The sequence below is a fragment of the Loxodonta africana genome, chromosome 11 (assembly GCF_030014295.1).
Source record: "Loxodonta africana isolate mLoxAfr1 chromosome 11, mLoxAfr1.hap2, whole genome shotgun sequence".
NCBI classification, from domain to species: domain Eukaryota; kingdom Metazoa; phylum Chordata; class Mammalia; order Proboscidea; family Elephantidae; genus Loxodonta; species Loxodonta africana.
The window spans coordinates 11,190,858-11,244,338 of NC_087352.1; the positions used below are offsets into that span (position 1 = coordinate 11,190,858).

The 53,481-nt window shown below is 41.9% G+C and overlaps 1 protein-coding gene across 4 annotated transcripts; it reads left to right on the forward strand.

The window, feature by feature from the left end:
• Window positions 1-18,474: 18,474 nt before the first annotated feature.
• LOC100666522 (zinc finger protein 229) lies at window positions 18,475-50,776 on the forward strand. Of its 4 annotated transcripts, XM_023543147.2 has the most exons (8): window positions 18,475-18,570; window positions 18,796-18,979; window positions 19,580-19,637; window positions 30,159-30,250; window positions 30,449-30,504; window positions 34,091-34,217; window positions 34,475-34,570; window positions 35,045-50,775. In XM_023543147.2, exons 4-8 carry the CDS (start codon window positions 30,217-30,219, stop codon window positions 37,237-37,239), a joined length of 2,508 nt encoding a protein of 835 aa, XP_023398915.1. In that variant the 5' UTR covers window positions 18,475-18,570; window positions 18,796-18,979; window positions 19,580-19,637; window positions 30,159-30,216; the 3' UTR covers window positions 37,240-50,775. The 4 variants fall into 4 exon arrangements, with proteins under 4 accessions (XP_023398915.1, XP_010584744.1, XP_023398919.1 ...); XM_010586442.3 differs by lacking the exon at window positions 18,796-18,979 and having other exon boundaries at window positions 18,504-18,570; XM_023543151.2 differs by lacking the exon at window positions 18,475-18,570 and having other exon boundaries at window positions 18,607-18,979; window positions 30,378-30,504; window positions 35,045-50,776.
• Window positions 50,777-53,481: the final 2,705 nt, after the last annotated feature.

Genomic DNA, 53,481 nt, shown 5'->3' on the forward strand with positions numbered 1-53,481 from the left:
GAGAGAGGGAAGACGGCAAAATTGGCACGAAACGAGAGACTGAAAGGGCTGACTCAATAGGGGGAGAGCAAGTGGGAGAAGGGAGTAAGATGTATGTAAACTTACATGTGACAGACTGATTGGAATGGTAAATGTTCACTTGAAGCTTAATAAAAATTAATTAAAAAAAAAAAAAAACCAAACCAAAACTACAAGAAACACTAAAGGGAGTTCTTTGGATAGAAAATCAATAATATTAGGTATCAACCCAAGACTAGAACACTGGGCAGAGCCACCAGAAGTCAACCCAGACAGGGAAATAAAAAAAAAAGCAAGATTATTAAAAAAAAAAAAAAAAAGCTAAAAACACGGCAACAGCAATGTTATTACATAAAAGAAGGCAACATTAGAATAATAAAGAGGTACCAAGAAATGTAATCATACACCTTCCATATGGAGAGGAAGATATGGTGATACAAAGAAATAAAGGTTAAGCTTAAATTTAGAAAAATAGGGGTAAATAATAAGGTAACCACAAAGGAGACAAACTGTCCTACTCATCAAAATAAAATACAAGAAAAAAATAAGAGACTCAGCAGAAACAAAATCAACAACAACAAATATGAGGAAAGGACAATATATAAAGATAATCTACTAAACACATAAAATTACGTGGGAAAAAGAAACTGTCAACAACACACAAAAAAAAGACATCAAAATGATAGCACTAAATTCATACCCATCCATAATTACCCTGAATGTGAATGGACTAAATGCACCAATAAAGAGACAGAGAGTGGTACAATGGATTAAAAAACAAGATCCGTCTATATGCTGCCTACAACAGACACACTTTAGACTTAGAGACACAAACTAAAACTCAAAGGATGGAAAAAATACATCAAGCAAACAACAATCAAAAAAGAGCAGGAGTGGCAATATTAATTTCTGGAAAAATACACTTTAAAGATAAATCCATCATAAAGGATAAGGAAGGACACTATATAATGATTAAAGAAACAATAAACCAAGAAGATATAACCATATTAAATATTTATGCACCCAATGACAGGGCTTCAAGATACATAAAACAAACTCTTTCAGCGCTGAAAAGTGAGATAGACAGCTCCACAATAATAGTAGGAGACTTCAACACACCACTTTCCATGAAAGACAGGACATCCAGAAAGAAGCTCAATAAAGACACGGAAGATCTAAATGCCACAATCAACCAACTTGACCTCATAGACATATACAGAACACTCCATCCAACAGCAACCAACTATACTTTCTTTTCTAGTGCACATGGAACGTTCTCTAGAATAGACCACATGTTAGGTCATAAAGCAAGCCTTAACAGAATCCAAAACATTGAAATATTACAAAGCATCTTCTCTGACCATAAGGCCATAAAAGTGGAAATCAATAATAGGAAAAGCAGGGAAAAGAAATCAAACATTTGGAAACTGAACAATACCCTGCTCAAAAAAGACTGGATTATAGAAGACATTAAGGATGGAATAAAGACATTCAGAGAATCCAATGAGAATGAAAACACTTCCTATCAGAAACTTTGGGACACAGCAAAAGCGGTGCTCGGAGGCCAATTTATATCAATAAATGCATACATCCAAAAAGAAGGGCCAAAATCAAAGAATTATCCCTACAACTTGAACAAATAGAGAGCAACAAAAGAAACCCACAGGCACCATAAGAAAACAAACAATAAAAATTAGAGCAGAACTAAATGAAATAGAAAGCACAAAAACAATTGAAAGAATTAACAAGACCAAAAACTGGTGTTTTGAAAAAATCAACAAAATTGATAAACCGCTAGCCAAACTGACAAAAGAAAAACAGGAGAGGAAGCAAATAACCCGATTAAGAAATGACATGGGTGATATTACAACAGACCCAACTGAAATTAAAAGAATCATATCAGAGTACTATGAAAAATTGTACTCTAACAAATTTGAAAACCTAGAAGAAATGGATGAATTCCTAGAAACACACTACCTACTTAAACTAACACAAAGAGAGGTAGAACAACTAAATAGACCCATAACAAAAGAAGAGATTGACAAGGTAATCAAAAAACTCCCAACAAAAAAAAAAACCCTGGTCCAGAGGGCTTCACTGCAGACTTCTACCAAACTTTCAGAGAAGAGTTAACACCACTACTACTAAAGATATTTCAGAGCATAGAAAAGGACAGAATACTACCAAACTTATTCTATGAAGCCACCATATCCCTGAAACCAAAACCAGGTAAAGACACCACAAGAAAAGAAAATTATAGACCTACATCCATCATGAATGTAGATGCAAAAATCCTCAACAAAATTCTAGCCAGTAGAATTCAACAACATATCAAAAAAATAATTCACCATGACCAAGTGGGATTCATACCAGGTATGCAGGGATGGTTCAACATTAGAAAAACAATTAATGTAATCCATCACATAAGTAAAACAAAAGACAAGAACCACATGATTTTATCAATTGATGCAGAAAAGGCATTTGACAAAGTTCAACTCTCATTCATGATAAAAACTCTCAGCAAAATAGGAATAGAAGGAAAATTCCTCAACATAATGAAGGGCATTTATACAAAGCCAACAGCCAACATCACCCTAAATGGAGAGAGCCTGAAAGCATTCCCACTGAGATCGGGAACCAGACAAGGATGCCCTTTATCGCCACTCTTATTCAACATTGTGTTGGGGGCCAGAGCAATTAGCCTAGATAAAGAAATAAAGGGCATCCAGATTGGCAAAGAAGAAGTAAAACTATTTGCAGACGACATGATCTTATACACAGAAAACCCTAAGGAATCCTCCAGAAAACTACCGAAACTAATAGAAGAGTTCAGCAGAGTATCGGGATACAAGATAAACATGCAAAAATCAGTTGGATTCCTCTACGCCAACAAAAAGAACATCAAAGAGGAAATCACCAAATCAATGCCATTTACAGTAGCCCCCAAGAAGATAAAATACTTAGGACTAAATCTTACCAGAGATGTAAAAGACTTATACAAAGAAAACTACAGTACACTTCTGCAAGAAACGAAAAGAGACTTACATAAGTGGAAGAACATACCTTCCTCGTGGATAGGAAGACTTAACATTATAAAAATGTCTATTCTACCAAAAGAGATCTATACATTTAATGCAATTCCGATCCAAATCCCAAAGACATTCTTTAATGAGATGGAGAAACAAATCGCCAACTTCATATGATATGGAAGGGAAAGAGGCCCCGGATAAATGAAAAAAAGGCACTAATGAAAAAGAAGAACAAAGTGGGAAGCCTTACTTTACCTGATTTTAGAACCTATTATACCGCCACAGTAGTCAAAACAGTCTGCTACTGGTACAACAACAGATACACAGACCAATGCAACAGAATTGAGAATCCAGACATAAATCCATCCACATATGAGCAGCTGATATTTGACAAAGGCCCCAAAACAGTTAAATGGGGAAAAGACAGTCTTTTTAACAAATGGTGCTGGCACAACTGGATATCCATTTGCAAAAAAGTGAAACAAGACCCATACCTCACTCCATGCACAAAAACAAGTTCAAAGTGGATCAAAGACCTAAATATAGAATCTAAAATGATAAAGATCATGGAAGAAAAAATAGGGACAACGTTAGGAGCCCTAATACATGGCATAAACAGTATACAAACCATTACTAACAATGCAGAAGAAATACTAGATAACTGGGAGCTCCTAAAAATCAAACACCTGTGCTCATCCGAAGGCTTCACCAAAAGAGCAAAAAGACTACTGTGACATTTCTGATCAGCGCCTGATCTCTAAAATCTACATGATGCTGCAAAAACTCAACTACAAAAAGACAAATAACCCGATTAAAAAATGGGCAAAAGATATGAATAGACACTTCACTAAAGAAGACATTCAGGTAGGTAACAAATACATGAGGAAATGTTCACTACCATTAGGCATTAGAGAAATGCAGATCAAAACTACAATGAGATTTCATCTCACTCCAACAAGGCTGGCATTAATCCAAAAAACACAAAAGACTAAATGTTGGAGAGACTGTGGAGAGCTTGGAACACTTATACACTGCTGGTAGAAATGTCAAATGGTGCAACCACTTTGGAAATCGATTTGATGCTTCCTTAAAAAGCTAGAAATAGAACTACCATACAATCCAGCAATCCCACTCCCCGGAATATATCCTAGAGAATAAGAGCCTTTACATGAAGAGATACATGCACACCCATGTTTATTGCAGCACTGTTTACAATAGCAAAAAGATGGAAGCAACCAAGGTGCCCATCAATGGATGAATGGATAAATAAATTATGGTATATTCACACAATGGAATACTACACATCGATAAAAAACAGTGAGGAATCTGTGAAACATTTCATAATGTGGAGGAATCTGGAAGGCATTATGCTGAGTGAAATTAGTCAGTTGCAAAAGGACAAATATTGTATAAGACCACTATTATAAGAACTTGAGAAATAGTTTAAACAGAGAAAACGTTCTTTTGTGGTTACGAGAGGGAGGAGGGAGAGAGGGTGGGAGAGAGGTATTCACTAATTAGATAGTAGATAAGAACTACTTTAGGTGAAGGGAAAGACAGCACACAATACAGGGGAGGTCAGCACAACTGGACGAAACCAAAAGCAAAGAAGTTTCCTGAATAAATTGAATGCTTCGAAGGCCAGCATAGCAGGGGCAGGGGTTTGGGGATCATGGTTTCAGGGGACATCTAAGTCAATTGGCATAATAAAATCTATTAAGAAAACATTCTGCATCCCACTTTGAAGAGTGGTGTCTGGGGTCTTAAAATGCTAGCAAGCATCCATCTAAGATGCATCAATTGGTCTCAACCCACCTGGGTCAAAGGAGAATGAAGAACACCAAGGACACAAGGTAATCATGAGCCCAAGAGACAGAAAGGGCCACATGAACCAGAGACTACATCAGCCTGAGACCAGAAGAATTAGATGGTGCCTGGCTACAACCGATGACTGCCCTGACAGGCAACACAACAGAGAATCCCTGAGGGAGCAGGAGAGCAGTGGGATACAGACCCCAAATTCTCATAAGACCAGACTTAATGGTCTGACTGAGACTGGAAGGACCCCGGTGGTCATGGCCCCCAGACCTTCTGTTGGCCCAGGACAGGAACCATTCCCAAAGCCAACTCTTCAGACGGATTGAACTGGACAATGGGTTGGAGAGGGACGCTGGTGAGGAGTGAGCTTCTTGGATCAGGTGGACACTCGAGACTATGCTGGCATCTCCTGCCTGGAGGGAAGATGAGAGGGTGGAGGGGGGTTCGAAGGTGGCAAATTGGACATGAAAAGAGAGTGGAGGGAGAGAGTGGGCTGTCTCATTGGTGGTCTCATTAGGGGGAGATTAATTGGGAGTATGTAGCAAGGTGTATATAAGTTTTTGTGTGAGAGGTTGACTTGATTTGTAAACTTTCCCTTAAAGCACAATAAAAATTATAAAACAAAAACAAAAAAAAATGGGCAAAGGATATGAACAGGCACTTCACTAAAGTAGACATTCAGGCCTCTAACAGATACATGAGGAAATGCTCATAATCGTTAGTCATTTGAGAAATGCAAATCAAAACTACAATGTGATACCATCTTACCCCAGCAAGGCTAACATTAATCCAAAAAACACAAAATAATAAATGTTGGAGAGGTTGTGGAGAGACTGGAAGACTTATACACTGCTGGTACAACCACTTTCGAAATAGATTTGGTGCTTCTTTAAAAAGCTAGATATGGAAGTACCATACGATCCAGCAATTCCACTCCTTGGGATATATCCTAGAGAAATAAGAGCTGTCACAAGAATAGATATAGGCACACCCATGTTCATTGCAGCACTGTTCACAATACCAAAAAATGGGAAACAACCTAGGTGTCCATCAACAGATGAATGGATAAACAAATTATGGTGTATTCACACAACAGTGAATCCGTGAAATATCTCATAACATGGAGGAATCTGGACAGCATTACTGTGAGTGAAATTGGTTGCAAAAGGACAAATATTGTATGAGACCACTGTTATAAGAACTCAAGAAAAGGTTTAAACACCGAAGAAAACATTCTTTGATGGTTACGAGGGTGGGCAGGGAGGGAGAGGAATTCAGTAACTAGATAGTAGACAAGAATCATCTTAGGTGAAGGGAAGGACAACACACAGTACAGGGGAAGTCAGCACCACTGGACTAAACCAAAAGCTAAGAAGTTTCCTGAATACAACCAAACACTTTGAGGAACAGAGTAACAGGGGTGGGGTTCTGGGGACACGGTTTTGGGGGACATCTAGGTCAAGTTTAGTAAGAAAATGTTCGGCATCCCACTTTGGTGAGTGGCTTCTGGGATCTTAAAAGCTAGTGAGTGGCCGTCTAAGATGCATCAATTGGTCCCAACCTACCTGGAGCAGAGAAGAATGAAGAACACCAAAGACACAAGGAAAATATGAGCCCATTAGACAAAAGAGGCCACATAAACCAGAGCCTCCCTTAGCCTGAGACCAGAAGAACTCCACGGTGCCCGGCTACCACCAATGACTGCCCTGACAGGGAACACAAGAGATTCCCTGACGGCACAGGAGAAAAGTGGGGTGCAGAAATCAAATTCTAGTAAAAAGAGCAGACTTAATGGTCTGACTGAGACTGGAGGAACCCCAGAAGACATGGTTCCCAAGCTCTCTATTAACCTAAAACTAAAACAATTCCTGAAGCCAACTCTTCAGACAAAGAATAGACTCGACTATAAGACATAGAATGATACTGGTGAGGAGTGTGCTTCTTAGTTCAAGTAGATAAATACATGAGACTAAACGGGCAGCTCCTGTCCGGAGGTGAGATGAGAAGGCAGGAAGGGACAGGAGCTGGTTGAATGGACATGGGAAATCTGGGGGGAAAGAAGAAATGTGCAGTCACATCATAGGGGCCGCACCTAGGGTCACATAACAACGTGTGTATAAATTTTTGTATGAGAAACTAACTTGAGCTGTAAAGTTTCACCTAAAGCACAATAAAAAAAATTTTTTAATTATATACTCTATTTGTAGATTATGAGAGATAATAATGCAATAAACATCCCCAAACTTGCTGCCCTACATAAGAGCCATAATATTACTAATGCCATTTCTTCTGCCTCTGGTTTCTTCTCCTATTTTACCCATTTACCATCACACACAGAGGTAACCATGATACTGAAGTCTTGTGAATTATTCTCTTATATTAACATAGTTTTATTATGCATATAATAAAATGTACCTATATGCCTATAATATTGACTATACCATGGACTGCCGAAAGAACGAACAAATCTGTGTTGGAAGAAGTACAGCCAGAATGCTCTTTAGAAGCAAGGATGCTGAGGCTGCGTCTTACATACTTTGGACATGTTACCAGGACAGATCAGTCCCTGAAGAAGAACACCATGCTTGGTAAAGTAGAGGGTCAGTGGAAAAGAGGAAGACCCTCAGGAAGATGGATTGGCACCGTGCCTGCAACAGCAGGCTCAAGCATAGCAATAATTGTGAGGATGGTGGAGGACTGGGCAGTGTTTGGTTCTGTTGTACATAGGGTCGCTATGAGTCAGAACCGACTCAACAGCACCTAAAACAACATTATGTCTATGAAGAAGCCTGCGTGGCATATGCAGTTTGTGATTGTCTGATAACCTAAAGGTTGATGGTTCGAAACCACACAACAGCTCTGTGGAAGAAGGGCTTGGCAAACTGCTTCCATAAAGATTACAACCAAGAAAACTATATGGAGCAGTTCTACTCTGTAACATACCGTGTTGCCATGAATCAGAATCAACTTGACCACAACAGGCTTGATTTGATTTGATTAAGCCCATAGGTGTGTGTGGGGGGGGGGTGTTATGAACGTATGCCTTTTTTTGAGTTATATAAAGATTGTATCACTCACATTTTTTGTCTCTAAAATCATTCATTGTTGCACGTCACCAGTCTCAATCATTCATTCTTTTTCACTGCTGCATAATATTCCATCATTTTATAAATTTTTTTAAATTATTATTTTTTTCATTTTTATTATTTTTAACTGAATGATAACAAATACACCATATATTTAAACCTGCATGAAATGCAATAGTGACACTTTGGGTAATTTAGACGAATTCTATTGTTAAGGACTCTCAGGAAAGCTTTAGAAATACTATGGAAAATGCCTGTTTATAAGCTCAAAGCGCTAGTAAATGTATGATTAGTTATTTTTTTCCAAGAGCTGAATGAAGGCGAACACACAAAGAGATGACCCGGAACTGAGGCCATTACTGCCCAGATGGCAATTTGTGTGTGGGGATAGATTCCCAACACTGCTCAGACTTTTTCATTCAAGGAGCAAAATGTAGAATCTAGAGATTGACAAGGGTGGGAACACTAACCAACCAACGTTGTGGGTTGGGACCCCAAAAGATCACACACTAAAAATAAGGGTGCAATAACCCTCAATGAGAAAGGGGCTTGTAGAGGGCTGTAGCTCCCAGCAATTAATTGGCATTAGCCAGTGGCATTTTACAAGCTTTTATTTACTTACATAGTGGTTAAGATGAAGATCAATGGGGTAAGGTTCATCATGGGGTTGGTCTTCCTCAGAATCCCATCCCAGGGTGAGCTGACACGGGAAACCTCTTCTACAGAAAATAAGGCTTCAAGTTTACATTGCAGGTAAAAGGCCACGAGGCAAAGGGGCCTAGGGGTTTTATACCTCAGAGTGCATGGAAAGAGGGAAAGGGGTAAGAGGAAGGGACCTTTATTCAGCTTCACCTGGCCTGACCATGCTGTTGCCAAACTTTGTTCAGATTCAAGCAGCAGATCAGTCCTGTGACCAAGGGCATATGACCAGAAAGAACATTTCTTCCCCTCTTCTAGCTACAATGCCAACTGTGTAAGCCAACATTGTCTGATTAGTGATATAGGGGGTTAAAATTTGCCAGGAGAAGCTACCTCCCTTGGGGCTCGTACTTAGTACAATTAAGTAGTCATGAGTAGTCCTGGAGACCATAGGAAGTGAATTTCATGCTGGAAAGCAGCTGCCTTCCTTCAAATGGCAAACCAAGAGTTAACCTGTGATAACATGGACTGCATCTCAGCTTCAAGTCATCTGGGAGATGCAGAAAATTTCATTCCCTGAAATTCAATTAGGGTAGTCATGATCTATTTGGGCTTTCCAAGGCCTGGCAGAAGCAAAGCAAATCTACTTTGGAGGAAGGAAACATTATTCCGGGCCTCAAATTACTTCCTCAAACAAATTTTCAAATGTAAACTCCGAAGCATGATGTAAGATAATCAGACATGCAGGCAGACAAGACAATATGGGAAGAGCCGACAAACAGAAAAACTCCACTAGGGTGCTGGATATTGGAATTCTCAGACACAGATTTTAAAATAACTGTCATGGTCAGGTTCAAGTAGACAAAATACAATATTTAAATACCTGGAGCTATAAGAAATTACAGGTTCTAAAACAAACAGAAAATCTGAAACAAAAAATATACAATTAAAATTAAGAACGCATCCTGGTGTGTACTACAATGTGAACGAATGTTGAAAACATGCTGAGTGCAGTAAGTCAGTCACAAAAGGACAGATATTATATGATCCTACTTATATGAAATATCTAGAATAAACAAATGCTTGGAGACCAAAGTGGTTACCGGGGCAGGAGAGAGGGAAAGGGGGACTCATTGTTTAGAAGGCACTGAGCTTCGGCTAAGGATGACGGGAAAATTTGAGAATGGATAAGGGTGATAGCTGAACAATATGATGAACATAATGTCACTGAGGGGCCCTAGTAGTGCGGCTGTTAAGCGTTTGGCTGCTAACCAAAAGTTCGGCAGTTCAAATCCACCAGCCGCTCCTTGGAAACCTTAAGGGACAGTTCTATTCTGTCCTTTAGGGTTGCTATGAGTCAGAATCGAGTCAAAGGCAATGGTTTTTTTTTTGGGGGGGGGGTCGGGGGGTTTAATGTCACTGAATGGTATATATGAAGATTGTTGAAACAACAAATGTTTTGTTACATATAAACTTACCACGATGAAAAAAAAAAGAACTCAGTGGATGCACCTAGTGGCATGTTATTTACAGCTATGGAGAGAGTTAATGACTGATGTATGAGTGAGAAGAAACTCCAGAACGCACCATGGAGAAGCAAAAAGTTGGTAAGAAACATAGAGGGTAAGAGATATAGGGGATACAGTGATAATGTATGAGGAGAGCTAGAATGGGAAGGAAATGGTACTTGAAAGGAGAAGACTGAGAATTTTTCAGAGCTGATTCAGGACATCAATCTGAAGATTCAAGAAACCCAACAAATCTAAAGATGGATCAATAAAAAGAAATCTATTCTTACAGATATGAAAGTGAAATTGCAGAAAGCCAAAAGTGAAGAGAAGCCTTTAAGAGCAGCAGACTTGATGCTGACATCTGAACCAAAACAAGCCAAATGACCCTTGAATGACCCTTTCATGTGCTGAAAGAAAATAATGGCCAACTTAAAATTTTATGTCTTTTAAGAATAAAGGTTAAAGCCCAGGAGAACCGGAGGATGCCTAACTACTATTACTAAACATTTTGATCAAAGATTCTATAGGAGAATCTTGATCAAAAGGAGGAAAAATGGATAACAGAATTTAAAATTCTCATGGACTCCAGACCTTCTGGAGCTATGGAGGCTGGATGAAACCCTGAAACTATTGCCCTGAGATAATCTTTAAAACTTAAACAAAACAAAAATTCCCTGAAGTCTTCTTGAAATCAAGCATTAGTTAGCTTAACTAGTAAAGAACGCCTGCCTTAAGCATTATGCTCTTTTAAGAACTACCTATATGAGATCAAATTAACAACAGCAACTTGAAAGATGAGATAGGAAACTTAGGGAGCGGTGAGTTTATGTTAATGGAGGAGGAACATCACAGAAAAGGAGAGTAAGAATGGTTGCACAACTCGAAGAATGTGATCAATGTCACTGAACTGTACATGTTGAAACAGTTGAACTGCTGTATGTTTTGCTGTGTATATTCTAAACAACAACAAAATAAATAAAAAATTTTAAAAAGGATAAAGTTTAAAAAAGAGAGATTTGTCAGTGGGTAAACCTACACTCCCCCATGTGTCTGTCGGTTTGTCGTACTGTGGGGGCTTGCGTGTTGCTGTGATCCTGGAAGCTATGCCACCGGTATTCAGATACCAGCAGGGTCACCCATGGAAGACAGGTTTCAGCTGAGCTTCCAGACTTAGACAGACTGGGAAGAAGGACTCAGCAGTCTGCTTCTGAAAAGCATTAGCCAGTGAAAACCTTATGAATAGCGGCAGAACATTGTCTGATATAGTGCTGGAAGATGAGCCCTCCAGGTTGGAAGGCACTCAAAAGATGACTGGGGAAGAGCTGCCTCCTCAAAGTAGAGTCGACCTTAATGATGTGGATGAAGTCAAGCTTTCGGGACCTTCGTTTGCTGATGTGGCATGACTCAAGATGAGGAGAAACAGCTGCAAACATCCATTAATAATCAGAACCTGGAATGTATTAAGTATGAATCTAGGAAAATTGGAAATGGTCAAAAATAAAATGGAACCCATAAAGATCGATATCCTAGGCGTTATTGAGCTGAAATGAACTGGTATTGGCCATTCTGAATCACGATCATACTGTCTATTATGCCAGGAATGATAACTTGAAAAGGAATGGCGTTGCATTCATTGTCAAAAACAACATTTAAAGATCTATCCTGAAGTAGAACACTGTCGCTGATAGGATAATATCTATACGCCTACAAGGAAGACCAGTTAATAGACAATCGTTCAAATTTACACACCAACCACTAAGGCCAAATGTGAAGAAATTGAAGATTTTTGCCAACTTCTGCAGTCTGCAATTGATCGAACATGCAATTAGAATGCATTGATAATTACAGGTGATTGGAATTCGCAAGTTGGAAACAAAGAGAAAGGATTGGTAGTTGGAAAACAATGCCTTGGTAATAGAAACGATGCTGGAGATCACATGATAGATTTTTGCGAGACCAACAACTTCTTCATTGCAAATACCTTTTTTCACCAACTTAAATGGCAACTATACACCTGGACCTCGCCAGATAGAATACACAGGAATCAAATTGACTACATCTGTGGAAAGAGATGATGGAAAAGCTCAATATCATCAGTCAGAACAAGCCCAAGGGCTGACTGTGGAACAGACCATCAATTGCTCATGTGCAAGTTCAAGTTGAAACTGAAGAAAATTAGAACAAATCGATAAGAGCCAAAGTACGACCATGAGTATATCCCACCTGAATTTAGAGACCATCTCAAGAATAGATTTGGTGCATCAAACACTGATAGCCGAAGACCAAGTGAGTTATAGAATGACATCAAGGACATTATCTATGAAGAAAGCAAGAGGTCGTTAAAAAGACAAGAAAGAAAGAAAAAAACAAAATGGATGTCGGAAGAGACTCTGAAACTTGCTTTTGAACATCACGTAGCTAAAGCAAAAGGAAGAAATGATGAAGTAAAAGAACTAAACAGAAGATTTCAAAGGGCGGCTCGAGAAGAAAAAGTATTGTAATGACATGTGCAAAGACGTGGAGATGGAAAACCAAAAGCGAAGAACATTCTTGACATGTTTCATGCTGAAAGAACTGAAGAAAAAATTCAAGCCTCGAGTAGCAATAGTGAAGGATTCCATGGGGAAAATATTAAACGACACAGGAAGCATCAAAAGAAGATGGAAAGAATACACAGAGTCATTATACCACAAAGAACTGGTCAATGTTCAACCATTTCAAGAGGTTGCATATGATCAGGAACTGATGGTACTGAACGAAGAAGTCCACTGAAGGCACTGGCTAAAAACAAGGTTCCAGGGATTGACAGAATATCAGTTGAGATGTTTCAACAAACAGATGCTGCGCTGGAAGTGCTCACTCGTCTATGCCAAGAAATTTGGAAGACAGCTTCCTGGCCAACTGACTGGAAGAGATCCATATTTATGCCTATTCCCAAGAAAGGTGATCCAACAGAATGTGGAAATTATCAAACAGTATCATTAATATCGCATGAAAATAAAATTTTATAGAAGATCCTTCAAAAGCGGCTGTAGCAGTATATCAACAGGGAACTGCCAGAAATTCAGGCTGGATTCAGAAGAGGACGTGGAACCAGGGATATCATTGCTGATGTCAGATGGATCCTGGCTGAAAGCAGGGAATACCAGAAGGACGTTTACCTGTGGCTTATTGACTACGCAAAGGCATTTACCTGTGTCCATCATAACGAATTATGGATAACATAGCGAAGAATGAGAATTCCAGAACATTTGATTCTGCTCATGAGGAACCTGTACATAGATCAAGAGGCAGACATTCAAACAGAACAAGAGGATACTGACTGGTTTAAAGTCAAGAAAAGTGTGTGTCAGCATTATATCCTTTCACTGTATTTATTCATTTTGTGTGCTGAGCAAATAATCTGAGAATCTGGACTATATGAAGAAGAACAGGGCATCAGGATTGGAGGAAGACTCATTAACAACCCGCATTATGCAAATGACACAACCATGCTTGCTGAAAGTGAAGAGGACTTGAAGCATTTACTGAAAAAGGTCAAAGACTACAGCCTTCAGCATGGATTACACCTCAACATAAAGAAAACAAAAATCCTCACAACCGGACCAATAAGCAACATAATGATAAATGGAGAAAAGATTGAGGTTGTCAAGGATTTCATTTTACTTGTATCCACAATCAACACCCATTGAAGCAGCAGTCAAGAAATCAAAAGACACATTGCATTGGGCAGATCTGCAGCAAAAGACCTCTTTAAAGTGTTGAAAAGCAAAGATCTCACCTTGAAGACTAAGGTGGGCCGGACCCAAGCCACGGTGTTTTCAATCGCTTCATATGCATGTGAAAGCTGGACGATGAATAAGGAAGATTGAAGAAGAATTGGTGCTTTTGAATTGTGGTGTTGGTGACGAATATTGAATATACCATTGACTGCTAAAAGAATGGACAACTGTGTCTTGGAAGAACTACAACCAGAATGCTCCTTAGGAGCAAAGATGGCAGGACCAAGTCTCACATACTTTGGACATGTTACCAGGAGGGTTAAGTCCCTGGAGAAGGACATCTTGCTTGGTAAACTGGAGGGTCAGAGAAAAAGAGGAAGACCCTCAGCGGGACGAATTGACACAGTGGCTACAGCAATGGGTTCAAGCATAACAGGGATTGTGAGGATGGCACAGGACTGGGCAGCATTTTGTTCTGTTGTACATAGGGTCGCTATGAATCAGAACCGACTCGGTGGCACCTCACAACAACATATTCAGTTCCAGTGCTTTTATTGTTCTAGTTTATCCCTGTGTGATTTACTTCACTGTGTGGTATGGGAAAGAGATCAAATTTTCTTTTTCACCAAATGGTTGTCAAGTTTTCCCAACAATATTTACTGAAACCTTTATCTCCCTACTAATTTAAAATGTCACCTTAATTATTTACTACCTTATTTTCTATATACTTAGAAATTTTCAGGGGCACAGTTCCATTCCAATGATAGAGATTTCTTTTTCTCTTCTAGAATGACAGGTTTTAACTAGAGTGATAATACATTTCCTTATCCTTCCCTGCTTATTCTTTAAAAAAAATTTTTTTTCATCCTAGAAATTCTAGCACTTTCTCTTTCGGATAAGCTATTAAGTAATTTTGACAATTCCTCAGAAGTTGTCAAGAGTTCTCCATGGATTGGAATAAAACTCCCAATCACAGAATCAGAAGACTCCAGGCATTTGCTCACAAACTCACTCTTCTTTGCTTAGGTATGAACAGTCTTATTTTCCAGCCCATTTCCTGCTATTTTTGCATCCTTGCTGTGGAAACCCTGGTTGCATAGTGGTTAAGTGCCATGGCTGCTAACCAAAAGTTCGGCAGTTCAAATCCACCAGGCGCTCCTTGGAAACTCTATGGGGCAGTTCTACTCTGTCCTATAGGGTTGCTATGAGTGGGACTCAAGTCGACAGCAATAGGCAACGGTCTTTGGTGCTCTTCTTTCCTCTGAAATGCACAACCACTTCTTCATTTCTGAAATGTTACCCAACCTTTAAGACCCAACTCAAATATCACTTCTTCAACGACATCTTTTTGAGCTCCACGTCATCATTAAATGAACAAATCAGCCTCTGCTTGAGGAGTGAGGATCATATGATTTCACTCTTGGGTTAATGTGATCACACTCATAGAACTTTATTATTTCCATGGGAAATGAATAAACTGGAATTTCTTCACCTGCAGAACTCAGGACTAACCCCTTTAAGATGTGAGCACACAAATCTGTTCCAAGGTCCTAGATGAAGACTCAAACTCCATGCCCCCTCATACAAACTGAAAACACTATGTGGAAGCTCAGTGCCAACTGAGTTTGAAAATGCTACAATTTTTCACTCCTTGCCAGTTTGCCATTGGTACAGGAACACAAGTATTATAAATTACCAGGGAACCCATATCCACATGTTGTTGTTATTAGGTGCCATCGAGTTTGTTCTGGCTCATAGCGACCCTGTGTGCAACAGAAGTGCCCAGGCCCGCACCATCCTCACAATTGTTGTAATGCTTGACCCCATTGTTGCAGCCACTGTGTCAATCCATTTTGCTGAGGGTCTTCCTCTTTTTCTCTGACCCTCTACTTTACCAGGAAACCCTGGTGGCATAGTGGTTAAGTGCTATGGCTGCTAACCAAAGTGTGAGCAGTTCGAATCTGCCAGGCGCTCCTTGGAAACTCTGTGGGGCAGTTCTACTATGTCCTATAGGGTCACTATGAGTTGGAATCGACTCCATGGCACTGGGTTTGGTTTTTTGTCTACTTTTTTTTGTGATATCACTCCTGATAACACGTCCAAAGTATGTGAGACATAGTCTCACCATCTTTCCTTCTTAAGAACATTCTGGTTGTACTTCTCCCAAGACAGATTTGTTCGTTCTTTTGGCAAAAACAAAAAAAAACCAAACCCGTTCTTTTGGCAGTCCATGGTATATTCAATGTTTTTTGCCAACACCACAATTCAAAGGCATCAATTCTTCTTTGGTCTTCCTTATTCATCCAGTGAGAATACAGATGAGTATTTATTGGAATCAGGAAAAAGAAAATCTTTATAATCGTATGGAAAAAATACAGAATCCAAATTGAAAAAACTGATAAATTTGAGCAGATAAAGATATTTTCAAGCTACTTTACTTTATAAAAAACAGAACTGATAAGAAAGAGTTGATATTATTTGTATAAAAAGAGAAGTTACAAAGAAAATATTAAAATTGGCAAAGGATATTTTATGGATAGAATTTTGTCCCCCAAAATATGTATTGAAGTCCTGGCCATATACTGTTGTGATTTAATCATGTGATTAAATCAGTTGCCCTAGGGTAGAGCACATTCCCTTCCATGATGCAATCTAATGTAATGTAATGTAATTACCTTACAGCTAATGTAATGTAATCTCTTTCCATAATGCAATATAATGTAATGTAATCAATCAATCACTTGAGGTCATACCGTTTTAAGGTGGATCTTAAGCTTAATCACTTCTGAGTTATAAAAAGACCAGAACAGACACAAATGCACACACACGGCACCAGTAAGACAGACCCCATTGTTATCGCAAATCATGGATTCGAGCTGCCTGCCGCAAAGCCAAAACTGAAACAGGAGGAGGTAAGCAGCAAGAGGGCTTTATTGAATAGTGGTGTTCAAGAGACAGAGGGGGTTAAATTTCTCCCCAATTCTGTCTGCCCTAAAGGGTTGATGGGAGGGTTTTACATGGAGAAGGTCAGAGTTACCTAATGTTTTGAGCACATAGTCTACAAATGGTCTTATACGTCACAAAACAACTACAAGAAACTATTAAACTAAAGATATGTATGTCAGACATCTGGACTCTCTAATCAGTATGCTTGTAATAGGCTGAAAAAACTCGTAAGAACCTCTCAGCTAGCGAAACTCTTCTGCCAAGTCCACTGTGGCTGAGATAGGGAGCAAGAAAGAAAGTCACAGGTTTAAAATGCCAGGCAGCTTTTCTAGTTGCCGTCTTGTAGGCTGAAGGCCATTTCTCGAGAGAAGGTAGACCAAGACCACAGGAGCTGAGACAGCTCCGCACCCTTTGCAAGAGAACAGTGCAGCTGGTGCAGTAAAAAGTGTTTTTAGAGATTACTTAAAGCATCATTATGGTGTTAGTTATGTCAGGCTCTCAATCACCCACTGTGAATAGGAGAAAACATGTTGTAAGGTATTACGGTGCTTGTTATGTTAAGAGCGGAACAGGCCGCTCAGCCGTATCTTGAACAGAACCTGCACCATTTTCCAAAGGCTAGAGATTAATCACAGTTTATGCAGCTATACTAAAACAAACTAGACAATATATTCTCTCTACTTTCATATTAAAACACTGGAGAAAATGTATTATCTCTACTTCACCACGTGAAGATTGTCAACAAGCAAGGAACTTCTGAAGCTATGGACATGAAAGGAGCGGACACAGCCGAACCTGATTTGGACTTTCAGCCTCCAGAACTGAGAAAATTAATTTATATTGCTTGAAGACACTCACTTGTACTATTTTTGTTACAGCAGCACTAGCTAAGACGGGATGTAAACAGAAAATTCACCTGACATTGGTAGGTATAGTAACACCTATTCGATGGCAGTGGTTTTTTTTTATTCAACATATCCATGAGCAAAGAAATGCAATTAATGAGACAGCATGTTTGGTCTATCAATTTGGGAAAAATTTAAGAAAATCATTATTCCTAGTTTGAATACACTGAGACTGGACATGTAACTTGGAGGACAAGGTGGTACAGTATCTAAAAAAAAAAAGGATCCTTAGCAACCACTTGAAATGATTTCATTATTTAGTGACATAGAAAGCTGTCTCTGATATAGGAAGTAGGAGAAAAAAGACGGCTACAAAATATTATGACGCTATTTTTAATTCAGCGCAAGTTTTAAAAAAATTACATATTCATGTAGATCAGGAAATACATAAACCAAGATATTAATGATGCTTGTCTCTGGGCAGTAGGATTACAAGGAACTTTAATTTTGTTCTTTGAATATGATTTTTTCTTACATTACTTTGAACATGTACTACTTTTGAAATAAAAAAATTAAATATATTTTATACCAAAACATCAAGAATGCTTAATATTTCTTGGCGGTGGAATTACGGATTTGTTTGAGTATAGTGTCAGATTTTCTGCAACGCGTACACATTGATGACAAGTAATTATTTCATTTTATTTAAGGATAAAAAAAGCGAAGGCGCTGCCCTCCTGCAACATTACCGTACGACTCTGGTGAGCCTCCTTAATCGCAGACCCCACGCCCCTGCCCGGTTCTGGGACCTGCGAGCGGCGGACTCTCATTTACGTCACTGTCTGGGGCCCAAATAAGACCGCGCACCGCAGAGGGTTCTGGGAAGTGTAGTCCGGTCGCTCCGTAGTCACCCACTTCCACTTCCGGCCAGTATACAGGGTTGTTTCTTCTCTGTGGTGAGTCATCTGAGGGACATGGGTCGTCTTTAGGTCTTTTGGGGTCGCAGGAGGGGGAAGGGGCGGCGGGACGGCATGGGGCATATGGTCTGAGCCACGGGATTTCGAGATCAGCCTGGCGAAGGAAGAGTTTGAGGAGGGACCAATCATCCCGGGGTGGACGGGGGAACCGGGCTAGCACTGCGCCGCCTTAGGTTTGGGGTCGACTGCTCCCTTCATCCTCAGGCTTGGAAAGAACGGTTCGGGGCTGGCAGCACCGCCTTTGAGACACACATCTCCCAGTTTGGGAGACTCGATTCCGGGCAGTCGCGGATTGATGATGTTTAATTCTTTCAAGGCAGACGCCCACCCACTTCTGTACTAATTTCAAAGTTTTGTCTGAAGTCACCTCTATAAAGAGCTTCAGAAGGTGAGTCCTTGCGTTTCGTATGTTGTCCTTTGAAAATGATTAAGCTGTGTACAAGTTATATGTTATTTTGCTGTATTGTTACTGGCTCCCTGGTGGTACAGGGGTTAAGAGCCCTACTGCTAACCAAAGGAGCGGTAGTTCGAATCCACGAGACGATCCTTGAAAACCCAATGGGGCAGCTCTACTCTGTCCTATAGGGTCGCTATGAGTGGGTTTTGTTTTGTTTTGTTTTGTTTTTGAGGCACACACAGGTCGAATTCCACTGTAGGTATCACACAGCATGTAAGAGCTCTGAATTCAAATCTCGAGGTTGTATTCTGAGTCTCACTGTGTCCTGAAAACTACAGTGAATGCAGGCTGTGGACAGGGCCCCAAGCAGCAAGCCATGGGCCCATCTCTGAGTCAGGTCAGAAGGGATGCCCCAATCTGAACTCGTGATTCCTTTTTTTTTTTTTTTTTAGGAAAGAGTAGATTACATCCCACTGGTGCTCAAAGTTTTCCTCCAGTGGTGTATTAAGAATTGTGATAAAATTGTGTTATCTCATGGCTCATTTTTCTTTCATGTGGCTCGTTTGCATCCTTGGAATGGTGCTTTCCTAGAGAGAACTGCATAGAAAAGGAAGGAATAACCTCTGGACTATTTCCATTAGAGTTCCAGGTGAGTAGCACTTTGTTTTTTGTTTTGTTATTTTGCTTTTTCAATGAAATACCAGCTCTTTCCCCACAGAGAGGACAGCTTTCCTGATCTCATTGTTTTTTCCATGTTTTTTTCAAATACTCATCCAGGCCCCTTAGCCACAGCTGCCTTCCCCCAGAAATAGGTTTCTTCTGAGGCTGAGGAATCCCCCAGCGTTTTTATTGAGTGTAATAATAGGGCAAGTGACACCTGTTACCACCTCCAGGGGAGGAGTCCCACCACATGGAGGATAGCAAAGAGCGTAACAGTGCGTGCCACCAGGAGCAGTAAACTAGATGTCAACCCACTTTATGCCTTCCAGGAGTTAAGGTTGCCAGGAAAAACATGACACACAGGCGCTGGGTGGGACAATACTTTACTTCCATAGACAAAAGAGAGCAAGGTCAGCTTCAGTAGTGGGCATTGGTCCCCCATGACCAATGGGTCTTGCTCCACAGCCAACTCGGAGATAGTCTTACACATTCCCTCCCCACCAGAAACACATAGAAGCTGGGTTGGACAGATGCCACACTCTTGGCAAAGCAGTTCTGGGAATATTGAGATGGGCTCAGGGTAAGAGGTGAGGGATGTGCCCATAGCCCATCAGCTGCTATAGGGTGTGTTTTGGGTCAAGACCCCTCAGAAAAGGGTGTTAGCCCACACTCTTACCCTGTCCAAGAAGCCAAACCAACCCATCAGGTCCTGAGCACAAGGTTCATTCATGGGTCACAGGGAAAGGTGACAGGCCACGCTCAGACTGCCCCCTTCCACAGAACCAGTGACCAGAGAATGGTGATCCTTTGTGGTCAGTTTGCCACATTTGTGCTGGGCCTAAGCCCTGGGTGATAGGGCCCAGCTCGCTATGTTGCATGGCCTGGCTCATTGCTGAGAGAATTCACATGACTGCTGAGTATTTGGCTTCTACTTTTTTTGAGAGAGAGAGACCTCATGATTTGGCCCGTTCTTGCATCTGAGGTGGGATTTCATGTCCTGTTTTGTGGTGGATTCACTGGGCAGTCATGGCAACTTGCTGGGCATATGCTTGGTCATCATGAGAAGTTTATTCACGGTCTGTTTCAGGGGACCCTTTGCCACTACATCAATGTGAGTAACAAATAGATCTCTTTTCCAGCTGTCAGGCTACCGCCATAGTCTTTGTTCCCACACAGGGGAACTTCTTTTTTTATGTATATATACTTTTTATTGTTTTTTTTTTTCTGGGTTATTGTGCTTGAAGTGAAAGTTTACAAATCAAGTCAGTCTCTCACACAAAAACTTATATACACCTTGCTACATACTCCCAGTTACTCTCCCCCTAATGAGACAGCCTGCTTCCTCCCTCCACTCTTTCTTTTCCTGTCTGTTTCACCAGCTGCTAACCCCCTCTACCCTCACATCTCCCCTCCAGGCAGGAGATGCCAATGTAGTCTCAAGTGGCCACCTGATCCAAGAAGCTCACTCCTCACCAGCATCCCTCTCCAACCCATTGTCCAGTCCAATCCATGTCTGAAGAGTCAGCTTCAGGAATGGTTCCTGTCCTGGGCCAATGGAAGGTCTGGGGGCCATGACCACCGGGGCCCTTCTAGTCTCAGTCAACCATTAAGTCTGGTCTTTTCACGAGAATTTGGGGCCTGTATCCCACTGCTCTCCTGCACACAGGGGAACTTTTAATTGTCCAGTCGTTGATCTGCTTATCAGCAGACCATATGGCCAGGCTGTTTGCAACAGCTCTTGAGCCTGTAAATATGTAGCAGGAAGTTGCTGTTGGAGTGGGCTGCACAGCCATCAGCACTGCATGGAGTTTGGCCCACTGGGCAGAAAGCCCTCATCTGGTTTCACTCAGGTGGCCCTCTTCAGGGCAAATGGCCACAGCAGCCCAGTGGCTTCCATCACCTTTGAGCAAGATGAACCAAGCCATACTATCAGGTGAAACATTTTTAAACCATGGGCCCCACTTAGTCAAGGAAGGGATAGGAGCTCCCCCTGCCGGCCATCAGCTCCCTCCAACTAGTTTATGGAATCAGTTGACTTAATCTTTTTGTTTTTAGGTAATATTGCATTTTCCATGAAAGTTTACACAGCAGATTAGGTTCCCATTCAACAGTTTCTGCACAAATTGTTCAGTGACATTGGCTATGTTCTTCACAATGTGTGAACATTCTCATTATTTCCATCCTGGCTGTTCTCTTTCCAGTAATCTAATTTCCCTGTCCCTTACCTTCTCGTCTTTTTTTTTTTTTTAAGTAATTGCTGAGCTTTTGGTTTCGTATAGATGATTTTTTTTTAAAGGGTTGCAGTACTCACATGTGATATTTATTTTGTGTGCCGATCTGATATATAGCTAAAAGGTAACTTTGGGATAGTTTCTGTGTAAGGTTTAAAGAATACTTCAGGGCAGTAGTCTCGGGGAGTCCCCTAGTCTCAGCTGGTCCAGTAATTCTGGATGTTTTTTTTTAAGAATTTGAGGTTCTCTTCCACATTTTTTCCCATTCTATCAGGATCCATCTATTGTAGCCTTGATCAGAACGATCAGTAATGGTAGCTGGGCACCATCTAGTTCTTCCTGTCTTAGGGTAGATGATGCCATGGTTCATGTAGACTATTTGTCCTGTAGACTATAGTTTCTTCTCTGTGTCTTGGGTTTTCTTCTCTTTTGTTCTGGATAAGTAGAGACCAATACTTGTATCTTAGATGGCCATTTGCAAGCTTTTAAGACCTTAGACACTACTCACACGACTAGGATATAGAGCATAGCTGTATGAACTATATTACGCCAGTTGTCCAAGTTGTACCACGAGACTATGGTCCTGAGCCTTCAAATGCAAAAAAGCAATCCTGCGAGGTATTTGGTTATGTCTAAGTAGTATCTGTAACTGTGTCCCATATGTGCTTTATTATATATATTAATATATATGCATGTATACACATATATACATATGGGTGTACGTTTTCATACACCTGTATATATCCACATATATACCCCCATGTACATACTTACACACATATATGCATACATACATACATATATACTCATACATATATTTTTTTGATTGTTGTTGCAAAGTTATATATGCTATAACCCATTGCCGTCGAGTCAATTCTGACTTGTAGCGACCCTATAGGACAGAGTATAACTGCCCCATAGGGTTCCCAGGGAGCACTTGGTGGATTTGAACTGCCAGCCTTTTGGTTAGGAGCCATAGCAGTTAACCACTGTGCCACCAGGGTTTCCAACATATATGCTATACCAATTACCAAAGGGCCCTTTTTTTGTTGGGTACGTCTTAGTGACATCTTCTCTCTTGGTCAGGCTGTGCACACTTCACCCATATTTAGTGTTGTGTTTGTTTCCCATCACCAAACATAACAAGTGTCTACTATCTAAAGAGTGATTCCTCCCCACCATCTCATCCTTGATAACCACCAGTAAATGTTGTTAGTCTCTGTATATGTACCTATTCTTAATCTTGTTATAAAAGTGAGATCATAAAATATTTGTCCTTTTGTGATTGACTTATTTCACTCAGCATAATGCCCTCCTGATTCATCCACATTATAAGATGTTTCGAGTACTCATCATTATTCTTCATGGCTGCATAGTATTCCGTTGTATGTATGTACCACATTTTGTTTAGCCATTCATCCATTGATGGGCACTTAGTTTCTTTCCATCTTTTTACCATTGTGAAGTGTGCTGCATTGAACATAGATATGCGTGTCTGTTCTTGTCATGGCCATTAGATCTCTAAGGGTGCTGTTATATCTGGGAGTGGGATGCTGGATCATAAGGTAGCTCTATTTCTAGTTTTTCGAGGAACCGCCTTGCTGTTCTCCATAATGGTTGTACCATTTTACAATCCCACCAGCAGTGGATAAGGGTTCCAATCTCCCCACATCCTCTCCTGCATTTGTTGTTTTCTGGTTTTTGCATTTTTATCAGTGCCATCCTAACAGGGGTGAGGTGGTGTCTCACTGTGGTTTTGATTTGCATCTCTCTAGTGGCCAGTGCTCCAGAACATCTTTCATGTGTTTGTTGGCCGCTCGAATGTCTTCTTTGGTGAAGTGCCTGCACGTGCCTTTTAAACAAAAACCCTTTGCCTGTTTTTAAATTGGGCTGTTTGTTTTTTTGTTGTTGAGTTGTTGGAGTTTTCTGTATATTTTAGAGATTAGACCCGTATTGGTTATGCCATTCTTGAAGATTTCTTCCCAGTCTATAGGTTGTCATTTTACTCTTTTGATTAGCATAAGTATTTAATTTTAAGAGGTTCCAGTTATCTCATTTGTCTTCTGCTGTTTGTGTATTTGCATTGTGTTTGATAATCTATTTTTACAACAACAAATTAGGTGCCATCGTTTTGTCCCTATGTTATCTTCTAAGAACTTTATAGTTTCAGCTTTAACATTTAGGTCTTTGATCCTCAGTTTCTGTGTATGGTGTCAGGTATGGGTCCTGTTTAATTTTTTTTCAAGTGAATATCCAATTTTGCCTGCACCATTTGTTAAACAGACTGTTTCTTCCCCATTGAAGGGACTCTAACACCTTGTCAAAAATCAGCTGCCCATAAAGGGATAGATTTATTTCTGGGTTCTCAATTCTATTTGCACTGGTCTATGTGTCTGTCCACTGGTTCACTGTTGTTAAACCAGTACCAGGCGACTTTAATTACTATAGGTATATAATATGTTTTAAGATTCAGGGGTGTGAGGTCTCCTTTTTCATTCTTCTTCAGTAGTGCTTTGGCTATTCAGGACCTCTTTCCTTTCCGTATACTGTTGGTGTTTAGATTTTCCATTTCAGTAAAGAATGCTGTTGGAAGTTGAATTGCATCTGATTGAGATTGCATTGTATCCATAGATCACTTTGAGTAGTATTGATATTTCACAGTATCCATGAGCATGCAATGTACTTCCATTTATGTAGGTCTCTTTTAGTCTTTTGCAGTGTTAAGGAGCCCTGGTGGCACAATAGTTAAGCGAATAGGGATAGTTTTACTTCTCCTTTCCTATTTGGATATCCTTTATTTCTTTCTTGCCTTATTGCTCTGGCTTGGACTTCAGTACAATTTTGTATATGAGTGGTGATAACAGAAATCCTTGTTCCATTCCTGTTTTCAAGGGGAAGGCTCTCAGTCTTTCTCCGTTGAGAAGAATGTTAGTTGTCGGTTTTGCATATATGCCCTTATTTATATCGAGAAATTTGTCTCCTATTCCTATTTTGCTGAGAGTTTTTATCAGGAAAGGGTGTTGAATTTTATCAGATGCTTTTTCTGCATTGACTTGATCTTGAATGTACCATGTTCATTTAATAATGGAGCCCTACTGAGTCTGTCCTGTTTTATTAGTAGGATTTGTGAGTACCCACATTAGGATGGACAGTTCTGGTCTTAAAATCATATAGGGTGCTTTAGTGGTTAAATGCTCAGATTCCACTAAGGCTCAATAACAGACTAAAAGCTGCTGCATCAAATGAGTGTACCTAGTGGCTGCCTCAGTTAGTGTGCGTGTCCAAAACCTGAGGGGCCAAAGCACCCCCGTGGTGGTTTTTTGCTGTCGTAGACTCCAGTTCGGATTGGTAGGTGTCACCGAGACCGTAGCTCCATAAGACTAGCAGGCTTCATTGGCCCCAGTGGCAGAGCCCACACAATTGCATGTTGAACGGCCTCCAGAGCCTACTGTTGTTGGGGGCTCCGTTTAAAGGCGGCCATCTTGCGAGTAAGCGTAAATAGAGGAGCTAGAAGAATGCCCTGATGTATTATATGTTGTCTCCAGTAGTAAACAGGCCTACCAGCCACTGAGCCTCTTTCTTATCGGTGGAAACTACCAAGGACGGAACCCTGGCGGCATAGTGGTTAAGAGCTCAGCTGCTAGCCAAAAGGTTGGCAGTTCAAACCCACCAGCCACTCCTTGGAAACCCTACAGGGACAGTTCTACTCTGTCCTTACAGGGTCGCTATGAGTGAGAATTGACTCGATGGCAACGGGTTTTGGTACCAAGGACAGCCATTTTTAAAACTCTGATCAGGGATACTTCTCTGGCTCCTGGTGTATTTGTTGGGCAGGTCCTTGGACCGTATCAGGGTTGATGCCCTATCCTGTGTATGTCGTAATGTTTATGACTTTATGCAGGGCCTGCTATGAGGATGCCATTCATGCAGGGGAGGACAGGTCTTCCCAGGAGTAGTTGGGCTTATTGCAAGTGTAGCCCCTCACATTGGTGGCGTGTTGCCGGGGGGTTGACTGTTCCTGCAGCAGAAGTGCAGTGAAGTTGCGCTCTCGGAGCCTGGGTGGTGCAGATGGTGAATGCACTCGGCTGCTAACCAAAAGGTTGGAAGTTTGAGCCCACCCAAAGGTGCCGCAGAAGAAAGGCTTGGCAGTCTACTTCCAAAAAATCAGCCATTGAAAACTCCAGGGAGCACAGTTGTACTCTGACACACATGGGGCTGCCGTGAGTTAGAGTCACCTTGATGGCAACTGTGTTAACTGGTCAGGCCATTCCACGTGAACACAAATTGGCCCTGATCTTCGACCTGCAAAGGGACGTAAAAGGAGGCATCAGATAGGTCAGTAACGGTGTATTAATCTCCCGTGCGGGCTGCCACCACCTCGGTGACGGCGGTGATAGCAGGTACTGCAGGGGCCAAGAGTGGCACCTGGCATTCAATCCGTGGTAGTCTGTTGTCAGCCTCCAGGCTCCTGAGGCCTTTTTTACAGGCATTTGGGCTGGGCTGTTACACTGCAACCGGGTGGTCCTTAACACTCCTGCCCGCGGCAAGTCCTGAACCAATAGGGTCAAGTTGTCTTTTCTACCTGGAGTGCTGTTCTGCTTTTGTTGAGTAACCCAGCAGGGTTTGGACAATTCAGGAGGCTGGCAGAGTGGATGCCTTCCACAGCAATGGCTCCAGTTCTTTGTTGTAGGGGGCACCATCCCAGGCAACAGTGGTATTCCAGGCCACAAGCTGCCAGAATGTTGATACCTGTAATGTATTCAGCAGTGGGAACTATGATCACTGGCACCCGAAATGGTCCCAAAGGCCCCACCCACAAGAACACGTACACTTGCCTGACATAGGTCACTTGCCCACCCCAAATCCCCCAATGCCACCATCTTGTCCACCCCTGCGGAGGCCTGCAATTATCGTCATTTGGGCACCTGTGTCTAAGAGCCACTTGAAGATTTGGATCCCACCTCTTTCCTCTTCCAGCCTTATGGGGGCATAGGGCCACCAGTGCCCAGCAGGGTCCTGGAGACCTTGGCACCACACCTAATTATTATTTTCTTGAAGGGAGCAAGAACAGGCTACAGATGAGGGGGCTCATCCTCTTTATCTAGCTCATCACGTTAATAGTTGGAATTACCTTCGTCACAGTCCTGGTCGGGGCAGAAGGAAGCCTTAGCAACCCAGCGCTTCTCTTCCCCTGGCTGCGTTCAGGTATTCAGAGAGCTGCCATGGAAGATTCTAAGTCTTTCCAGTCCTGTGAACCCTATTTTTCTTGCCCCTTTTATGGCTGGGATCAGAGCCCTCGTTTACAACTTAGAGGGATGCCCCCTCTACCTAGTAACATTGGCAGAGGTCCTTTGTAGGGATCTCTTCAGTTTCTACTTTGTCTATCGCTTGTAGCAACCAAAACCACATTGTTCTTTGAGTGGACCCCACCCCTTCCTTCCTCGTTCCTGGGTCATTCTTCCATTTCCCTTTTTGACCCCTGCCTCAGTGGGAATGGCTGACACCATGTTGCCATTGCCACCCTGTCTTAGTCATCTAGTGCTGCTATAACAGAAATACCACAAGTGGATGGCTTCAACAAAGAGAAGTTTATTCTCTTACAGTCTAGTAGGCTGGAAGTCCGAATTCAGGCACCAGCTCCAGGGGAAGGCTTTCTCTCTCTGTCGGCTCTGAAGGAAGGTCCTTGTGATGTATCAGTCTTCCCTTGGTCTGAGAGCATCTCAGCACAGGAACCTCAGGTCCAAAGGACGTGCTCTGTTCCCGGCGCTGCTTTCTTGGTGGTATGAGGTTCCCAACTCTCTGCTTGCTTCTTTTCCTTTTGTCTCTTGAGAGACAAAAGATGGTGCAGGCCATGCCCCAGGGAAACTCCCTATACATTGGATTGGGGAGGTGACCCGAGTAAGGGTGGGATCCAAATCTTAACATAAAATTACAATCACAAAATGGAGGAGAACCATGCAATACTGGGAATCATGGCCTAACTAAGTTGATACACACGTTTTTGGAGGGACATAATTCAATCCATGACACACACCCCAAAGTGGGATGTTGCAGTGGAACTTTTCCACCGCCTCTCCCACTGTCATCCCTGGAGACAACAAAAGGGATGGAGGGTCTTGCATTGAGTAGGCCCTTGTCTCATGAAAGCCTCCAATGCCATCTGAGACAGGGCTGTTCGTCCACCTCCTCTCCTGGAGTGGGATCATGTAGCAGTTATGACTCATGAACAGTTACCAGTGACTTTTATTTACTCTTTGGGAAGTCCTTTGTGATTGGGAATACTAGTCTCATGATTGTAGCAACCCAGACTAGGAGTAGCATAGGCTTATCTCTCTCCTGGTCCTGTTGCTTCTCCTGCTCAATTTGGGTAGAAATGCATTGCAGCAGGGGGTCAGCAGTGAGCTTCTCTAGACTGCCCCATCAGCTCAAGACATGTGTAATGCCCGTTCCTTGAACAGATGCATGAACCAAGCTGCATGAGACTCCCCTGGCATTTCCCCATATCTGTTCATCTCTGCGCATCACACCCTGTTGATGGAATTGCTTAAGTGCGTCCGATGTGCCAGATCTGTGCAAGATGGTGAAGGAAGGAGACTCAATTTCCTTGATGATTTAGAGCCTAGCAATTCAAACAAAGCATTACTGGATCCCAGAATGATTTTTTTTCTGGTAGTGGCAGGAGGAAGCTTCATTTAGAAAAGGAGTTCTTGAATTGGAGTCCTTGAGCGTAATTCAGCGGGTCTGTGAACTTGAGTAAGGAGCCCTGGTTGCACAGTGGTTAAGCGCTCAGCTCCTAACCGAAAGGTCAGTGGTTTGAACCCACCAGCCGCTCTGTGGGAGGAAGATGTGGCAGGTCTGCTTCCGTGAAGATCACGGCCTTGGAAGCCCTGTGGGACAGCTCTACTCCATCCTACAGGGTAGCTGTGAGTTGGAGTCAGCTTGAAGGCACACAAGAACGACAACACGGACTTGAGTGGGAAAAAAATTTACCCTAGTCTAGTCTAACTGAAAATTAGCATTTCTTTCAATTGTGAATGTAGGCAGCAAGCCACAATGGTATTACCAGTACCTGTAACTTTGTAATCCGTATAAATCATGAAATTTTTTATGTCATATTATAATTGGTGCTGATTTTTTAAAATATTGTTCGTACTGATTACTATTTTGAGATTATAATAGTTAATTCATTCTTGATACTTAATTCCTTGATAAGGAAATACATACTGCATATTTTATATATGTGTGTGTATATATATACACACACACACACACATGCTTTTATAAGTACATACATAAACATGTTTGATTTCTAAGTTTTAAAGGACTTTCTGTTTTCTGGTGAATGTATGGTTTCAGTTTTTTTCATACTTAATATTGTTGAAGTTTGTATTTCAATATAATTAGTTTTTTAAATAGTCCTGTGTATTTCATGAAGCCCTGGTAGCACAGTGGTTAAGAGCTCGGCTGCTAACCAAAAGGTCAGCAGTTATAATCCACCTGCCACTCCTTAGAAACCCTATGGGGCACTTCTGCTCTGTCCCATAGGGTCATTATGCATCAGAATTGACTAGATGGCAATGGTTTGGTGGTTTTTGTTTTTTTGGTTGCATATTTTATTTTATGCATTTACACTGTTATTCTGAGTAGGACTCTATAAGTGTCAGCAAACAGTTACAGGAGGCCATAAAGGTTATAAACCTCTGATTTAAAAGATATTGGTAACCTATATCCCGAGTTTTAGAATCCTTGAAGACAGGAATTTTTTTTTTTTAATTTGTTTACAACTTCCAAAGAATTGTATTAATAAGGTTTTTTACTGTAGGCTTGCCTTCTCAGAGCACAGATCCCGTAAGTTTGTAAGGTCTCCCCTACCTTTCTGAAGGGCCCTGTGGCTCCCTGTGAGACTTCAGCTGCCAGGCCCTCCCCCACACACTGCTGTGACTATCCTCAGCCACCTCCAGTGTTAACGGCTCTGCACTGTTAGCCCTTCCAGAGCAGGTTCTGTAAATACAGCTACTTCCTAAATGTCCACTGAATGAGTAGTATCCAGAGGTTGGGATTCCTCCTGGGGACTCAGAGCTTTGAGGCCAGAAGAAAGGACTCAAGTGACCTGAAGTTCCCTCTTGAGTCACCAGGCCCTGGCATATGGGAACCAACTGGGCTCTGAGGAGCAAAGAGGGAGGCAGGCACTTCTGACCGCAGATAGCCATCTGATGCTCCTTGCCAAAGCTTGGAGAATCTCAAGAATGAAGAAGCCCTTTGTCTTTTTGCTTCTCCAGCTCAGGAAGAGAATAAATAAAAGTGCCGCTGTGTTCAGAAAGCCCAGGAGTGGAGACCATGGAGACTTTGACCTCAAGACATGAGGAGAGAGGTGAGAGTTAATGAAGGCTGTGGGATCAGAGAGGATCCAAGCTGGGTGTGAATGGGGAAACAGTTGGGTGAAAAGGAATTTCTGTGGTGTGAAGAAACCAACATGTAAATCTCAACACTTTCCTAAGGTTCAGGTCAATCATCTAAGAGCTCAGAGAAGGCTGCACTTCTTCCTCATGGCTTCTTTCTCTTCCTGCAGCGATTCATTCTCAAGCCTCAGCCCCTTGCCAAGGAGAAGATAAGACCAACTTTCAGGTGCGTTGAGTTTCCTTTTCTCTCCAGAAATACCGCTTTTGGCACCAGAGAGTAAACATCTCTCCCGTATTTCATAAAAGGAAAAGGAGAGGAAAATGTGGTGTGTGAGTACCTCGGCATTACTCATTGCCCTTACCCACAAAACAGCTGTGGGAGATATAATATGGCTCTGTTTGAGGAATGAAGAAACGAGTGGTGAACCCTGGCTGTGAACCCAGGTCAGTATGGCTGTTGTCAGGGGCCCCCAAGACCACCCTCAGGTTCAGTGATTCACTAGACTCACAGAACTCAGCAAAGCTGTTGTACGTGAGTGTATGGTTTATTACAGTGAAGGATACAGATTAAAATCAGCAACAGGAAAAGTCACGTAGAGCAGAGACCAGGAGAAAATAGGCTCAAGCTTCCAGTTGTCCTCTCCCAGGGGAGTCTTATGGACAATGCTGAATTAAATCTCCCGGCAGTGATCCGTGACAACATGAATGAAGTATTGACAACCAGGGAAGCTCACCTGAGCCGTGGGGTCCAGGGTTTTTATTGGGGGTCAGTCATATAGTCATGGCTAATTGCCTGCGCGGCTGATCTTACTCAGCCTCCAGCCCTTCCAGAGGCCAAATTGATACAGTGTGGCCCAAGGGCCCCACCATAAATCACATTGTTAGCACAGACTATCTGGTGTGGTCCCAGACTCCCACTATGAGGCACATAGTTAACATAAACTATCTGGTGTGGCCCAAGGCCTCGGGTAAAAAAAAGTCACACTTATCAGGCCGGTTATTCCAAGGTCTTACAGGTTATCTCCCAGCACTAGGTCAAGGGCAGACCTTTCCTTGGAATGTGCAGGGTTTGGGCAATCCAGGGCTGCTGGGTTAACCCTTTAGTCCACAGACTCCGTAACTATCCATTTGCACTTTGTGCCACCTGTCAGTACTAGACTCATCTAGGGCCTTGGGCCCAAGTTACATAGTGAGGTGACTACAAATAATGGATTCTCCTTCTTTGCCAGGGGTTTTCTCCTCCGTGGGACATTTTTTTAATTCATTCCTAGATGTAATAGTCTTCATCCCTATCAAAAAGTACACCATGAACAAAGTTAAACACAACATAATGGAGGGCAGGAGGCTTTCATCCATGACAACATTTTAACATTCTTACTTTCAAAAAGGGAGCCCTGGCGGCATTGTGATTAAATGTAGGGCTGCTAACTGTGAATGGTCAGCAGTTGGAACCCACCAGCCTTTCCATGGGAGAAAGATGTGGCAGTCTGCTTCCCTAAAGATTACAGGGTTGGAAGCCCTATGGGGCCGTTCTACTCTGTCCTGTAGGGTTGTTGTGAGTCAGGATCAACTCGACAGCAACAAGTTTGGATTTTTTGGTTTGGGGTACTTTAAAAAGAAGGGTATGAATAAAGACCTGAGCGTCTTGTTCAGGAAGGGAGAAGGGAAGAAACACAAATGACCAATAATCATATAAAAGATGATCACCCTCACTGTTAATCAGTGCATTGCAGATTGTAATGAGACATGATTTTTTTCTGTCAGATGGCCCAAGATTTGAAAGATCAGTGTCCACTGTTAGGCAGCGTGTGGAGAAATGGGTGGATCCTCACAGCCGCAGGCAGACGGGGAGTAAACTCATTTCCGCTTTTGGGAAGTTGTGCATACTTCAGATCCAGAATTTCCCACTCTAAGAATTTATTCTAGATCAGAACAAGTATTCAAAGAATGATCATTATCTTTCGAGGTTTTGTGTTTGTGTGCAATTTTTTTAAATGCAGTAATTTTGTACATTTCTAAGAATTCTGATTAATATTATTATTATTTTTAAATAGCAAGTTTCTCCTCTCCTCTAAAAAATCTAGTGAATGTACTTCCTGGTGTCTGGGGGTTGGTTTTGGGGAAGGTTCCCAGCTTTCCCTGATAAACATGGCTCACTGTGCCTGACCTATCTGTGCAAACAATGTAGTTTATGCTGAACACCTGCTTTCTTCAGGGAGTCTGGGATCTTGGTGCGTGCTGGCCAGACGGTGCCTGTGTGCTCAGGCCCCAATCCAAACCCTGGGTACGGACTCTCTAATGAGCTTTCCTGGTAGACCACATTTCACACAGGTTGTCACAATTTGTTAGAAAAATGAAGTATGTCATGTGACTACAAGAGAGGATGACAGTTGGAAGCTTGAGCCTGGTTTCCTCTGGATTTCACCCTGTGTGCCTTTTCCCTTTGCTGATTTTGCTGTATATCCTTGTGCTGAAATAAATCACAGCCATGAATACAGCTGTATGCTGAGACCTGTGAGTCCTACTGGTGAATCCTTGAACCTGGGAGTGATCTTGAAGACCCCCTAACACAAGACCTACAAAGGCAGGGTTGTGTCTTTCCTGCTTGTCTCTAATCCCTGGGGAGTAACACTATTTCCTGAATGAGCAATAGGTTGGTGTTCATGCAGTAAACCTTTCTGCAACACTTCGTCTTCCTTATTAAAAATGTGTCCATGGTCTAAAAATAGTGACGTACCTGTGCAATCACAACTCACTCTCACCTTGTAAACCTTGCCACAGGTATTCCAGGCTGCAGGTGAAGTAATCGTGAGAGCCCACATGTACACTTGTCCTCTCAAGAAAGCGTGTCGCGGTCCAAGCAAGTGACAGTGACGATGTGACCATGATATACTTGATAGCTGTGTTTCAACATAATAGCTGCCGTGTTTTCTTGTTGGAGCTGTTAGCTTAAAAAAACTGTGCTCTACTGCATAACCGGGGATGACACGGCGTGTTTGAAGCTCCTAGGTTTGAACTGCTGCCTTAGAGGTCTTATCTGGCTGGGGAGATGGTCACACCAACACACATTAGTTGCTTTTGGCCCAGTGCTAACATGGAAGCCTCTGAAAAGGGGGGCTGTGGCAGCAAAGGAGCCCCTGGGGGGTGCAAATTGTTAACATGCTCACCTGCTAACAAAAAGGTTTGGAGGTTTGAGTCCACCAGAGGTACCTTGGAAAAGAGAGTGACCCGCTTCCAAAAAATCAGCTGTCAAAAACCCTGTGGAGCACGATTCTTCTCTGGCATACATTGGGTTGCCATGAGTCGGAATTGGCTCAAAGGCAACTGGTTGGTCGGTGGCGGCAAAGAGCAGGATTTGTCAGCTGCTGATGGTGGGGTGAGGGCGTGGTTGGTGAGGAACTCTGACCTGGCAGAAGCAGTGATAATACTCACGTGGAGTAGGTGTAGCATGGACACTTGTAATTAGGCACTGTTAGAACTGTAAGTTGTCATTCGTCTTGGAGGAAAAGTTGGTGGTCTACAAATTAGAGTCAAATTTTAACCTGTGCAGACTCTGTGACTCAGCCATTTCAGTTCTGGGAATTACTCTCAGAAGTGCTCACTCACACTGAGCAAAGAATGCTCCTTGCTTTAATCTTTGGCTAGCCAGGGGAGATGAATTGGTGGGCTTGAAATTATTGGCACCAAACAGTAATAACACTTGGTGTGACTCCACACCAGTCAACTTCCTGCTTTCTTGTCTACTTTTCTTAATGTTGCCAAATTTATCTTTCATCTAGTGGATGTTTGTGTTAATGGACTTCACGTTTTAGGAGTCGTTGACGTTCAAGGACGTGGCTGTGGTCTTCACCGCGGAGGAGCTGGAGCTGTTGGACTGTGACCAGAGGAAGCTATACAGAGATGTGATGCTGGAGAGCTTCAGGAACTTGGTCTCTGCGGGTAAGGGGAATCTCTCCAGGTATTGAAACTTAACTTATTGCAGTGTTTTTATTCCCTAGAGAGGATGTTTTGGTCTTCCTACCCAGGTTAAAACCTTTATTTGTAAACCTGTTCTAAGTTGCTTTATTTGGCCAGTCCTGGATCTTTTCCCTGTCTGTCCTTCAAAGGCGTGAAGATCATGGGATTGGGACTACATTTTCAAACTATTTTTGTATCTCAAAAATGAGCCTAAACCTTGCATCTTCTTGCATTTTCAGGGCAACAGCCTTTCAAATCTGATAAGATACTCCATTTGGAACAAGATAAAGAAACTTCAGTGACGAAGAGAGAAGCTGTAATGGATGCTTATCCAGGTGAGAGCCATGGAGATAAGAGCCCGGCTAAGGCAGTGAGTAGGTGAGCTTGCCGCACAGATACCCCATTGCCCACCCTTGATCTTGCCCGTATGTACAATGATGTGTGCGTGTGTATGTGTGTATATATATATATATATAGTGACATCATAGTATTACATATTATTAGCAATAGCAACATGATTAGAGAAATGATTTTCTCTGTAAAAATCTGTTCAGAATTCCTTTTGCTGTGCAAGTCAATGATGAGACATCATATGTTCATATTAGCATTTAGTTTCAAAGCTCGTTCATAGGAGCCTCTTCCTTTTCTCAGACATAAAAATAAATGACCTGATAGTTATGACACATAAAGCTGAATTTTTCTCTAGGCCATTATGGTCTTGAGCCGTATTTAGTCCAAGTCTGAAAGGCTAAAATGGCTGAGCCAGTCCTTAACTTATTCTCATCTCTGAATTGTCTTAAACCCCATAGGAGACAAGAATGAAAAGGATATTGAGTATATTCAAGAAAAAGAATTAAAAGTCCTTTTATACAAAGAGCTTTCATACTGGAAACTGTGGGAACAGGTGACTGGTGAATTAACTGGGACTCAGGACCGTCCAATAAATCTTCAGGGGAAAGATTTCCAGTTTTCAGAAGATGCTTCTCACTGTCAAGGGTGGGAGGACAAATCTACTCAGTGTTTTCAGATTGAGGATGTGGTGGACAGTCTTCAAGAGAATGGTCCCATCAGTGTAGAAAATAAAGGGTTTCCAGCCTGGAAAAGTGTGAGCCCGGTCCCCATTCAGGAATCTTGGGCCATTGTGAATGAGCCTTGGAATGTTCAAGGAGGGTGTAAAAAAATCAACATGGAAGATACACTGTATAAACGTGATTGGGATGATCATGGCTTCTGCTGGATATCACATTGCCACGGTGATCACAGACTGTCTGAACCTTATAAATGCGATGAGTATCAAAATCACTGTGTTGGCGAGGCAATACTTTGTCACGGTAACCCTAGTGAGAATGGCTTTAAAAGCGAGGAAGGTGGAAATGGCTTCAGGGATGATTCCAACCCTCCCACTCATCCACGAGTGCACTTGGAAGAGGAACCCTATGGATATCAGGAATACGTGAGGCAGAGTGCCTGTCCTGACAGACACCAAAGTATCCCCTTAGGAGGGCTATCAGCTGTAAGTGTTGAGTGTGATCACGGCTCCAGGCAAAGTGTTGACCCTCTTAAGGTCTACACAGATGAGATGCCCTACAAATGTGATGTCTGTGGGAAGGGGTTCAGGTATAAGTCCGTTCTCCTTATTCACCACGGAGTGCACACAGGAAAGAAACCCTATGAATGCGAGGAGTGTGGTAAGGCCTTTGGCCGCAGTTCCAACCTGCTTGTCCATCAGAGAGTCCACACAGGAGAGAAACCATATAAATGCAGCGAGTGTGGAAAAGACTTCAGTTACAGCTCCGTACTTCAAGTCCATCAGAGTCTGCACACGGGAGAGAAGCCCTACACATGCAATGAGTGTGGCAAAGGGTTCTGTGCCAAGTCCGCATTGCATAAGCACCAGTACATCCACCTAGGAGAAAAGCTTGATGGCTGTGTCGAGTATGGAAAAAAATTGACTTGTAGCTCACCTCTTAGCAGTCACCAGAAAACGCACACAAGAGAGAAACCCTACCAATGTGACGAGTGTGGTAAAAGTTTCAGTTACAACTCGTACCTTCAAGCTCATCAGCGAATTCACACGGGGCAGCGCATCTATGAGTGTGGTGTATGTGGTGAGAGTTTCAGTTACAGCGCAGGGTTTCTCATGCATCAGAAACTGCACACAGGAGAGAAACCCTTCAAATGTGAGTGTGGGAAGGGCTTCGGCCGAAGCTGGGACCTCCAAGTCCATCAGAGGGTCCACACCGGAGAGAAGCCCTTCACGTGCCTCGAGTGTGGGAAGGGCTTCTGGCGGATCTCAGACCTTCACAGTCACAAGAAAGTCCACACTGGAGAGAGGCCCTACGTATGTGATGTGTGTGGTAAAGGTTTTATTTTCAGCTCTGACCTCCTCATTCATCAGAGAGTCCACACAGGAGAGAAACCCTATAAATGTCCTGAGTGTGGCAAAGGCTTCAGTTATAGCTCAGTACTTCTCATTCACCAGAGAGTCCACACAGGTGAGAAACCTTATAAATGTGAAGAGTGTGGCAAGGGCTTTAGGTGCACCTCAAATCTTCACAAACATCAGCGAGTCCACACAGGAAAGAAACCCTATACGTGTGATGAATGTGGCAAGGGTTTCAGTTACAGCTCAAATCTTCGCACCCATCAGAGATTACACACGGGAGAGAAACCCTACACATGCTTTGAGTGTGGAAAAGGCTTCAGGTTCAGCTCGGGTCTGCTCAGCCACGAGAGAGTGCACACGGGAGAGAAACCATATAGGTGTGATATATGTGGGAAGAGCTACAGTCAGATCTCACATCTTTACGGCCATCAGAGGGTCCACACGGGAGAGAAGCCCTATAGGTGTGAAGAGTGTGGGAAGGGCTTTAGTCAAAGCTCCTCTCTTCAGGTCCATCAGAGAGTCCACACAGGAGAGAGACCCTATAAATGTGAGGAGTGCGGGAAAAGCTACACTCAAAGCTCACGTCTGCGAAATCATCAGAGAGTGCATTTTAAGTGAGAAATGTTATAAGTAGATGTAAGTTGAGGACTCTAGTTAGAACTCAGGACATTATATTTATTTGAGAGCCAACGCAGGAGAAAGACTTTATGAAGGTGATGTGTATGAAGGGCTGCTTTAGAGGCTGAATTTTTCAGAGTCATCAGCTCATCTACAGAGGAAGGGAAGATCTGAAGTTTTGATAGAGTGAGCACTTTAGTCACAAACTTTAGTCTTCAAGACTCTGTTGTACAGCAGAATAATCCTTAAAAAAATGGCACTTAAGTTGGGTTCTCTATGGAAGCAAGAGCAATGAGCCATATATATATACATACATATATATAAAAAAAGAACCCAGTTCCGTCGTGTCGTTTCCAACTCAGCGATCCTATAGGACAGAGTAGAACTGCCCCCATAGAGTTTCCAAGGAGCGTCTGGCGGATTTGAACTGCCAACCCTTTGGTTAGCAGCTGTAGCTCTTAACCACTACGCCACCAGGGTTTCCATATATATGTATACATACAGATATATATATGTATGCAGCAAGTGAGAGAGAGATTTATCTCAATGAAATGTCTCATATGGCTGTAGAGGCTGGCAGGTCCCAAGTCTGTGGGTCAGGCATCAGGTAGGAGGCTTCTCCTGAGTCAGGTAGCTGCTGGGGCTGACAAACCCAAGATCAGTAGGTCAGATGGCAGGCTGCTGGCTCATAGCCGGCAGAGGCCAATGAATCCCAAGATTGGCGGACAGCATGGCAGACTGTTGACTCAAATCCTGAGAACTGGAGGCCAGGTGATGACGATCCAGAGAGAGCAAAAACCAGCCAGCTTTGCTGGAATATCCATGTATATTGGATGCAGACCGAGGACACTCCCCTTACAACTAATCTGATCACATCAGATCACATCATGGAGGTCATTACATTATATCACAGATTGGAAGATAACTACATCATTACATAACCTACAAACTACATCATTACACAACAGCCAAACCACTGAGAATCATGGCTCAGCTAAGTTAGCACACAACCTTAACCATTGCAATCCACCCCTTGTCAAACTGATACCTGTACACATCTCCTTAAACCTTACACAATCTCTGAATATATTTGCATCATATGTGTACCTAATGTGATACAAGTAACATGCATACAACTGAAAACACACTAGCCCTGTTTACTACATCTTATATTTTGTAAGTGAAGAAAATAAAAATATTTGATGAAAGTATACAAGTAAGGAATACTGCTAACAGTTCCAGTCCTTGTTTCTGCAACTGGCCACATGGTTATAACTGGTATTTAGAAAAACCTTTCCCCCCCAAGTCCATATTCCTTTTGCCCTCAGCAAGCACGTCAGCTGGTTGTGGTTCTTTGCATGATGGGGTGACCCAAACCTTCATTCCTGAAGGATCTGGACCCTTAGTAGTCATGTCAGAATTGAGTTACTGTAGTTTTCCATTGACTTTAATCATAAGGCATGGTAGTACTAGGAGTCTTCGTAATGGATCTCCCATATTCCAGACATACTGTTTTTCATTGCTATTATGTGACATCAATTCAGTTTTCCCTTGGTAATCAGGATCAGTCACACCAGACAGCAGTTCACTTTGCCAGCTGATCCAGAGGCATGATGAGCACAAAGTGGTTGGGCAGCATTCTTAACTCCCAGTTCAATGGATTCAGTGTTGTGTCTCTGGTAGAAGCATTCTTTCCTTTGGAACTAAGACCTCTAGAGCCACAGAGCACAGGGCAGTGGGAACAGGAGGCAAACATTTTGTGAGTGGGTTACTAGGGGTAATAGTGGTGCTGTTCCCATTTCCATTCCTTAATTCCTAGACCCATGAATCCTGACTATGGGAGAAACAGCACCATATGTTGGATGCTGGTTTAGAGCATATACAGCCACCTGGAGAGCACTGCCCCAACCCTACGAAGTATTGCCAGCTAGCTGGCACCATAATTGTGTCTTTAGAAGGCCATCCCATCGTTCTATCAGGCCAGTTGGTTCAGGATGATGGGGAACATGGTAAGACCAGTGAATTACATGAGCATGGGCCCATTCCTGTGCTTTATTTGCTGTGAAGTGAGTCCCTTGGTTTGAGACAGTGCTGTGGGGAATACCATGACAGTGGATAAGGTATTCTGTAAGTCCATAGATGGTAGGTTTGGGAGAAGCATTGCATGCAGGGAAGGCAAATCTGTATCAAAAGTAAGTCTATTCCAGTAAGAACAAAATGCTGTCCTTTCCATGGTGGAAGTGGTCCAATGTAATCAACCTCTGCCAGGTTTGCTGACTGATCACCTCAAGAAATGGTGCCGTATTGGAGACTCAGTGTTGGTCTCCGCTCCCGGAAGATTGGGCACTCAGCAGTGGCTGTTGTGAAGTTGGCCTTGTTGACTGGAAATCCATGTTGCTGAGCCCCTGCGTAACCTCCATCCCTGCCACCATGGCCGCTTTATTCATGAGCCCACTGGGCAATGACAAGAGTGGCTGGGGAAAGAGGATGACTGGTTTCCACAGAATGCATCATCCTATGCACTTGATTGTTAAAATCCTCCTCTGCCGAGGTCACCCTTTGGTGAACATTCATGTGAGACACAAATGTCTTCATTCTTTGACCCATTCAGAGAGGTCTGGCCACATATCTCTTCACCATACTTTTTTGTCTCTAATTTTCTAATCATGTTCCTTCCAAGTCCCTGACCATCCAGCCAAACCATTGGCCACAGCCCATGAATCACTGTACAATCACACATCTGGCCATTTCTCTTTTCAAGGAAAGTGAACAACCATGTGCACTGCTCAAAATTCTGCCCTTTGGGAGAATTTCGTTTTGCTGTTCTACAGTGAGATCCCAGAAAGGGGTTTTACTGCTGCCTAGAAATTTAACTGAGGTGGAAGGGGCTGGAATTTTTATCAGATTAATTTCCCACACTCTAGCATGCAAATGTTTTGCCAGTATGTCCAGAGTCATTGAGACTTTTTAGTCCAATTAGAATAATGTCATCAATGTAATGAACTAGTGTGATATGGAAGGAAAAGACGGTCAAGGTCCCTGCAGCCTAAACTGTGACATAGGGCTGGAAAGTTGATATACCCTTAAGACAGGACAGTGAAGATGTGTTGCTGGACTTGCCAGCTGAAGACAAACTGCTTCTGGTGTTCCTTTAAAACTGGAATCAAGACAAAGCCACTAACCAGATCAATAGCTGCATACCAGGTACCAGGAGATATATTAATTTGCTCAAGGAATGAAACCACATCTGGAACAGCAGTGGCAAATGAAGTCACCACCTGGTTAAGTTGACAATAATCCACTGTCATTCTCCAAGATCCATTTGTTTTTTGCACAGGCCAAATAGGTGAGTTGAATAGGGCTGTGGTGGGAATCACCACCCCTGCATCCTTGAAGTCTTTGATGGTGGCAGTAATCTCTGCAATCCTTCCAGGAGTGTGCTATTACTTTTGGTTTATTATTCTCCTAGGTAGGGGCAGTTCTAATGGCTTCCACTTGGCTTTTCCTATCATAATAGCTTTCCTCCACTAGTTAGAGATACAATGTGGGGGTTCTGCCTGCTGCTGCGTATATCTATTGCAATTATGCATATCTGGAAATAGGGAAATCACTACAGGATTAGTGTCAGTTGAGAGCCAGTATCTGGTAAACCCCTAAAAGTCTGATTATTTCCTTTTCCCCCAATGAATAGTCACGCTTGTAAAAGGTCATAGATCCCTTTGGGGAAGACAGGGAGAAAGATTTTCAATATGAATTTTTGGCAATGTAGTAGGGTCCTTCCTCAAGGGGACCTGGCCTCCCATCATTCAAGGGGTTGTGGATATATAAGCTTGCTCAGATCTGGGAATTGATCAATGGACTGTGACTCTCCATTCTGGCCATTTGAGGTTAAACTGCCATTCACTTTACCTATAATTCCTCCATTTGTACAGATTATATAAAGAGTACATTTCCTATCTATTTCACTCCTAGTGACACCATGCCTAAGTAACCAATGCCTTAAGTCCATAGGAGTCAGACGATTCTGATGACTGCTTTGACTCTGCTGTCCAGTATGGTAATCAAGCTCACCTTGTCTTGTCGATTGAGTGCTGGCACTTGGCCCCTATCACCACGGTGTCCAATCAGCCCTATTGTAGTTAGTTAGATGTCTTAATTCAGTTAGGGCAGTTTTCACTGTCAAATCTGACTTACATAAGATAGAAATCACAGCAGTCTTCAAGAATGCTGGGGGGGGGGACCAAGGTGGCGGAGTAGTCAGATGCTTCCTGTGGTCCCTCTTACAACAAAGAATGAAAAAACAAGTGAACTCATGATATATGACAAGCTAGGAGCCCTGAACATCAAAAGCAAATTTGAGGAATTGGACTGAACAGCAGGAGGAGTGAGAAACAGTTCAGAAGTAGCATGGACTTTCCAGGCCTGACCCAGCGGGAACTGGCACCTTGAGGGCCGATTCCACTGGCACGAGTGCCATGAGGGTGAGCAGTGGTGTTTGGGACATGTTTTCTATATCGGGAGAGAACAAACAGTGGAGAGTGTGCTCACCCCTCCAGAATAAGTGAGAAGCGGCCCTAAACTAGCAAATAGATAAGTATCTGTGTTTAGCCTGTCTTGTGGTTCCAAAAATACTCCTTTGGAAAAAATCTCTCACCCACGTACCTGTTCCCTTCCCACTCTGCACTGCGTCCCAACTGGCTGTATCCCTGGGCCAGAAGCACACTACACTCGCCCTGAGCCATTCTTCCAGCCTTGGAGAGGGAACAAATTAACAAACAGGAAAAAATAATCTGCCAGCTTAAGCCAGGAACTCGGCAGAAAAAACTCCTTTGCCTAGGTACAGGCATAAGGGGTCCACAGACTTTGAATGCATTTTGCCCCTGCATAGACCTGTGTGGGCCCATTTCAACAGCATAGGCCCTCATTTGCACAGTACAACAAGGTATATACCTGAAGTCTAACTTCAACTGTTTCAGCTACACGTTGGAGAGGCAGATATGTGATATTTGACACCACTCTGCCTGTTAAGCAGGGTCCTCACCTACCCACAACGGGGTGAAGACTGGTGGCTCCACCCACGACACTAGCCACCCATGACAGGGGCCCAAGAATAAGTGGTGCCTCCCAGTCCTTACAACCAACGGCATTGGGTGCGCATAGTCCAGCTGCAAAACCCACCCATCTGTGTGCTTTAGGGAACAGGAATATGCTTTCCTCACAGACACTCCAGGGCAGTTGTCAGCACCCTGCCTTGCTCAGCTCATGACCCCCTACTGCACTCAGATACCTGTCCCTACATCAATCACCCCTGCTTGTCTAGGATTGTAGGTGAGAGCCTGCACCACACACCTGGTGACTGACTACCTGGACACCTGAGGTGAACCCATACAAGAAAAGTGAATGGACTCCAGGGCTCACGTACCTAGGAACAGCTCTAACCACATGACAGCAGGACATTAGAGCTTCAGAGGTGCCAATAATCAAACTAGCTAACTCAAGCAGCCTATTTGGGCATATCAAAACAAAACAAGAAGCTAGGACACAGTAAGCTCAAAGACAACAGTCAACATCAAATCACATAAAGAGACAGACCACAGAGGCTTAAGCAAGCTTCCAAAAAATCAAGAATATCTGGATAAAGAGAACTTCCTGGAGAGTGGGGCCCAGATGGCGGAGTAGTCAGACACTTCTGGTGAACCCTATTACAACAACAACAACAAAAAAGTGAACAGGTTACATTTATGACAAGCTAGAAGCCCTGAACATCAAAGGCAAAGTTAGAAAATGGACTGAGCGGAAGGGGGAGGAAGAGATGGTTCAGAAGCAGAGAGGAATTGCTGGACCTGAAGTCGGGGGAAACCTCAGGCACCATTCCTGGGAGGGGCTGCCAGCAGGCTAATGGTCAACTACCAGAGAGAAACATCCAGCTCCACAGCATACTAACACCTCCGGAACTGGAGAAGAACCGTGCTCTCGGCAAAAGCTAAGTACTTGTGTATATTTTACCACCCCTCCTGCCCCGAAGCCCAGCTTCAGTGGCTGTCAATTTCCCTGGGCCTGAGATAGGTCCTGTTGTGTGCTCTGAGCCATTCACCTGGCCTTGGAGAAGGAATAAATTTACAATTTGGAAAACGATAATCTGCCAGCTCCACTAATCTGGGGAGCTCAGGACAGAAGCAGCTCCCGTCCAGGCATAAATGGTCTGTGGACATTGAATACCTTTCCCTCCTTTATGGACCTTTGCAGGCCTGTCAGGAGAATAGGCCCTTGTTGGGAGACTGCAACTGTTTCAGCTGTGAGGCAGAGAGGTGGGTGTTTGATGTTTGACACCTCTTTGCCTATTAAACAGGGTCCTCACCTACCCATATCAGGGGCCTAAGGACTGGTGGCTCCACTCAGGTCACCCAGCCACCTGCGGCAGGGGTCCAAGGATAACTGGTACTTACCATTCCTTACAACCAAAAGCATTGGATGCCCATGGCCCATCTGCAGAACCCACCCACCTGTGTGCTCCAGGGAAAAGGGATGCACTTTCCTCACAGACACTTAGGTGATGGTTGTCATCCCCCTCCCATGTTCAGAGCGTGACCCCCTGCTGCAAACAGATACCGGTACCTACAGCAATCACCCCTGCCCCCAACACTGTAGGACATAGCCTGTACAACACACTTGGTGATCAACTACCTGGACACCTGAGCTGAGTCCATACAAGAAAAGTGAATGGACTCCTAGGCTAATATACCTAATCAAGCTAGCTCACTCAAGCAACCTATTTGGGTATATCAAAACAAAACAAAGCAAGAAGCTAGGATACAGCAAGCAAAAATAAAATAAACTAGTACAATAACTTATAGATGCCTCAGAGAAAACAGTCAATGTCAAATCACATGAAGAAGCAGAATGATCGCTTCAACAAGTTCTCAAAACAATCAAGGGATCTTCTGGATGAAGGTGCCTTCATGGACTTACCAGATGCAGAATACAGAAGATTAATATACCGAACTCTTCAAGACATCAGGAAGGAGATCAGGCAATACGCAGGACAAGCCAAGGAACACACAGATAAAGCAGTTGAAGAAATTAAAAAGGTTATTCAAGAACATAATGAAAAATTTAATAAGGTGCAACAATCCATAGACAGCAACCAGAAATTCAGAAGCTTAACAATAAAATTACAGAATTAGACAACTCAATAGAAAGTCAGAGGAGCAGAATTGAGGAAGTGGAAGGCAGAATTTATGAGAATGAAGATAAAGCACTTGACACCCATATACTGAAGAAAAATCAGATAAAAGAATTTTAAAAAATGAAGAAACCCTAAGAATCATGTAGGACTCTATCAAGAGAAATAACCTATGAATGATTGGAGTACCAGAACAGGGAGGGATAACAGAAAATACAGAAAGAATTATTGAAGATTTGTTGGCAGAAAACTTCCCTGATATCGTGAAAAAATGAGAAGATATCTATCCAAGATGCTTACTGAACTCCACATAAGGTAGATCTTAAAAGAAAGTCACCAAGACATCTTATAATCAAACTTGCCAAAACCAAAGATAAAGAGAGAATTTTAAGATCAGCTAGGGGTAAACGAAAAGTCACCTACAAAGGAGAGTCAATAAAAATAAGCTCGGACTGCTCAGCAGAAACCATGCAGGCAAGAAGGCAGTGTGATGACTTATATAAAGCATTGAAGGAAAAAAATATCCAGCCAAGAATCATATATCCAGCAAAACTGACTCTCAAATATGAAGGTGAAATTAGAACATTTCCAGATAAACAGAAGTTTATGGAATTCTTAAAAACCAAACCAAAACTACAAGAAATAGTACAGGGAATTCTCTGGTTAGAAAATCAATAATATCAGATCTCAACCCAAGGCTAGAACACTGGACAGAGCAATCAGATGTCAAACCAGACACAAAGAAATCAAGATTAAAAAAAAAAAATGCTCAAAACAGGGAAACAGTGATGTCATTATGTAAAAGAAGACAATATAAAAACAATAAAGAAGGACTAAGAAATGTAGTCATAGATCTTTCATATGGAGAGCAAGACAAGGTGATATAAAGAAATAAAAGTTAGCTTTAAACTTTTTTTAAAAAACTTAGAAAAATAGGGATAAAATTAAGGTAACCACAAGGGAGACTAACAGTCCTACTCATCAAAATAAAATACAAGAAAAAAATAGAGACCCAACAGAAATAAAATCAGCTACAAAGAATAAGAGGAAAAGACAATATATAAAGATAAGCTACTCAGCACAAAAAATTAAGTGGGAAAAAGAAACCATCAACAACACACAAAACAAACATCAAAATAACAGCATTAAACTCAGACCTATCCATAATTACCCCGAATATAAATGGACTAATTTCATCAGTAAAGAGACAGAGAGTGGCAGAATGCATAAAAAACCTGATCCATCTATATGCTTCCTACAAGAGACACACCTTAGATTTAGAGACACAAACTAAAATTCAAAGGATGGAAAAAAATATATATCAAGCAAACAACAATCAAAAAAGAGCGGGAGTGGCAATATTAATTTCTGACAAAATAGACTTTAAAGTTAAATCCATTAGAAAGGATAAGGAAGGACACTATATAATGATTAAAGGGACAATACACCAAGAAGGTATAGCCATATTAAATATTTATGCACCCAATGACAGGGCTTCAAGATACATAAAACAAACTATCAGCATTGAAAAGTGAGATAGACAGCTCCACAATAATAGTAGGAGACTTCAACACGCCACTTTTGGTGAAGGACAGGACATCCAGAAAGAAGCTCAATACAGACACGGAAGATCTAAATGCCACAATCAACCAACTTGACCTCATAGACATATACAGAACACTCCACACAACAGCAACCAACTATACTTTCTTTTCTAGTGCACATGGAACATTCTCTAGAATAGACCACATATTAGGTCATAAAGCAAGCCTTAGCAGAATCCAAAACATTGAAATATTACAAAGCATCTTCTCTGACCATAAGGCCATAAAAGTGGTAATCAATAACAGGAAAAACAGGGAAAAGAAATCAAACACTTGGAAGCTGAACAATACCCTGCTCAAAAAAGACTGGATTATAGAAGACATTAAGGATGGAATAAAGACATTCAGAGAATCCAATGAGAATGAAAACACTTCCTATCAGAACCTTTGGGACACAGCAAAAACAGTGCTCAGAGGTCAATTTATATCAATAAATGCACATATACAAAAAGAAGAAAGGGCCAAAATCAAAGAATTATCCCTACAACTTGAACAAATAGAAAGCAAAAAAAGAAACCCTCAGGCACCAGAAAAAAACAAATAATAAAAATTAGAGCTGAACTAAATGAAATAGAAAACAGAAAAACAATTGAAAAAGTTAACAAGACCGAAAGCTGGTTCTTTGAAAAAATTAACAAAATGGATAAACCACTGGCCAAACTGACAAAACAAATACAGGAAAGGGAGCAAATAACCCAAATAAGAAATGAGATGGGTGATATTACAACAGACCCAACTGAAATTAAAAAGAATCATATCAGATTACTATGAAAATTTATACTCTAACAAATTTGCAAACCTAGAAGAAATGGATGAATTTCTACAAACAGACTACCTACCTAAACTAACACAAACAGAGGTAAACAAAAACCTAGAACAACTAAATAAACCCATAACAAAAAAAGAGATTGAAAAGGTAATTAAAAAAAACTCCCAACAACAACAACAAAAAAGCCCTGGCCTCAACAGTTTCACTGCAGAGTTCTACCAAACTTTCAGAGAAGAGTTAACACCACTACTACTAAAGGTATTTCAGAGCATAGAAAAGGACAGAATACTCCCAAACTCATTCTATGAAGCCAGGATATCCCTGATACCAAAACCAGGTAAAGACACACAAAAAAGAAAATTATAGACCTATATCCCTCATGAACTTAGATGAAAAAAATGCTCAACAAAATTCTAGCCAGTAGAATTCAACAACATATCAAAAAAATAATCCACCATGACCAAGTGGGATTCATACCAGACATGCAAGGATGGTTCAACATTAGAAAAACAATGAATGTAATCCATCATATAAATAAAACAGAAGAGAAGAACCACATGATCTTATCAACTGATGCAGAAAAGGCATTTGACAAAGTTCAACACCTATTCATGATAAAAACTCTCAGCAAAATAGAAATAGAAGCAAAAATAATAAAGGGCATTTATACAAAGCCAACAGCCAACATCATCTTAAATGGAGAGAGCCTGAAAGCAGTCCCCTTGAGATGGGGAGCCAGACAAGGATGTCCTTTATTGGCACTCTTATTCGACATCGTGCTGGAGATCCTAGCCAGAGCAATTAGGCTAGAAAAAGAATAAAAGGGCATCCAAATTGGTAAGGAAAAAGTAACAGTATCTCTATTTGCACATGATATGATGTTATACACAGAAAACCCCAAAGAATCCACAAGAAAACTACTGAAACTAAGAGATTTCAGCAAAGTATCTGGATATAGGATAAACATACAAAAATCAGTTGGATTCCTCTACATCAACAAAGTGAATATTGAAGAGGAAATCACCAAATCAATACCATTTACAATAGCCCCCAAGAAGATAAAATACTTAGGAATAAATCTAACGGGAGAGATAAAAAACCTATACAAAGAAAACTAAAAATCACTACTGCAATAAACCGAAAGAGATCTACATATGTGGAAAATATACCTTGCTCACAGATAGGAAGACTCAACATTGTGAAAATGTCTATCCTACCCAAAGCAATCTACAGATACAAGGCAATCCCGATCCAAATTCCAGTGGCTTTTTTTAATGAGAAGGAGAAAGAAATCACCAACTTCATACGGAAAGGGAAGAGACCCCAGATAAGTAAGGCATTACTGAAGAAGAACAAAGTGGGAGGCCCCACTACCTGATTTTAGAACCTATTATACTGCTGCAGTAGTCAAAACAGCCTGGTACTGGTACAAAAACAGATACATAAACCAATGGAACAGAATTGAGAATCCAGACATAAATTCATCCACCTACAAGCAGCTGATATTTGACAAAGGCCCAAAGTCTGTTAAATGAGGAAAAGACACTCTCTTTAACAAATGGTGCCAGCATAACTGGGCATCCATCTGCAAAAAACTGAAACAAGACCCATACCTCACACCATGTACAAAGACTAACTCTAAATGGATCAAAGACTTAAATATAAAATCTAAGATGATAAAGCCTACAGAAGAAAAAATAGGGATGATACTAGAAGCCCTTATACATGGCATAAACAGTATACAAAATATTACTAACTGCACAAACACCATAAGAGAAACTAGATAACTGGGAACTCCTAAAAATCCCGCACTTATGCTCATCCAAAGACTTTGCCAAAAGAGTAAAAAGACAACCTACAGACTGGGAAAAAAATTTTGGCTATGACAAATCCAGTCAGTGTCTAATCTCTAAAATCTACAAGATACTGCAAAACCTCAACGACAAAAAGACAACCCAGTTAAAAAATGGGCAAAGGATATGAACAGGCACTTCACCAAAGAAGAGATTCAGGCGGCTAACAGATACATTAGTAAATACAATCATTAGCCATTAGAGAAACGCAAATCGAAACTACAATGAGATACTATCTCACCCCAACAAGGCTGGCATTAATCCAAAAAACACAAAATGATAAATGTTGGAGAGGTTTTGGAGAGACTGGAACACTTATATACTACCGGTAGGAATGTAAAATGGTACAACTACTTTGGAAATTGATTTGGCACTTCTTTAAAAAGCTGGAAATAGAACTATCATAACAATCCCCCTCCTTGATATATGTCCTAGGGAATAAAAGCCTTCACACAAATAGATATATGCACACCCATGTTCATTGCCACACTCTACAATAGCAAAAAGATGGAAGCAACCAAGGTGCCCATCAACAAATGAATGAATAAATTATCATTATTCACACAATGGGATACTACACAATGATAAAGAACAATGATGAATCCGTGAAACATCTCATAACATGGAGGAACCTGGAAAGCATTATGCTGAGTGAAATTAGTCAGTCACAAAAGGGCAAATATTGTATGAGACCACTATTATAAGAACTCAAGAAAAAGTTTAAACACAGAGGAAAACATTCTTTGCTGGTTACAAGGGTGGAGAAGGAGGGAGAGGATATTCACTAATTAGATAACCAAAAACCAAACCCAGTGCCTTCGAGTCGATTCCGACTCATAGCGACCCTATAGGACAGAGTAGAACTGCCCCATAGGGCTTCCAAGGAACGCCGAAGCTGACCTGCGAGACCTCACCCTCCTGGGACGTGAGGTGTGTGTGACTCCCTCATGATCAGACAGGGAGGTGGAAGGAGACCTGTACGTGATGTGAGCAGTAAAGCAAGGAACGTTGCCCTCGCTGGCCTGAACAAGCCTCCCCGACCCCCCACCCTGTCAAAAAAACATGGCCTCACATCACTGGCTCCATTTCCACATAGATAGTAGACAAGAAATATTTTAGGTAAAGGAAAAGACAACACACAATACAGGGGACATCAGCACAACTGGACTAATCCAAAAGCTAAGAACTTTCCTGAATACCACCAAATACTTCGAGGGACAGAGTAGCAGGGGCGGGGGTCTGGGGACCATGGTTTCAGGGAATATCTAGGTCAATTGGCATAACAAAGTGTATTAAAACTTTCCGCATCCCACTTTGGTGAGTGGTGCCTGGGCTCTTAAAAGCTAGCAAGTGGCCATCTAAGATGCGTCAATTGGTCTCAACCCACCTGGAGCAAAGGAGAATGAAGAACACCAAAGACACAAAGGAAAATATGAGCCCAAGAGAAACAAAGAGCCACATAAACCAGAGACTCCATCAACCTGAGACTGGAAGAAGTAGGTGGTGCCTGGCTACTACCAATGACTGCCCTGACAGGGAACAGAACAAAGAATTCCCGATGGTGCAGGGGAAAAGTGGGATGCAGACCTCAAATTCTAGTGAAAAGACCAGACTTAATGGTCTGACTGAGACTGGAGGGACCCCAGAGGTCATGGCCCCTGGACTCTCTGTTAGCCCAAAACTAAAGCCATTCCTGCAGCCAACACCTCAGACAATGATTAGACTGGACTATAAGGCATAACACAATCCTGGTGAGGAGTGTGCTTCCTAGCTCAAGTAGACATAAGAGACTATGTAGGCAGCTCCTGTCTGGAGACACGATGAGAAGACAGAGAGGGACAGGAGTGGGTTGAATGGACACGGGAATAAAGGGTGGAGAGAAGGAGTGTGATGTCACATTGTAGGGAGAGCAACTAGGGTCATATAACAATGTGTGTCTGTTTTTGTATGAAAGGCTGAATTGAATTGTAAACTTTCACTTAAACCAGAAAAAAAAAAGATTGCTGGCGCTCCATTCACATTTGTTCTTCACCGTTGTGGTAAAAGGTGTGTCCTCTGGGCACTGAATGTGTGGGTCTATGGGTCTAACCTGATAAATCCACTCTTAACATGCCAATTTTCCTAAGTTTTTTTTTTTTTTTTGGCTACCTTCTACAATATATCAAGGGACGTCTGGTATTTCAACTCAACTTAGTGTACATAGTACATAGTACACGCAGGGTCCAGAACGAGCAAATGCCAGCAAAGGCTTGCCAGAACATACATATATATTGGATACAGGCCACACCTCCAAGGAAATGCCCCTTACAACTGATTGGCTGATCACATCAGATCACATCATGCAGGTGATTACATTATATTACAACTTGAAGGATAACTACACCATTACATAACTGCCACACCACTGAGAATCATGGCCCAACCAAGTGGACCCTCAACCTTTACCATCCTAGAATGATAATGGATTTGGTAAAAATTGTCTTTTCTCAAAGTCTGTTTAGGAGAGTTGTGTTGTTGTTAGGTGTTATCGCGTCGGTTTGAATCATAGCAACCGTATGTACAAAAGAACAAAGCACTACCCAGTCCTGCACCATCCTCACTGTCGTTATACTTGAGCCCATTGCTGCAGCTACTTTGTCAATCCATCTCATCGAGACTCTTCCTCTTTTTCACTGACCATCTACTTTACCAAGCATAGACTGGCCCCTCCTGATAACATGTCCAAAATATGTGAGATGAAGCCTCTCCATCCTTGCTTCTAAGGAGCATTCTGGCTGTATTTCTTCCAAGACAGATTTGTTCGTTCTTTTGGCAGTCCATGGTATATTCAATATTCTTCACCAACACCCCAATTCAAAGGCATAAATTCTTCTTTGGTCTGCCTTATTCATTGTCCAGCTTTCACATGTGTATAAGGCAATTGAAAATAGCATAGCTTGGGTCAGGCACACTTTAGTCCTTAAAGTGACATCTTTTTTTTTTTTTTTTTTGTATTTTACACGAAGCTTTATAGAACAAACTAGTTTATTAAACAGTACACATATTGTTTTATGACATTGGTTGACAACCTCACAATGTGTCAACACTCTCCCTCCTCAACATTGGGTTCCCTATTACCAGCTTTCCTGTTCTTTCCTGCCTTTTAGTCTTTGCCCCTGAGGTGATGTGCCCCTTTAGTCTCGTTTTGTTTTATGGAACCATCCAATCTTTGGATGAAGGGTGAACCTCAGGAGTGACTTTGTTACTGAGCTGAAAGGGTGTCTGGGGGCCATACTCCCAGGGTTTCTCCAGTCTGTCAAGCCAGCAAGTCTGGTCTTTCTTTTTGAATTAGAATTTTGTTCTACAATTTTCTCCAGCTCTGCCTGGGACCCTCTATTGTGAGCCCTGTCAGACCAGTCATTGGTGCTAGCCGGGCGCCATCTAGCTGTAATGGACTCAGACTGGTAGAGGCCATGGTAGTTGTGGTTGGTCCATTAGTCCTTGGGATTAATCTTTCTCTTGTATCTTTAGTTTTCTTCATTCTTCCTTGCTCCTGAAGGGGTGAGACCAGTGGAGTATCCTAGATGGCCACTCACAGGCTTTTAAGATCCCAGACACTACTCACCAAAGTAGAAAGTAGTACATTTTCTTTGTAAACTATTTTATGCCAGTTGAGCTAGATGTTTCCCAAGACCATGGTCCCCACAGTAATCAGCCCAGCAATTGAGCTCCTCAGGGAGTTTGGATGTATCAATGGAGCTTCCATGATCTTGCTTTGATCTCCCCACAGCTTCCCCACTATTGTGTACTGTCTTATCCTTCATCAGAGTTACCACTTATCTATTGTCTATTTAGTGTATTTCCATCCCCACCTCTCGCCTCCCTCCTAGCCATCAAAGATTGTTTCTTTTTGTTTGTAAACCTTTTCATGAGTTTTTACAGTAGTGGTCTCATACACTATTTTTCCTTTTGTGATTGACTTATTTCGCTTAGCATAATGCCCTCCAGATTCATCCATGTTTGAGATCCTTCACAGATTCATCATGTTCTTTATCGTTGCATAATACTCCATTGTGTGTATGTACCACAGTTTGTCTATCCATTCATCTGTTGATGCACATCTAGGTTGTTTCCATCTTATTGATAATGTGAACAATGCTGCAATGAACACGAGTGTGCGAATGTCTATTCGTGTGATGGCTCTTATTTCTCTAGGATATATTCCTAGGAGTGGGATTACTGGATCATATGGTATTTCTGTTTCTAACATTCTAAGGAAGGACCACATCATCTTCCAATACGGTTGTATCATTTTGCATTCCCACCAGCAGTGCATAAGAGTTCTGAGCTCCCCACAGCTTCTCCAACATTTTTTATTTCCTGTTTTTTTTTTTATTCATACCAGCAATGCCAGGGTGAGATGGTATCTCATTGTGGTTTTGATTTGCATTTCTCTCATGGCTAATGATAACAAGCATTTCTTTATGTGTCTGTTGGCTGCTCGAATATCTTCTTTGGTGAAATGTCTGTTCATTTCTTTTGTTCATTTTTTAATTGGATTATTTGTCTTTTTGTTGTAGAATTGTTGGATTTTCTAGTAGATTTTAGAGATTAGAACTTTGTCTGATTTGCAATAGCCAAAATTTTTTTCCAGACTGTAGGTTCTCTTTCTACTCTTTTGGTGAAGTCTTTTGATGAGCATAAGTGTATAATTTTTAGAAGACTGCAGTTATCTAGCTAATCTTCTGGAGTTTCTGTGTTGTTGCTTGTGGTTTGTATCCTGTTAATGCCATGTATTAGGGCCTCTAGCGTTGATCCTATTTTTTCTTCTATGAACTTCATAGCTTTTTTACT

Bases quoted from the DNA above. Each gene is read 5' to 3' on its own strand.
- LOC100666522 (XM_023543147.2), top strand. From the start codon at position 30,217: ATGGAGACTTTGACCTCAAGACATGAGGAGAGAG. The intron at 30,251-30,448 runs GTGAGAGTTAAT...CTCTTCCTGCAG, and splicing joins CTCAAGACATGAGGAGAGAG to CGATTCATTCTCAAGCCTCA. The intron at 30,505-34,090 runs GTGCGTTGAGTT...TTCACGTTTTAG, and splicing joins AAGATAAGACCAACTTTCAG to GAGTCGTTGACGTTCAAGGA.